The sequence below is a fragment of the Ahaetulla prasina genome, chromosome 1 (genome assembly GCF_028640845.1).
Source record: "Ahaetulla prasina isolate Xishuangbanna chromosome 1, ASM2864084v1, whole genome shotgun sequence".
Taxonomy (NCBI): Eukaryota; Metazoa; Chordata; class Lepidosauria; order Squamata; family Colubridae; genus Ahaetulla; species Ahaetulla prasina.
Window position 1 is genome coordinate 69,772,264 of NC_080539.1, and position 72,089 is coordinate 69,844,352.

The following is a 72,089-nucleotide window of genomic DNA, read 5'->3' on the forward strand; positions in this document are numbered from 1 at the left end:
ATTCACTGGGTGACTTTGCACCATTCAGTTTCTCTACATCACAGGATGATCCTTGTGAGAAAAACAGGAGGGAGCCATATCTACATTGACTTGAACTGCTGAATGAAATATAAACCTAACAACCAATTAAATAAATAAATGATAACAAAATATTGTAATTAACATTGTAACTTATATATGTGTTCCATTTAGCTGAAAATTAAATTAACATAGCAAGCAGATAATGTAATATACATTGCATTAATATTAATGTAATACATTTGATATTAATGTAATGTAATATCAATTTCAGAATGGGAAACAGGTTCGAAGTAACTATTTAAATTTCTTTGATTCCATTAAATGTCATATCTCAGTTTTAGCTCTATCTTTCCTGGTTTTCATAGTACTTTTGACATCTGTAAAAAAAAATTTGGGGGGAAAAGTGTATGATTATCATCCAAGGGAAATTCTTAATTTTTCTAGAATTCCACTGAATATAAATAAAATTCACACTTGTATTTCCACTGTCTATCAATGGAATGTTATTCATTTTAACACTCAATAGCCTATTTCATTTTATTGGCTGGAAAGGAAACTGTTCATAAATACATCTACCCTCTATTTATACTACTTACACAATGGGCTTGCTATTTTGAGGCATTATTTAGCTCCTTTCACAAATGTTTAGTCATCTCCCATATCAAAGAGGCAAAATGTTAGTTAAAACTAAAAGAGAGAACAAAACTGAACAGCTACAAGCATTATGATAGTTGAAGGCATAATTAATTTAATGCACCATTTGATTACCTAAAATGGATTGTTAGGTAACCATTCATTATTGCTCTCTCAATTTGTGGGAAATCATTCTTGTTAAATTACATACATTTTTTCCCCTAAATTTAGCATGTCTGGTGATATGCTATTAAGGCATTCATTAGGAGTGTAAAAGGGCTTGAAGGGCTTAAGTAAAATTACACATTTCTGCAGAGGTGCAAATAAAATTGTTTAAGTTATCCCAAGAAAACAAAAGTACAGTTGAGTTTCCTTTTCCTATATAAATTCTGTGCATGCTTGGTAGACACAACTTGGTTGACTTTTAAGTTGGGAATGGGAAGAATGTGATGAAAACCAATGCTTGAAAATTCTACAACCCAAAAGCAGCAGGAATGAGAGGATGACAAAGTAAGGGAAAGTTGCAGAACAAGGTTTCTGGAATTCTTTTCCACCTCTTAATAACAGCAACACTCTGGAGCAAGTGACCAGGAGGAAAGAGAACTGAGAATGGAGCAGACACCAGCATTCTAAGCCATTGCCCAATTCTCTCTCCCTCAGGAATGCACTGAGGATTATTATTATTATTTACCTCTGGAAGTACATCCAGTCCATTTTCAAATATACTTTTGTTACTATTGTTAGCTTCTCTTGTCCTACCAAATTTGGTCATGTCTCTTGTTTTCGGGGAGTTATCCTGTAAGCCTTATTTATTATGTAATTTCTTTTCAAAGTGTCATTAAAGTGCAAAGAACAGTTTCACGTTTTTATTTGTGTGCTACAACATCTCATGGTGGTTATAAAACACAGCAATAAAGTCTACACACTTTATACCCAAAGCCCCCTAGAATAATTTAGTTTTAACCAGCTTCTGGAAGTCTATTAACAGTGGAGCTAATCATAACTCCAAGGGAAATCCATTCCAGAGACTAGGCCAACCTTACTGGAACACTAGTAGACAACCTCCCCGGAATAAGGAACATTATTGACAGCCTCTCTTGGGAGAGTTTCAAATGGATCAAATAGGGGCGGTCTTGAAGGTGGCGTCAAGTCACAAAGGGCTTTACGGATTAAATCAACATGTGAATTCCATTTTGAAATTTAGCATAAGGCCTACAAAACAGCAACAAGCTGCTGTTGGTGTTGAGTCTTGATACTTGATGAACTTGATGAACTTACTCAGGTTCAGCAAGCTGCAAAGACAAAAATAAAAAGGCGGAAGGCTTCCTCTTATTAAAATTATATAACATATTCAATAGGAGAAGTAAATTAAAGTAAAGCACTATGTTAGTCAGATATAATGTGTCTATCCTATGTAATAAATTTGATCTGTCTTTCCATAGCCTAGACTTACAAGAATGGGGATTTATATATTTATTTGATTGATGTGGATACTCTGCCTGAGTTGCAGTTGAAAGAAATGGGGGGGAAAGGAATTGAAAACAAAACAAAATACAATAAAAATAATAAAACTTCAGAACATAAAAACCAAGTTGTTAATGGAATAATGCAAATGCCAATAATGGCAAAAGCAACCAAAGGCCAATAACACAAGTTTCATGCATTCATTACATTCTAGATAGGTGCATCTCATGGTCTCAGAGGAAGAGTCATGTCTTCTGCTGGGCAGAAGATAAAAGGATCTTTCCTAATCCTCAGGAAAGAATGATATTCCATGGATGCTTCCCTTTATCAACAGCAGAATCATAATTAAGATGATGCAAGATAGAAGCTATTTCAGATTCAAATGATATAAGCTTGAAATTGGACGGCTCTTATGAAATGGTCACTTCTGTTAACTCAAAATTATCATAATGCAGACTTGAGTTTTATCATGATTTTGGGATTTTAAAAAATAATATTTAGCGTATAAAATATAATGAATGCATGCATGAGCCTGCATAATAAGGTAGAATGATATGCTATAGTTGTGCAACACTTTGGATGCAATATGGAAAGGATTTTTGGAGATGCATGCAAGTATTTGTTGGCAGCTCTTTAAAGCATCTGGGTCTTTTTCTGAAATTTCATGGGTAGCTACTATAGTGCAATCTCAGGATCCCATGCACAGCACAGCACAGCACAGCACAATCCTACAAAGCTTATATTACTGAAAGTGTCATACAAATGTAGCTAGTAAGTACCATACAAAGAGAAGTAATGGCTAACATTGACTTAAATAAGAGAAATGACTATAGAGAAATAACAGACTTGGACATAAAAGAATTATCTCCTAAAAATTTGATGAATGAAACCTGTCAGATGATTTGCTCAATCTTGCCAAAGAGATAAGATGTTTGCATAAGATGTTTGACTCCATAGCCACCTGGAACGTTAAATATTCTAATTCAAGACATGAAAAGCCCGCAACAATTAAAGCAACTTGTCAATATTTAATACTACTTTCTTTTACTTTTTCCAATGCAAGAAATATTTTTTAAATCACATTTTACATGTTTCAACTTTGTCAACTTAATTTCACAATTAAAAAAAAAGTGCCAGCCCATAATTAACCTGCAGTTCTGCAGTATCTGGTTTTTGTGACCATGTAGTTTTGTCATGTAAATAACTAAATACTGTAGGTAACTTGGTCAATCAGCTGCCTCCAATATTAATATCTCCTATAGTCCCAATAGCCAATTGTTGGTATCATGAATTTCCTAATTGCACGTAATATTTATTTGTTAGTATCGGACATTCCCATTCTCTGCATATTTCTGCCTTTGACTTTTTCATCTTGGTTTCGTTCAGATTGTTTGTACACATTGTTTATGCCCCTAGTTTATAGAATTAAAGTGTACTAGATTACTACAACATATTGAGCCACAAATTAAACAAACACTTTAGTTTTTGTGTTCTACAAATCCAACTAAGATGCCTTATTCTTTTGAATTATTTTGCTGTTTTCCCCTTGCTTCAGTTTATATCTGGAACTCCCTGACAGAATTACATTATTCTGCTTTTTATATTTTTCTTCAAATTTCTTTGCAGAGCTCAATTTTTGCATGAAGACTTTGCACGAATGTTTGGTTCCCATTTGCAGTGCAACAATGGGTTAATGAAGCTCTTCAAATCTCTTTAATTCCATGTTCTATTAGCTTTAGTCATCATGGTCAAGAGTGAGGGATATTTATCAAGAACAACTGAAAAGTCAAATATTATTTACTATATAAAGAAATTAAGTGATGTGGATTACTAATTACTGATGAGGATTATGGTGAACTAGACCTCTCTGAAAGAGTGCGGATGGCATTACATTAGAGATCAACAGCTGGAGGATGAATTCTGGCTGCGAGAATGAGGTGGCTGGATGGAGTCACTGAAGCAATAGGCATGAGCTTAAATGGACTCCAGAGGATGGTAGAGGATAGGAAGGCCTGGAAGAACATTGTCCATGGAGTCACGATGGGTTGGACATGACTTCACAACTAACAACAACAACATTCTGGACAAGTGTGTTTCATGAGTAAACTACAGGATCTGATGTTTTTGCAGCTGGTTCAGGAGCTGTAACCATGTACAATTGCTGTAATGTAGCCTATATGGAAATAAGGTTCTGCTGATCCTTATTTCTTAATCATGTTTATTAATATTATTATTATAATCATTCATTAAGGGCCATGATGGTGCAGTGGTTAGAGTGCAATACTGCAGGCTACTTCTACTAACTACTGGCTGCCTGCAATTTGGCAGTTCAAATCTCACCAGGATCAAGGTTGACTCAGCCTTCCATCCTTCTGAGATGGGTAAAATGAGGACCCAAATTGTTAGGGGCAATATGCTGACTCTGTAAACTGCTTAGACAGGTCTGTAAAGCACTGTAAGGCAGTCTAGAAGTCTAAGTGCTATTGCTATTAAGAAACTTCCAATCAAGATATCACTCTGGGTGAGTTTCCTTTAATCCTTAGTGAAAGAACTTTCAAATATAAGTTTAAGGAAAACAACAGGGGAGGATAAACAGAAAAAGAATAATTGGAACATTGATTTTGGAAAGCTAAAAATGGAGCAAGATTTTGAGTTTAAATATAACAATTTTTGAAGAGATTAAAGATCAAGATTATTAAAAGTAAAATGAAGGAATATAAAGTGGGTTTATATGATTTAGGTTAAAAGAGATATATCATTATTTCTGATTACCCTTAATGGACTTTTAGAGAGTAGAGCTGAATGGCTGAAAAAAGAGATTATTGTTGTAGAGAAAGAGAAAGTATTAAGTTGTTAAAATTACTTATACTTGTGAGAAAGAGGGAAGTTACTTCTTTATAAATTCATATATTTTTATTTTTATATGCTATATTCTTATTTTTTCTTTCTTTTCGAATTTTGTATTTTGTCTTTTCTTTTTCTTTCTCCACGTTCTATTTTTTATTTTTTGTAGCCTTTATCTGTATAATTGTAACTAATAAAGATTAATAATTTTATTTATTTAAAATAAATAGGCTTACCACATATGGATTGCTATTGTATGGATAATCACTAAATAGCAGCAAAGAGATCTTTGTTTTCCTTTTTTCCTCCTAATATCTCTTTGCTGGCATTTAATGATTTTTTTTTCCAGCACAGATAAATTAGAGACTTAAGTCAGGAAATTCAAACTCTCAGCTTGTAGTTTGGCAACAGAGCTAGCGAGAGCAGCTTGCCAAATTCAGGTGGGCATTGCAAGTATTCCCTTCTGCGGGTAGGAATGGGTAGCTCTATGAAAGGCCTGGGGGAGTTGTGTATAGCAGTTTGGTTCATTTTATTCATCTTTTTTTACTTATTAGAGACTTTTCTATTTATGTATTGGTGTTATAACCCTTGGACTGTTTCTTATGTGGCACTTGGGGCAATTTGAGTTTGAGACCTTTTGTATCTTAGCATTAGTACTTATACAGACTGGAAATAAGAATTAGTCTTTCAATGATCACCAAAAGCTATGGAAAATATTTTAACTGTAACACCAATATTTAAATAGCAACATATGAAGGAAGAGATTAAATAGAACAAAGGATTTATTTATGAAATTTATCCACTGCCTCAATCCAGATGGATTACTTTATAATCAAGGCTGCATTCCCATGCACACATATGAGAATAAGTCAAGTCATAAGAATAATACAGGTAATCTACCCAACTGATACCAGTTACGTATCATACAGATATATGTATAATATAGGTAATCTGGTATTTATGGTATTAAGAGCAACTTCTCCATGTCTAAAGACAAAGGCATTCTCAGTCTATCTGAAAATTCCATCTGAAAGTGAACTAAACTTTCAGAAGGAAAAAAATAATAAAGAATATATTAACAGCACTGGATTGCCTACTAATGTATGAATTCCACAGTTAAATAGAAAAGCATACCCTGCTGATAGAAGAAAAAATTGTCAAGCTTTGCTTATGGAGAAACTGGTCAAGAATAAGCATTAAAATTACCTGACTTTCTGACAACCTTCCTATAATAAATGTACGATGATACATACTAGTTATAGGATTATTCACACATACATAATTTGCCTAATAAAATATTTGTATAGTAGATGAGGATGAGGACAAGTCACTGCTGCCTGAGCATGCGAATATAGGATACAAATCAATTCAATTCTAATTACTGGTATTGTGCTTTGATTACTCCAGAGAAATTCAGATTATATATGAGAACTTAATCATCTGTATGATTTTACACAGCAAGAAACAATGTGGAGAATACAGGCATCTAGTACAAACTATGATGCAAAAATTATGTAACAACCGTTCTCCTGTCACAATAAATCTCAACCTTTTGTGCTTGCTGTCAGATACAAATATGTCAGTCATAAGCTATATATCATAATACACATTTTATTGCTTGCCCCATCGTGCAGACATTGATGATTGTAGGGCTATATAGACAGAGTTATTTAAATTATATATTGTATTCTCTGTATGGGGCTTATCAGGATAACGTATTTAAAGTTTTATAATTTTTAAACTAACAGAAAATATTCTGCAAATCACATAATGGTTTATCCACAGAATAATTATTCCAAAGGTTCCATATGCTTCTTTTCTTTCTGCAGCATTGACTTGTACATGAGAAAAAGCAACAGAAAATGATAGAAAGAACCACCTGTTACTAAGCGCTGATTTGTTTTATCTCAAGGAGTTACACTTCTTTCAACATTGTTGCAATGATAGTTGGGTGAAATTTTTTTAGAAACTGCACTTCAATTTCCTGGTGTCCCTTAAATGACCACCAATGTTGGTTCTCAGTATGCGTGTGACTTGCTTTCTGTACAAATATAGTTTCTGCCTTGCATTTTTCCTGACCTTAGCCTGACATTCTGTGTCAAAGTGGTTTGATGTACACATGTAGTTCAAGCTTTGCATCCATAATGCCATTATCCTATTACCTTGATTAAGAGCAAAAATTGGAAACTACTATGAAAAAGGTGAGTTCTACATGGATGCCAAGACCAGAATTTATTTTTGCATTGCTTGGTTGGCTAATTATGTACCATTGAGTCATTTTTGAGACCTAGTGACCATGTAAATTACATTTTCTCCTTGATATTCTATTCCAAATGTCTTCTTTCAGGTCTCTCAGCAGGACACTCATTGCCACTTTGATTGAGTACAGTATATCCACCTTGCACTGGTCATCTTCTTTTTCCTTCCACCTTTCCCAGCATTAGAGCCTATTCCAGGGAATAGGTCCTCACATAAAAAGTCTGAACTATGATAATTTGATCCTGATCACTTGCGCCTTGAGTGGAAACTTGTATTGATGTGTTCGATGAACCATTGGTTCATCAGTAGTTTTATACATCTTTCCATAATTAATTAATTAATTAATTAATTAGAAAAAGCTCCTGGATTTTAAAGTCACTGCTAAGTACAGAAATGAAAATGCAGCAGAGTAATCAGAAGAAGCAGTTGCAGCTATCACTCACCTAATTTTTTCAGCTATGAAAGGTAGAAAAAGTGAGCATAAAAAAAGAGATGGCCACTGCTTCCTCCTGCATGTCATTTTGAACTTTCAGCCCCAGTGTACTTGAGGACATGAGAGAGAGAAGAGCCTTGTTGACCTTGTTGATACTGCATCAGCCAGGAGGAAAGCAAATGAAGTACCTACTCCTGACATAAGTGGTAACTGAGTGGTCCAGACAAGGAAACAGACTGGCAAGATGCTGCTCTGATGACAAGGTCAGCAGCCCAAATTGTCCCCATACACTGTCTAACAAAAGGCAGTACATGATCCTCTTACTATATCCACCCTATCAGTCATGTGGCTGGAAGATTAAACCCATTGAGAGAAGAAAACAGTGAGACCAACAAAGCATATTGCCAAAGGCCACCCACAATGCAGAATGAAGACTGTCCACCCTCTCTATCAATATAGCTTTGGGGGAAATAATATTTATGAGATTTAGTTCTAAAACAAAAATTTTACTTAGTTCCAGCCAGCAAGAACCAAGTCTTGTGGCACTCTAAAGGACTCATGCTTATCATCGCAACATTTTCTTAAAACACTGAGAAAACATGTGATCCACTCTGCAGATTAAAATATCAGAGCCTTAATTATTACAGTATCACTCATAACATGAGCCCTTGACCCAATGCAATCCAACAGACTCTGGTCTTGGCTCACTATTTTCTCTCCTGCAAAACCCAGAAGGACAAAGAGAGTTGGGGCTGTTAAAAAGTAGACCAATCAATCAGAACAGAGTTGGAAGGGACCTTTGAGATCTTCTAGTCCAACCCCCTCCTCAAGCAGGAGACCCTATATGATTTCAGACAAGTGGCTGTCCAGTATCTTTTTAAATGCCTCCAGTGATGAAGACCCCCCAACTTCTGAAGGCAGCTGTTAATGGTCCTCACTGTTAGGAAGTTTCTCCTTAATTCCAGGTTGCTTTTCTCCTTGATAAGTTTCCATCCATTGTTTCTTATCTTGTCTTTGGTGCTTTGGAAAATAAGTTGACACCCCACCCCCACCTCTTCTTTGTGTCAGCCCCTCAAATAAGGAGTCTACTAATGACAACTTTATTAGGGCACAATCAGGGAGTCTCTTTGTGACAGCCCCTTAAATACTCAGATAAGGAGTCTACTAATAATTTTATTAGGGCACAGTCAGTGGCTCCCTTCACCCGTCAGTCTCAGCAGTCACAAGGCAGCGATTCTACCCGAGGGGACTAAATCTGATGGCTTTCGCTCGTTTCGAAACAACTGACCGGCGTTTCTCCTGCCCGCAGCCTTTAAAAAGAGGGCAGGAGAATGCAAACGCGGGCGTGGGTGTTACTCGCCACGACGTCTTACGTAGGACCCCACCTACTTCAAGGTAAGAATTAGGACCTATCTCAGTTATATCTGCGCTGCTCGCAGCTCACCCCACCCAGGCGGTGGCAGTAGCAAAGAGCTCCGACCGTCCCACAAGCTGGCACCGCGGGGTGGGCGTTCCGTACTAAAGACGGCGCGCAGACTAAGGCCAAGCTCCAGTTGCGAGAGCGCCGCCGAGCGTGCGGGGCCGAAGTAGTCAAAGCGGAAGCGCGGGTTGTCTTTGCCTCAGTCAAGCCGCGGCGGTTCTTTCGTTCGGAACTTCGCTCGGTCGAGAGCGGCCGGGACGCGGCGCCTCGAGGGAGGAGGGGGGGGTCCCCCGGGCCACGTGTTGCGGCCAGGGACTCAGCGGAGGGGACCCTCGCTCTTTCGCCGGCCGCTCTTCGGACCGCCGCTGGTGGCGGCCGGCCGGGAGACGCTCCGCATGCGCCGCTCGAGGAGGCGAGTGGGTGAAGAGAAGGGCTCCAAATTCAAACGACGGAGGCAGCAGCGAGGTAACCCGGAGGAGTAGCCCGAAGCCGAGCGGTCGAGAAACGGGAGAGAAGAAAGAAGGCGGCGGTTGGGAGGAGAGAGAAGAATAAAAACAGGAGGAAAAGGTGGGAAGCCGAGACCGGGTGAGGATCCCTGGCATTTCCCTACCAACGGAACGGGGCTCTTCTCCTCGCTTTTATTGCTCTCCTGCCGAGGCATCCCTTCCCCTGAGTCGTTTCCTCTCCCTTCCTTTGGAGCCGAGGCTGCCCATTGTGCACCGCCATGGTAGATAGGGGTCCTTTGTTGACGTCGGCGATTATTTTCTACCTGTCCATCGGAGCAGCTATCTTCGAAGTACTGGAGCATCCTCATTTGCAAAATGCGGCCGAGGGTTACAAGCAGAAAAAGTCGGAGCTCCTGAAAGAGTTTCCCTGTTTGGGCCAGGAAGGGCTAGATAAGATCCTGCGGGTGAGTTTGTGTGGTTTTTTTTTAAAAAAAGCTTCTTTCCCGCCATCTCTTTCGACTCGAACAAAATGGGTTGGTTCCTTTCAAACGCCAGTTACACTTTACGCTTAAGCAGATGGCACCTGCAGCAATTAAAATTCGCGCCCGCAACTCATTGCTTGCTCATCCAGTCTCTCTCTCCCTCCCCCTCCCCCTTCTCTCCCCCCCCCTCACACACACACCTTGCAATGTGAAAAAAGAGGGAAATTGTCCTCCGCATTCAGACGCGTTTGCTTTTGTGTGTGTGTGTGTGTGTGTGTGTACCTCTGGGAGTTTTGAACACAGTAAAAACATTGTTCGACTCTGATGGCTTTACTGCAAAGTATGTGCTTCTTCCTGCACTGAATTGCACAAACTTAACAAGGCATGGATAACATCCAGGGTTGTTGAACTCTGCTATAGTGGAAAGTATGGATTTGCTGTGCAAATATTGGTCTCTGAAATTACATTTTTAAAAGCAGGTTACTGCTGAAGTGTCCAGATTCACTTGGCTCGTTCCCTGATATTGTGAAAAAACCAAACTGGTCATATTTTAGCAGTGATTATAAAATGCTTTGCTAAGAATACACTGAATGCCATGTCGGAGCATTTATCTCAACAGCAGGTGCTTTGTTTGCAGTTTCTTCCCGCCCCCAAATGTTGCACAGTAATATTTCTGAAATTAGACATGTGAACAGGTGAAAAAAATTATATTTATGAGACTAATTTGTAAAGAAAGTCTACTCTGTAATCAAAAAGTACTTTTAAGTTTTCTTGCAGTTCTTGGTGACTTTTAAGATTATTGCCAAAAAGGTTAGGGTTATAATGTCAACAGGCAGCTAAATTTTCTCATTGAATGGGTGTGGGCAGCCTAACCCCTTGAACTGTTGGTGCATCTCTGGTTCTCAAAAGATCAAAGGTGAGCTGTAAAATAATTCACTGGAAATTATCCTCCATGTGCTATGGGTGATGCAACTTTTTGTTCCATAAATGTATTTAATTAATTAATTAAAAATTCTGCCTTTGGATTCAGTGAGATAACATCTAGAGTAGGTAGAAAGGCTGAAAAATTCAAGAGAGTATAGACTAAGCACCTGATTGACTGAACTTCCTAAGGATCTGGAAAAAAGGAGGGTGCTGAATGTGTTCTTCCCTTGGTCTTTGTTTTGCCTGCCCCTTCTTATCTATCTGTTAAGCTCCATTAAGTAGGAAAGTTTGTCTGGCACTTGTGTTAAGCTCTGTCTTGCACAGAGGCCAGAGAGTACAATAAAGAATGCAGTATATTTGTTATGACTGAGTGAGTCACAATTTAGGCCAAGTCCTCTTTGCACTTCTAGCCTTTTGCCTTTTGCATAGAAATGTTAGTCTTTAGCATAGAAATGTTAGATGTTCCGCAGTAGCCTTTTAAATAAAGTTTTTCTGGATTACAATCCGATACTTGTCATGTTTAAAGAATACAGATCTTCTTTTTTTAAGATGTTGCATGCTTCAAGTAAAAGACATTTCCATTTCTCCTGGTAAAAGAATGGCTTGTTTTATAGAAAAACAATATTGTGCACCAAATGCCATACTTTCTAGGAGATCATGTGTTTGAGAAAGGCAGACACAAGCAATGCAGTTCCAGTGCAAATCTTCCACCTGTGCTTTTAAATTTTTTGAACTGTGACAAATGAGTACAATCTGAACCAGTTACTGAGTTTGGCCAAGGGTGCATGTTTGGAATATTATATATTTTCCTCTTTCCATTCTTCTCTAAGATGGAGGGGTTTTCTGGAGGTAAGAAGGAAAAAGGCAAATAGTTTTGTTATAATGCATTTGTATGTCACATTTTGCATTTTAGATGTAATATCATTAACCTTGCATAGTGCTTTAAAACAGTGGTCACCAACTGGTGGTCCATGGACCACTGGTGGTCCGTGAGAAAATTTTGGTGATCCACAGAAAAATTATTTGCATTTTTTTTATATTGGGGGTCCTCAAACTATGGCCCCTGGGCTGCATACGTGCAAAGAACGTTTGTGTTACTGCAGAGAGTCTCTGCCTTCTGGGTCTTTTTGTGTGGGTTGGAGGGGGGCAGAAATTCCGACTTGGGGGTCTGCTTCAGCCTCCGAGTTCAGGGCTTTGGGCGAAGGCTAAAGGGAAGTGCCGCTGGTGGCAAGGAGCCATAGGGCCTTGTTCCAGTGGGACTGCATCATGGCCTGGAATAGCTGACAATCTCAGCCCACTGAGCCTCCAGATGCTCATACCTGGCCTTACCTGTACTCCCGCAGGTCTTCCGTCTGCTTGGAAAGCCTACGCTCGTAGTTCTCAGTGTGGTGCTTCTGCTGAGCCTCCTTGGCCAGATCCAATTTGAACTGAGCCAGCTATTTTTTTTTTTGTTTGTTTACATTTATACCCCGCCCTTCTCCGAAGACTCAGGGCGGCTTACAATGTATAGGGCAATAGTCTCATTCTATTTGTATATATTTACAAAGTCAACTTATTGCCCCCCCAACAATCTGGGTCCTCATTTTACCTACCTTATAAAGGATGGAAGGCTGAGTCAACCTTGGGCCGGGCTCGAACCTGCAGTAATTGCAGGCTTTGTGTTCTTAATAACAGGCCTTACCAGGCAGAGCTAAACCGGCCCTAAATTTTGCCAACTCTTTCTCATGGTGGCTGCTTAGCTTCAACAACTACTTTCTGTTGGGGCCTTAAGGAGCCCAGGTAGGGAGGCGAGGAGTGGCTGGGAGGGGAGGGGTGAGTAGAGACTGGCGAGCTGCCCCTTGACTTGAGTGACATTGAGTTGGCTACGCCCACCCAGTCAAATGACCACCTAGCCACAACCACCCAGCTGGTCACTAAGCAGATCATTTTAGTGGTCCATGGGAAAATTATGAATTTAGTGGTCCCTGAGGTCCGAAAGGTTGGGGACCCCTGCTTTATAATCACTGAATTGTGAACTGAGACTGGGAAAAATTAGTCAAAAGTCATTGGATGAACCTATAATGTAAGCCAGGGGTGTCAAATTGACAGGCCGGATGTGTCATGTGCAGGCCACACCCACCCCAGCTCCACAAATGGGAAAAATGTGTCAGCAGTGTGATGCCATGAGTTTGACACCCGTGGTGTAAGCCAAAGAAATCTATATGTCATGATCTGGGAGAACTGAGCTAACTAGCATGATGAAGCTCTGTTTCAGTCCATAAAATGAATTAGATGACTCTGTATCTCCATATTGTGGTTCAAATTATTCTACAACTGGATTACTTGGATTGCTTGTATCTTTACAGTTTATATTGTTTTATTTGTTTCCGAGTATGATTTGATTGGTTATTAGTAAACTTTGACTATCACTAAGTGTTGTATCTTATGATTCATCTTATGATGAATGTATTTCTTTGTGTGTCCAATCACACTTGGCTAATAAAGAATTCTTCTTCTTCTTCTTCTTCTTCTTCTTCTTCTTCTTCTTCTTCTTCTTCTTCTTCTTCTTCTTCTTCTTCTTCTACTACTACTACTACTACTACTACTACTACTACTTCTCCTCCTCCTCCTCCTTCCTTCTTCTTTTCCACCTTCTCCTCCTCCTCCCCTTCCCCTTCTCCTTTTTCTTCTCCTCCTCCTCTCCACTTGTAATTGAAAAAGTCCCTTATTTCAGGTCAGTGAAGTTCTTAAACTTTGATGCATCAAACAGTGCTACTCTGCTTGCTTGTTTTTCATAGACTTGTATTTTCTTGCCTTACACCCATGTGGGAAGATGCTTGGTAGACTTCCAAATTAAAACTCTTATACTGCATATATCTTGCTGAAGTGATTGGGCACATATTCAGAACCATTCACAGAGCTGATGGCTATTTCAAAATTTTCAGAAAAGTTTCTTGCTCTGTTTAAGAGGCAAATCTATACACTTTGAATTGTAGGTATTTACCTGGAAAGCAAGACATTCTTCAGAAACTTCTACTTCTTAGCATTTCCTCTTTCTTCATTAACAGGCTGTACCTAAAATGTACCCAGGAAGTAGGGGAAAGGCTTCCTGAAGTAAAGTTTCAGTACCACTGATCTTATATTGGTTGCTGCACATATTGCATCATTCTAAATGAAGTGAAGAGTCCATGCAACAAAAGGTCTTAATAATCATATTCTTAGTTTATGATTATTAAGACCTTTAAATTTGTCTTGCTTTTTCACACACAGCATGTTTACTCAATTAGTAAATCCTGAAGGGTTGTTGGTTTTAGGTTTTCCTGATACAAATTGATTTGCTTTCCATTTCCATTAATGAAAATTTTGGACACTTTGTATTGGAGTAGCTAGAACTTCTGGTTTTTTTTAAAAAAGTTCTTAAGTGAATCCAGGAATTCTGCTGGTATGACTATCTCCTTTTCTCTTTGCTCAAATTATTGTGCCACACCCATGTTCAAATCCCTAGTAGCTCTCATATGCAACTTGGACACAACTTGTTTCTTGTTTTGCACAATTGCTCTCTGTTCTGCATATACTGTACATGCTATCTACTTTTCTTCACTCCCTCAATTTCTGAGAGGCCTTTATTAGGTTTCCAGTTATATATTTATTCTCTTTTTTAAAAATCTTACTTACCTACCTTCTATTTTATTCTCAGTTTCCTGGAAGCTACAAATAAACTATATTCTTTTTCCCTTTTCCCCTTTAAAATTGTTGTTTTCATAAAGGAACAAGTTCAAATGCTAGAAGATGTTAGTTTCAATGCTGTAGGTGTTCTTCTAAATTCTGAGTTTTTGCTATATATATATCAAAAACTTTACCTTTATATATATATAAAGGTAAAGGTTCCCCTCGTGCATACATGCTAGTCGTTCCAGATTCTAGGGGGCGGTGCTCATCTGTTTCAAAGCCGAAAAGCCAGCGCTATCCAAAGCCGAAAAGCCAGCGCTATCCAAAGACGGTCATTGTTATCTTCCCACCAAAGGTGGTCCCTATTTTTCTACTTGCATTTTTTACGTTCTTTCGAACTGCTAGGTTGGCAGAAGCTGGGACAGGTAACGGGAGCTCACCCCGTTACGTGGCACTAGGGATTCGAACCGCTGAACTACTGACCTTTCAATCGACAAGCTCAGCATCTTACCCACTAAGCCACTGCGTCCCTTCATATATATACATATATATATCCACTCCTAATTAGTCTTTAATCCTATACCCTGAAAATATGAAAGATGATGCTTAAATGTAACAAGTGTATTTCCATGGCTTTCTACTTCACAGCAGGTATTAGTAGAGAATAGAATAGAATTTAGAATAGAATTTTATTGGCCAAGTGTGATTGGACACACAAGGAATTTGTCTTGGTGCATATGCTCTCAGTGTACATAAAAGAAAAGATACATTCATCAAGGTACAACATTTACAACACAATTGATGGTCAATATATCAATACCAATCAATATAAATCATAAGGATTGCCAGCAACAAGTTATAGTCATACAGTCATAAGTGGAAAGAGATTGGTGGTGGGAACTATGAAACGATTAATAGTAGTGCAGATTTAGTAAATAGTCTGACAGTGTTGAGGGAATTATATGTTTAGCAGAGTGATGGCCTTCGGGAAAAAACTGTTCTTGTGTCTAGTTGTTCTGGTGTGCAGTGCTCTATAGCGTCGTTTTGAGGGTAGGAGTTGAAACAGTTTATGTCCAGGATGCGAGGGATCTGCAAATATAGAGCTTAGCGTGTATAGAATTGTAATGTTTTATGAATTGTTTTAAAAGTTGGTGTTCATGTTGGTGTAATGAAGTAACATAGACATAGCTTGTAATGATAAAATGTCCCTATTTTGTTCCTTATTGAGTCATAAACTGTAACCGTTAGTAACTAGTTTTTATTTCCTGTAACAGAGTACATAGGAAACTTTTTTATTTTTTACAACCACAGGTGCATTTTTGTCTTAAAAGATGTCATGAACTTCTGGATGGGATTATTACAAAAGATTTTTTTTCTGTATGTCTGCAGGGATGGGTTTAAAATAGCAGCATAATCTTATGCATGTTTATTTTGGAACATATCTACTGATTTTTGAAGGACTTATTATCTAATAAGTATGCATAGGGTGACAACTTTACTGGGCAAGAGCTTCGGAGGATTAGGTCATGTTTTCTCATTTGTATGAAGCATTATTAGTTAGAAATTGTATTGGGTACAGGAACGAATTTGTGTTTTGTGAATACTGGGCCACAAAACCACAAAATATGAGAATTGTTGGTCCATGACTTTTTCATACAGAACAATAATGCAGAATTGCTTGGCAGAATGAGATAGATGACATATAAATTTAATAAATAAATAAAGTAAAATAAAATAAATAATGTATGAAAGATAGCATCACTGTTAGCTTATTCACTGGGCCAATGTTATTTTTCTAACTTGGGTTTAATTTAACTTATTTGGGCACACTTACATTGGCTGATATTCTGAATGGGTCATGCTACCTGATGTATATTTGGGCTCCCTACAAAAATATTAAAGCTTTGGTCCTTCTTTTTGAATTCCATGGTTATGTATACTTTTTTTCTCTCCTTTCCCTCCTCAGTTTCTTAGCAACATGTTAAACCCAAGTCAATCAAATTGAAGGTGTCATTTTTAAAATTTATTTCTGAAGAGTGAAGAACTTAAGTATAATATCAATCTTGGAATAAAAGCTTCTCCAGAACTTTGTTGGCCTTCTGTCAAAGATAATTATAAATGCAACTTTGCAACCTCTGATACATATTGTCAAAATATAATTATCATTTGTGAAACTAAAGTGACAGATTGTCTTTAGACATATGTTTATGAAAACAATGATGTAAATTCAAAAATAGGTTAGTTGTATCTTACTCTACTGAACAGTATCATTTAGTCATGAATTTTAGCATACAAGTAGTCCTTGACGTAAAACCACTCATTTCATGACTGTTAGAAGTTACAATGGCACTGAAAAAAAAAGACTTATGACAATTTTTCCACACTTAACTGTTGTAGCATCCCTATGGTCATATGAACAAAATCCAGACACTTGGCAACTGGCATGTATTTATGTCAGTTTCAGTGTCCCGGAATTATCACCTTTCATCATCTTCTGACAACCAAAGTCCATGAGAAAGCCGGATTCACTTTACAACCATATTACTAACTTAACCACTGCAGTTATTCGCTTAAAAATTGTGGTAAGAAAGGTCATAAAATGGTGCAAAACTCACTTAAAAACTGCCTTGTTTAGCAATGGAAATTTTGGGTTCAGTTGTGACCATGAGTTGAATATATCATAGAGGGTTTGTATTTTCTTATATCAAAAGAATTAGCCAGAGTCTTTTCACACTTGATAAACTCATGCAATTTCCATTTTGTCAGTAGTCAACTATTAGGAAAATGGAACTTGCTTTCTTTTTTTTATGGTATCTCTGTATGATTGATACCACTAATTAATCAACTGACATACTTAGAATTTACTTTGAATGTGAGCAAGATAAATTTTCTGCACTTCTATAGTAAGTTGAATGTTCGCCCATCTATCTTAGTGTACAGCTTTGTCTAGTTGATAGGAAACTTGCTATATGCCACTAAAGCACTTTAGCCTGCCTCAATTTTTGTCACAGTCTCATTTGCATGTTGCAACACTTCCCAGTACATCTTGCATAAAATAATAGAGTATTGCACTCCTTTTCTGTCAATTTCCTGTCTTGTATTTTTAAAATAAGGATGTGTTTGCCAGTTAGGTTTCTGGTGGTTTTTTTTACATGGATGCACTTAAATTTGGTCAACTTCTTTATTGTGGTCTGACAATTATACAGAAGCAAAAATATATTACTAGTGTTTAGTTAAACATTGCACCAATGCTGGGGGATAAAGAAGCAAGCAGGCAGCCATATAATCCATTCATTTCTTGGAGCCAAGCTGGGAGACTTTCTCTCTTCTAGCAAAAATGAATAGGCTAGGGTTTTTTTCTTAGTTGGATAAATTGGTGACAGGATCTTTATTAGCATTGTAAAGGAAAGGATCCTAGTGACAGTCAGAATAGCATGGGAATGGAAAGACATCTAAAAAAGGAGGGGAGAGAGATTATCATATTGTCATGACTGACCAATTGATAATTTTTAGAGAAAGTTGAGTCTTTTTTAAAGTAGCATTGAAAACTTATTTTGACACACCTCCCTGTCTTTCCTTTAGGAAATTATATTTGTTTATTCTTTTTTTTTAAAGTATGTTCTATAATTATGGTTCCTGTCTTATATAAAAATGTGTTGTCAGTGCCTTGAGAGAAATGTTTGATTCACATGTCAACAGACAGGAGAGTGTAAATCTGATTATATCTCATTTCTTAGGTTTCCTAAGGGAAGATTTGAAAATGTTGCACTTGTTGTTATTGGTAGTGATGATTTTTTTACTAAAATATTATGGGAACTTTTATATGAAGTGTACAACCTACACAATTAATAGAAACATTTCATTTCCCCCACAAACATGCAATTTGTAGCCCTAAAAATATTGATAAACTGCTATATTTCCTGACTCAGATGTCTATTTCCTAGATTTTTATCTGAAGCATTTTTAAAAACCCAATTTCTAAATTTTATAGGCTACCAGTGAACAGCATTAGGTCCAAATTAGAAGAGTTACTGCACTGCCATAGAAAAATGTGAATTTGCTTCTTCAGTTGATCAGTTCATAGCACAACCAATGCATTCTTTTACTTGAGTAGGTTTCAGATATCTTAGGATGGTTATTACTGGCATTTTTCTCAGTGTTCAAATAGTGTGATACTGTCACGGTACAAATATATATTGAAATTCTGAATTCTGTCAAAATGTAATTGCAAAAGATTTGTAAAGAACCAGTTTTCCTTCAGGTTATCCCTTTCTTTAGTACATGTATCATTCATGACTGGAATAGAATCTTCCACCCAGCAATTGAACAGTTTGAGGGTTTTTTCTTTGTTTTTGTTAAACTTGCAATGAAGATAATGAGCTTCAGTCCCATTATCTGCCCACCAGTTGTTGGACGATCACTTCCCCACTTGGGTGCTACAGTGCATGATATCTGGCAGGGCCAGGAAGGAACAACGCTAGCATAGATCTTATCCTCTTTTCTCTGTATGAGTTGGGCAATAAGTAACTGATCTAGAATTGTTACAAGATTATTTCATAAGATAGGTAGTAGTTAGATTTAATGGCATGCATAAAGTCTATTTCAGTCCTATATCTAAAAGAAGTTTGCTTCATCCACAATTCTTATGAAAGCATATTACATGTGGAAAGTGGGTAGGGAGCCAAGATCCCAAGACCATTTGGCATCTTAAGCTTTCTTCTTTCATGTTTGGCATAGATACGTACAGAGAAAAGTCTTGTGAGCTTTAAGTTTAAGTTTAAGCTGGGTAGTGAAATGCAGATTTTTCTCTATGGTGCAGACTGTGCTTAAGAAATTAGTCCTAGCATATGGTGAAAAACTACACACCTTCTGTTATTTATGCTCATTTATGAAATTAACTGTGAATATAACTTCCATTAATTTCTGGATTCCGTAAAGCACATGAGAAATCTTGTGATGGATCAGGCAGTGTACTGATGTCATGAGAATTCTTGTGTATTGCATGAAATCCAGCCACTGAAAGGTCAGGCTATGATGCTCTTGTGTCCCCTTCATTAGTTTTGTAAGTTTCTCCGTAAAATAGCTATGAAAAACACTTGTCAGTACTGCCTTCCCCAACTCCAAATTGGAAGCATGTGCATAGATAAGTTACAGAGGTTTATTTTGTTGACATAATTTAAAGAGAAACATCTACTTTTCCAAAAAGAAATGATTCTTTTAAAGGGTTAGGAAACCCTTCACGCCAGCTCCTGTCAGTCATCTACTAAACTAGATAAATCTAGAGCTGAGCAACTTGTATTATACAGACAGTGAATTGAGGACAGTGGTTTTCACAGCCTTTTTAAGAAAAACATACCATACTATTGATTGCCTCATTTGGATTAGACTTCAGGATGGGGAAGAAGCAGCTGCAGCAGCTACAGTTAATTCTAAATGTGAATACGGTAACATATTTGTAGTTTAAAAAGAAGAGGATGCTGTCTTTGATAAAGCATTTTCTTGCCATACATTTGATTTATTTCTGGATATTGTTAGTTTTTTTAAAAAAAATAACAAAGTCAGGGTCCCAAGTAGATGTGTGATGCATCATGAAAGTATCTAGTATTTCCGTGTTGGAACTGCAGCAGAATAGTTTTCCAAACCAAACTTGAATAACTTCCATTTTCAAATTGGAAAGTTATCAGGAAAACTTCTGACTGAGGACAAACTACCTAAATGATTGGTTATTGCTGCCATCTGCTCTATGAAGTCTTTTGATTATATACATATCAGGTTAAAATGGGGGAATATTGTGTCATAGGGCAGTTTTGCTAAACTGCTAGATTTCTCAATGTTACTTTCCCAATTTTATACAATTAAAATAATGTTAAAGAGTGATATCTTTAATTGAGATGTGAAACTAATATAAAATGTGTGTGACAGTAGTAATCCATGAAACATTTAGGCAGTATTCAAGCTTTCATTTGCAGACATCTTAAGAATTTATATCCAAATCTACTCCAACATGGACAGCTGCTTCTTGGACTGAAGTCTCAACAGCTGCTGTCCCTTTTGTGACCAGCAAACTATTGAGATGATCACATTTCAGGCTTTATGATGCAATAACACTTGCAGCTGCACTTGTTTCAAAAGAAGGGTGTTCCGTTTTCAGTGGTTATTGAACATGCAACTTGGCTAAGAGAAGGAAGTTTGCGATGTTTACTTTTTCTTTATAAATAGATATGGAGACTATTAAAATGGGAGCAAGGTGAAAAAAATAATGAATAGAAATCTTTTGCTTCAAGCAAATGATGACATGTTAAAAAAATGTGAACAACAGCAGGTTTTCCTTTTATGCCATCATACACACAAATATCTCTTAGTATAAATATGGCCTCCTTTCTTGGAAAACTTGTTGGTAAGATCTGATTGTATGTGATTTATCAGTGTAATATACAACTATGTTAATTATATAATGAGCCAACCACAATTTGTGTGAAGTATGATGTTTTGGTGCCAAAAGTACTATATATAGTCATAATCCAGGGTTCAAAGCAGGGCCATTAATTATTTCTTCATTATAAACTGCTTTACAGGTCCATGCTTCCTTTATCAGTTAGATTTATTATATATCCTATTAGCTGAATTCTAATTGGATCCTTGGTGGGAACATCTGTATGGAGAAGCTTTGCTCATAGTTATGATTTGCAGTACTATAGAGCAGGTATGTTTTTCTGTTGTCCTGTCACCCCTATCTCCACACCCTTGAACTTTATTCTGTTCATGGATAAGAACTTGAGATCCAACTTATAATATTTCTATTTATTGCTATTTCTCTCTAACATCTCTAACATCAAAAAATGTGAAAGGTAGTGCACAATTTCAAGAAATTTGCTAAAGACTCTTGGTCTGAAATGAGACTCCACCAAATGGCTGCAATGGATAGAAGCCAAAATGTTTTATCAGGAAAGCTTCTTGCAGGCATTTACCATAACTTGGAGCTCTTACTAGATGGACATTGGGGTTAGAGTATCTGGGCTGAAAAAAAATCAGGGGAGCCTCTCAATAACAAGAATTTAAATTCCTGTACCTCTTTGCTGTTATGTACTGGTCTTCCCAATGTTTGCAGCCCAGGTTGAATAGTCCTTTAGAACAGGAATCTCCAACCTTGGCAACTTTAAGACATTAAGCAAAGCTGGCTGAGGACTTCTGGGAGTTGAAGTCCACAAGTCTTAAAGTTGCCAAGGTTGAACACCCCTGCTTTAGAAGATGTCAGATTTCATGAGCAGTCAAAATTAATTGCATATTAAAGGCTAACCATGAACTCAGAACAGAAATAATTTTCCTTGACCATTTTTCCCTGAGCGCCCAGAAATCTGTTGGAGAAGTATATTTACATAAGCTGAAAGATTCTAATCTAAAATAGGATGTAGTTTTGTTAAAGATACATGGCTAGAGTTTGGTGTAATAGTTACTTTAAATATAAATTTTTAGAACACTATTGCTTTTAATTTATTCATCTATTTTTTGCGGGTAGCAAAGTATAATGAGATTTCTAATTCACAAGAGTTTTATTATGATGCTAGATGTGATGCTGATTTTGATTCTAGGGTAGACACACAAGGCTTAGAATTCAGTGACCTGTCCTGTGCTTATTTCTCTTGGTTGTAATTCTGTGTATGAACTGAGAACAACTGAATGAGGAGTAATCTTTTATCTAAATTAGGTAATTAATTCTAGGTAATAAAAGTTCCGTTATATATAATGCATACTCTAATCTTATGAATATGCAGTTGCCTCCATTTTGAAAGAATATATTCTACATATTATTTTTTGAGGGTCTTTTGTTATTAAGGGATGAAGAATAACTATTTATATTATGAAGAACTTGGAGGTATTCTTTCTTGGCTGTATTCACCCACATATGACACATACACATATTGCATATATTCAGGCCATGAAGTATAAAGTTCATGAAAACAGAATTAGATGTGTTTATCTCTGCCACATATCTCTCTACAAAGTAGATGCTGATTAATGCTGGGAAAAGATTATGTTGAAATTATTTTACTTAGAATAATATATTTTACTGGAGTCCTCAAAAGGCAAATGAGAGCAGTTATTAAAATATGACAGCAAAGGAAGGAAAAAAATATAAAATGGCCTTTGTGCAACAATTCATATATGGATTAAAATTGATTGCATTTGTGCTAATGTGCAATGATGCAATCACAGTTTTACTGTTAATCATGCACACAAGTACATCAGTATGAGAATATTGACAGATAAACCTATTCTTCATGCTGTAATTTCATTTGTGTTAATTAAAATGTTTCTAAATAGAATTTTTAAAGCCCGTAAAATAGAGAAATATGAAGAGCAACTCCATGAAACAGCAACCAGTTTTGTGTAACTTTGCTTTTTATAGTTTGTTCAAACATGTCTCCTTTCTAATTATATGGAAATATGTTTTCTCTAATCTTGCTTTATCTACATAGGCTAGCACTGTGTGTGTGAGAGAGAGAGGGGGGAGGGGGGAGGGAGGGAGAGAGAGAGAGAGAGAGAGAGAGAGAGAGAGAGTTAGTTTATATTTACTGTGGCCCATATAAGTCGTTTCTCAGATTAGCATCACATTTGAAATACATTGCTTTTTTCTTGTGTGTTTAGCTTTCTGGAATTTATAGCCCAATCCTAAACAAATTTATTGTAATCAAGGAACCTTAGTACCAGAGAAATGTGTATAGAATGGTTTGTCTTAAAGATGTAACTAAAACTGCAATGATAAAAAAAGTGGTCTACTGCTTTAAAAAATCAATTGAGCTAACAAATTTTATAGATGCTTAGATGCCTAGAAAAATATAGAAGGTTTATATGTAATGCTGTACAATACAGAAAATAGGAACTATTTCCCATTTGCTTGCCATCAAATTTAATAAATTTAAGAATCCCATTCATGATCCATAACTTATCGCAACCATTAATAGATTCTGCTCCTTTTTACTTACTTTAAAATTAGTTTCTGTTAAGAAGATTCATTATTCAAAGATACTGTTGTCTTCAAGAATGCTTGTAATTCATTAACAAGAGGTAGCTTCTGTAATTTGAGGATAGGGAGAGAAAGCAAGTTCAGTCTTACTGAGAAGCATAAAGCAGAGATAACTATGTTTTCCTTAGCTTCTACTTATTTGTTCTGAGATAATGCAGGTAGGTCAAAAGTTCAGAGATGACACTGATTTGCCTTGGGTGTGATCCAGCAGTCTGAATCCTAGTTTGGTGCAGGATTGTCATGAAAAAGTACTCAGTTTATGATTACTATAAACAGGATTCCAACCATATACTATTTTGTCATATTTTGTTCCTCTGTTAAGGATATTTTTAATATAATTTGCTTAAGAAATCAATTGTGTTTTAATGTCATTTATCAATAATTTTAAGGCTATGCATACATGAAATTGTGCTACAGTTATTGAACAGATACCATTCCACAATAAAGGCGAATTGTTTGCTAAGTTTAATATTGATGCTTAAAACAGCATCTTTCCTATGCTAATGTCCTTTTACATTAATTGCTTTGTCTTCCCCACACTAAACAGTGGTAATAACCCTTAAACTTCATCTTTGGATAGTCTTTACCTTTAAATGCATATTCTAAAGCAGGGGTGACACTCACATCGTCATGGCAGTGTCACGTGACGTATTGGGACTTTCTCCCCCTTCGCTAAACTGGGCATGAGTGTGGCTAGCGCATGACGCATCTGGCCTGCAGGCCGGGAGTTTTACAGCCCTGTTCTAAAGGCATTTATCCTGGTATTTCTAATCCTTTTTACCTCAGTTTATGTTGATTCCCTTTCTTGAAGCTTGAATCATTCTAATATTCACAGCAATGCAAATTTATCCTATATTCCCTGTAGCAAAATGCATTAATTAAAAATTAAATAATGAATGCACGAAAGATGAAGATTGATATAAAGAAGAATAAGAAGCATTCCTCTCCCATATTCTTTGAAATTGTGCCAAAAAATAAAACTCTGTTCATTGCATTGTTCAGTCTTGTAACAAATAGAAAAGCAGGCAACTTTTGCTCCCGTTTTCAAGACTTCAAATTACCAATTTTCCTACATTCTGTGACATTCCAATAGATAAGAAAGAGGCTCTTTCAAGTGCAAGATCAGGTTGCTGCCTTAGTAATTATACAAATTACAAATAATAAATAACGCAGTCTACTTTGTAGCCTTAAAATATTTTAACAGCAGTACTATTATATAAATATTGAAAGAAAGTCAAAACTATAGTCAGATCTATGTATTTCTGTTTAAATGCTTCAGGATTCTACCTATGCTGTTTTCTGCGTTGAAAATGGTACATATCTGTAATTTGTTAATCTTAGGGCAATCCCCACTTGTATTTACTTAGAGATTGCTTTATTGATCTTAACCAGACTGCAGTCCTTATCTTTTTAATGAAAAATTAAATTTTACCTTTCCCCCAATATCATTTTAATGCTATGCACTACTAATAAGAAAAAGATTACATCTAAACATTTATTTTGATTATAGCTTGATTCAAGAAATAATCCAGTGCTGTGCATAAAATTATCTAACTAAGCCAGTACAACTTGGAAATATTCGTGCTTCAGCAGAGATATTGCAATATGATCGTGAACTTTGTTGCCATTCTTTGAAAAGATAGCTACAAAAGGAATCGGTTTTATCTTATTTATTCATCAAATTTACATGGCTGCTCATGTCACAAGAAAGAATTGCGGAATCAGCAGTCGGTTGCTGAAATGAGCAAATGGTATCTATTGGCAACAATCAGTCCTATACACAAAAGACAGTACAGGGAAAACCTGACTAAGGCCTTAGCAAATTTAAACAGTTATCAAAGAATACAAAGTTAATACCGACAATTTCAGCATTTTTTTTTCACTTTTCTTTGTTTGAGTGGAGCAAAAGAAATGGAAGCATGTTATTTAGACAGTTCTTGCAAAGACCTGTAGTGCAAAGGGTAGAAATTCATATTTATGTGATGTAAAGTGTGATGGATCACTCTAATTTTAATTAGTGAATGAGAACGAGCATGCTGATTTTACTTCTCAATCTTATTTCAATTAACGTCTCTGCACTAAGGGTAAATTATAGTGCTCCTTAAAAGTTTGAATTTTCAACATTTCAACATAAAAATTTGATCTAAAACTTGAGCTGTTCTCCACAGAAGTCTTAAAACTAAATAAAGAGTTCACAAATGTAAGCAGTTGTACACATACAGAAGACCTAAATTAATTTTAAAATAATTCCTTACTTCAGAGGTTCATGCTTGACATGAGGAGATGACAATGACAAAGGAGCAAGGGGGTACAAGTGTAGTTCCACTTTCTCCCCAAATCACAATTTCAACAGGCGTGTACTTGCCTTGCCCAAGGCTATATTTATAGATAATCTACCAAAACTGCTTCTATCCCAGAATCAGACTTGCAACTAGATTATAAAAATTATTCAGATAATCGGTCTTCTTTAAGAAAACCTTAGATTTGTGATATGGTGTTATGAAGATCAATATGGTCTTAAGGTGGCAGTGTACTTTTGAATTATATACAAAAATTTTGAACTTTATTTTAGGTAGTCCTCGACTTGAAACCACAACTGATCCACAATTTATGTTGCTAAGTGAGACACTTGTTAAGAGCGTTTTGCCCACTTTATGACCTTTCTTGCCACAATTGTTAAGGGAATCGCTGCAGTTTTTAAGTTAGTAGCCAAGTGTTAAATGAGCCTGGCTTCCCCATTGATTTTGCTTGTCAGAAGGTTGCAAAAGTTAATCACATGACCCTGGGACACTGCAATGGACATAAATATGAACCAGTTGCCAAGTGTCTAAATTTTGATTACATGGTCATGGGGATGCTGCAACTGTCATATTACTGCTTTAAAGGGGCAGGAACATGGATTTTGAGGAAGTATTTGTCACTTATTTTTATTTTATTTATTTTATTAAATTTTTATACCGCCCTTCTCCCGAAGGACTCAGGGCGGTGTACAGCCAAGATAAAACACGAAATATATACAAGTTAAAACATTTAAAACCTAGCAAATTACAAAAAGGCTGATAATTAAAATTTAGTTTTAAAATTTTAGAAATATTAATAAAACCCCAAATTAAAATTTGACACTATTATGCCAGTCCCGCTTGAATAAATAGGTGTGTTTTGAGCTCACGACGGAAGGTCCGAAGATCAGGCACTTGACGTAAGCCAGGGGGAAGTTCGTTCCAGAGCGTCGGTGCCCCCACAGAGAAGGCCCTGCTCCTGGGGGCCGCCAGCCGACACTGTTTGGCAGACGGCACCCTGAGGAGACCCTCTCTGTGAGAGCGTATGGGTCGGTGGGAGGCATAAGGTAACAGCAGGCGGTCTCGTAACTTCTGCTATAACCTCTACTTTTCAGTGAAGATGGGCTCATTTTTATGATGGCCACTGGTGCATGGTTAGCCTTATTTCTCTATTTAACTAGTCCACATCCTTATCAAAAGGAACTAAAAGTCATCTATCAAAATAGATGGGTGAACTGAATTTGTATGCCAGTTAATATATAAGAGATTATGTTATGTTGTTATTTCAAGAAGTGACAAAACTCTGATATATAGAGTTAAGTATATATGTTAAGTTCAACTTAGTCATAACAACAAATTAAGAGTAAACAAACATTTCCAATTTGATTGAGATTATCAGTAACCTTTGGGCTGGTAAAATACATGAAAGGATTCCAGCTCTACATAAGACTTTAAAGAACTGATGAGGAAGTCTTGAAGATTTATGGAACTAAATTTAGTGAGAATTTACTTTGAAGATTTTGGCTGAAACAAGTAATCAAAACAGGAAATGCCTCTTGAATATATTTTAGACAATAATATGCTTAAACATTTTGTGTTGATATTGGATTAGGTGTACTTGTTCTCAGAGGGGAGTATTTGTGAAGTTTTACAACTTTTAATTATGATTTCTTATTTTCTAAATGAAGTATAAAGAAATATGGAGTCCTATCCTGTGTTTTTTCTCTATTGTACTTTTCAGTTTTTCTTTTCAATAAATGCTGGTTTAAGTGAAAGTGAAATACCCCAGTAGGTGACAGTGACTTCTAGCATCTTGCCTACTAGTTTGAGTTTGGTTTTTTGTTTTCTCTTACCCAAAGGTCATAGAATGTTCCAGAAAATTCAAGTGTGAAGTTGAACTTCAAATATAACACTATAAAGTTGAAAGGAACAAGAGGAAAAAATGATCAGCCATACTACATTAGTTTTTTAGAATCATTTGAGAGGTTGGTATGTCAAATGGCTGAGCTATTTACAAGAGTTGCTTCCTCAAGTCCTTGTCTTGCCCCTGATTATGTGCTATTATGTAAATAGCTAGGGTCTCGGAGGCTAAATGAAGGGAAATGAACATTTCCAGTTATGTCTGGAATAGGAAACTGAGATAGGCTGTAATCAAGGATCACATGTTTATGATTTGGATATACTTTGAGGCAGCCATAATGCCTGTGAATGACTGACACCAATTGCACTTAAGGGAGGTGCACTTTAGTAATCTTTACTAGAGTGCCTGATCCTGTAATATTTATATGATATTGGGAGAAATATTTATGATAATGGATATGACAGTCATAGTATTCATGCTATATGGGATGGCTGAATTGTTTCTGCAGTTGAAAAAAAGGACCCCAAATTCTGACATGTCAGAATAGCAAGCAAAACTAATATCTCACATTTTAACAGTTTAATATATATTGAAAAATGGGCAAAATGTTAATTCTCTTCCTTCCCCCACAAAGTCAATGTACAGTATGAAGAAATGGCTTTTGTTGTAGCCATCATCTCTAAAATGATAAAGTGTTTTCCATTTTTCAGTTCCAAGTTAGCTTGACATAGCCCACAATGCCGTGATTTGCCTCACCATGTGTGTACTTCGCTAGCTGTAGAGAACAAAATATCCCCTATTTTAATTGAGTACTAATTTGCTTCATTGGCCTCAGTAGTAGCAAAGTTTTAAAAAAGTACTCAACAATGATGGTTGGGAATCCTAATATGGTACTGTTGGGGTCCACAGATGCCTGCTGTGCTCCCTGCTCCATTTTAAAATATCACTTTAATTAAAATGTAAGTGCCATCTCTTGGGCTCATTGCTCCAATAAAATATAAAAATAGGTGGTCGCAACTTCAGTGGTTTCTTTGGAAGTGGGCCTATCTGACAGGAAAAAAGACTATCTCTTGAGGACCGGAGAGTATATTGGAGAACAAATTCACCCAGTTTGCTGTCCAGAAAACTGATGGTTTGTAGCTGATCACATCTGCTGTGACAGCCCTGTTGCAACTCTTGAGTTGAATTCTGAGAAAACACTGGTAAATAGGGCTGGTGGGATGGGGATGAGGATGGGGAGAGGAAGCTTTGAGTAGTGCTAGATACTAAATATCACAAAATGAAACTGTCCTAAAAGTATTCACTGATAAACATTCAGCCACCCTATATTGAAATCTGGAGTCAGTCACTTATTTTATGCTTTCAGTATAGCTCTTTCTTGGCACTAAAAACACTCATGTTATTGCTGCCAGTGCTGTTGATCCTACTTGTATTAGCATGTAAGCCTCTTTATGCCAAGGGGGCAAACTATTAACATAATCTGGTGAAACCTGTTGGGGCTATAATGTAACAAGTTTCATTGTTGTTGAATATTATTATTGTAATATTCGGCTTTATCACTGTTGATCAGAACTGACTGCACCAATCTAACTCCAGATTATGATGTCCTAGTATGTTTAGAAAAATAGCAGCCTTTCATAACAAAACTTTGATGGAGCTTAGTGCCTCCACAGCTGTCACATAATTTTTCTAAGGGTTAAGGATGTACCACATAACTTTCAAGGAAGTTTACAACCATTGGGGTTGGTCAGAGGTTAGAAGATATTGGAACCTTGTTTTCATGAACCTTGAATCAGTATTTTGGATATAACAGACATTTAAATTTTGTCCATAACATGCTTGTCATCAAGATCCTCATTTAGCATATAAGTGCAAATAATGCTCAAATATTTTATATGGAGTTATACATTAAACTCGTGGTGGTGCAGTGGCTAGAATGCAGTACTGCAGGCTACTTCTGCTGACTGCCAGCTGTTTGGCAGTTCGGGTTTCACTGGCTCAGTGTTGACTCAGCCTTCCATCCTTCTGAGGTGGGTAAAATGAGGACCCAGATTGTTGGGGGCAATATGCTGACTCTGTAAACAGCTTACAAAGGGCCATAAAGACTGTGAAGAGGTATATAAGTCTAAGTGCTATTGCTATTTTAAAAATCATATTTGTCATTTAACAAACAGCCAGCTCCCATTGATGCCCCTTTTTCCATTAGTCTGTTAAATTCAAGATTTACATTATTGTTTTGTTTAAGTCCTAAAAAAAAACCATTCAGAAGACTAAGCAATGTTTCCAGAATTCAGGTTTTAGCTGTCCCTGCCACTTCCCAAACTACTGTCTGTGATTTATTATTTCAGTAATGTATATGATGAGAGTTCACAGACCCAGAATAAGTCTTTTCCATGCAGTGCTTGCTTGTATGAATGCTCAATTGTTGTATGTTCTTTCGTCACAGTGCAGAAGCTTTTCAACTCAACTCCAACTGATACTTTCACATTATGTAATTTTTATTCTATCCTGTAAGATTTTTTTAATTTTAATCTCAGAGTAATAAGGTTATATATGCTATGCCTTGTATATGTATTTTCTGTGTATAGCATAGCTAAAAGGCAAGATTTATTATTGGAAAAGAATCCTGTTTGACTTTATTCTGTAACTAGAATTTATTTACACTTAAAATGTACTTCCTTATAGACATAGGGTGGATAACGACGAATTATAAAGCATGAAATCCAAATTATAAGGGCTCTGTGATTTAATTATGTGAATGGATTACACTGTGGCTTTTAAACACGTTCTGGACAAATATTCATAGATGTATCCTGGAAATCATTGTGATTTTGTTGCTGCTTCCCATTATACACAATTACTTTACAAATCTATAGAACAACTTCAGTTATCTTCTGATCAGAGCAAAAATAGCAAAACATAGTTTCAAATTTCTGAAGATCTAAAAAAGTTTAGATATATTATGTTAAAAAACATGATTTTGCACTAGGGAATTTCCTACAAATAGCTATGGCTTAGAGTTACACAAAGCATGAAATTTGCAAGAAGTCTGTGAGGAAAAGCTTTCAGCCAAGAATGTTAAATCTTTCTATGAATTTTTATAATTTCCATAAATGTAGTCTTTTGATTTTTGTCTTGGTTTTGCAGCTTCCAGATAATAAAAACTGAAGGACCTTTATAAAAAAAATCTAGATAATATAATAACAATTAGATTTTCTATTAAAAGCAACAATAGGATAATGCTTGTTCTGTTTCACACTTCAAATTGTCAGAAATTTTTTTATGGCTAGCCTGTGTACTATGAAATAATTTTTGTTGATTCAATCTCACAGTTAAGAAGAACTATGGCTAAAATATGTGGGAAGTATAATGAGAGCAGTGTCAAGCAAGGCCACAGCTCATCCTAAGTCAAAGCATGCCAGTAGGGACCAGAGGGAGGTGCATCTTTGGCAGAGGAACAGCTATGAGTGTAAACTTGTGAAATGTTGACACAGCAGTGAAAAGAGTTGGCCCTGTAGCCTCCTCAGGATATGAACTGAAATGATGGTCTCTTCCTTTCCATCTGCTGATTTATGCTTTCCACCTCTTACCCTGCAACACAAACACTTAAAGATTGTTTCAGTTATTTCATGGATAAGAAATCGGAGTAAATCATTTGGGTGGAAACTTTGTTAACGGTTAAAAAATGACATAAATCAAATAAAGCCCAGTGAGATTTACTTCTGCTTAATACAGTTTCTCTAACCTAAGGGCTAGCAGTAAAATAGAAACAAAAGCAGAGTTACAGCTATGTGTTTGTCAGAAAATGACCCTTTTCTACATCTGTATATACTCTGCTGGTCCTGGTGTTTTAAAAGCTGGAATGGCCGAAGTGATATTTAAATATCTTGCATAAGAGATAGATAGATAGATAGATAGATAGATAGATAGATAGATAGATAGATAGATAGATAGATAGATAGATAGATAGATAGATAGATAGACAGACAGACAGACAGACAGACAGACAGACTGTTTTGTTGGGTAATTAATTGTAGTTGTTAATGCCTGGAATGCACTACCAGACTCTGTGGTCTCGTCCCCAAATCCCCAAAACTTTAACTTAAAACCGTCTACTGTTGACCTCACCCCATTTCTAAGAAGTCTGTAAGGGGCGTGCATAAGAGCACCAGCGTGCCTACCGTTTCTGTCCTAATGTTCCCTTTAGTTGTATTCATTTTATGTTTTCAATTTATGCTTATATATATTATTTAATATGTATTTGATGAAATAAATAAATAAATAAATAAAATTGTTGTGGGGAAACTAGTGTCAAGTTCCTTTTATTTTCCTCATCTTTTGATTATATTAATATTTTTGTGGCATTGTAACTGTAGAGTCAGAAAAATAGCTCTAGCCATTCACACATGCAAGTAATGTGATGAATTAATATAAATGGGTGGCTACTATTGTCCAAAGCATGGTCACTTTATCAAAACCATTGTTCATATGATTCCAGGTGACATAGATCATGCCATTCTGAATCATTGTTTCAGATATAGTTTAAAAAGTGCACAATGAAAGACAGGGTGGATTTGATTTAAATCAAGTCGGTTTAAATCACTAATAAAAAGGTTTGATTTAATTCAACTCGATTTAAATCATAATTTTTTAAAAAAACAAGTGTTATCTCTATCCTGCAATCGCTCCTCTGACCTGCTGTTGACTTACTGACAGTCCCAATATTGCAGACTATACAGCCTCATGCTACATAACTAAGCTCCATTTAATGTTAAATAAACTAAATTATTAATGTATCTTAAATAGAAAACTATCTTTAGGTAATTTTTTTTACTCCAAAAGCATTTTATTAAAATGAATTTGATAAAAATAAAAAAATCCAATTTAAATTTTAAAAAATTGATTTATTTTTTTTTAAAAAATAGCAATTTTAATCCACCCTGATGAAAGACATCAAAGCCATGACATCATTGTTTTGCATATGAATGTATCTGACTTAAGATATCCTTTCTGAATCAGGAATTGAGGGTGATGGTGATGGTGATGGTGATGGTAGGGGAAGCTGAGACCCTTTCAGGTGACACTAGACTACGCCTCCACCATTCCTGCCGAATGGCCATTCCATCTGCAATGGAGAGCATTAGGTCTCAACAATGTGACCTGGGCTTCACCTGCTATAGCAATAATCTCTTGGCCAAGCTATACATTTTCTTTTGATATTAACTTTATTCTTATCTTCTGCTTACTCTTCACTGTCTTTTTATAAAGCCAACCTTTGTGCTCAATGTTCTGCCTGACCCTGAACTATGAGATAGATTATAATTATCAGATGTTTCTGCACGAATGCCTTGGCATTAACAATATTACCTGTTCACCGTTTTAACAGAGAGTGTATAAGTATAAGAATTGGTATGTTGTTATAGGAATAGCCTGAGCTTCCATACACAGATGGTGTGGCCTGTTTTGCAAGTCACATCTGAATTTTTCAGACCAACCTTTTAAGTTTCAGTTTCCATGAAATCTCTACTTAAAGCAAAAATTGTTTGTTTTTTTAAAGAGACTATATGAGTCTGTTTCATTTATTTTCACTGGAGGAATGAATCCTTTTCCACACATTGTTTGTGTATTTTGTGGCACTGCTGCCCCACCATTTTCTGAAGCCTAAGGAAGTGTACATGGAGGCCTAACCTTATTTTATCACCAGGAGAAAAGTCTTGTGCTGAGATAGATGTTTGGCCAAAGTCATGCAGTAAACTATGTGGCTGAGTAAGACTTAAAAATGAGTCTTCCCGGGCCTAGTCAAATGCTTTAACTACTAAACTATTTTACATTGGTTTTATCTCTGCTGGAATGTATACACACACCTCTCTCAGAGAGTTAGCACCATTAAGTAAATTAAAACCAGGAAGACTGGGTTCAAACTCACTCAGCCATTAGTTGATGCCAGGTCAGTGACATATTTTATCCCACAGAGTTATTATAGTGGGAGTAAAATATAATTGATCCCCATGTGCCTGGAGCACCTGGAGAAATGGTGGCTATATATATAAAAATAAATAGACCAATAAGAAAAGTAGTGCCTGTGCAGAACAGTAGTTGATTTTCTTAAGTAACGTTATTGGATAAATGCTTGGAAAGAATGCTTTAACAATAATACAATCTAATTTGCTTTTGACAGACAGTTTGATCTTTGAGATTTGACCTGATAGCATAAAATTAATTTTAAGAGATGAAGCAAAGAAAAATAACAATTTCATGTGAGCACTCTACTGTGCTTCTATTGTTTTGAATTTTTTTTGTAGCATTGCTGTGCCCTGCAAGGGAGGATAATATTGGTTATTTTTAAACAACAATAATAGCAGTCAGAAATCACAACCACCCTTCAGATTTAGATTATTAGTTTCTGCATGTAATGTATTACTGTAAGTTTTGGCGGGAGTTTTAGGCGGGAAATATCTCGTTCCTGATTGGTTGCAGCCTCAGGCTGAAGTGTATATAAGGAGAGGTTTTTCTCCAGAGTTTTGCTGGGTCACACTATATTAAAGAGCTGTTGTCACTAACCTGGTCTCCTGCCTCGTCAATACCCGAACTTAACATTGGCGACGAAGGTGGGATCTTGAGGCAGAGCACCAGAACAGAGCTGAACTCACTACGAGAATCAAACCCAGCAAGGTGATAGCGAATGCAGCGATGACCGGCTACACGCCACCCACTCCGTTTGACCCTGCCCAGGAAACATGGGGAATATACATGACCCGTTTCGAAAGTTTCCTGGAGGCAAACGAGTTACAGGGAGTCTCCGACAACCGCAAACGGGCTTACTTCATAAGCCACTGTGGGTCCGCAGTCATCGCCGTCGCAGAAGCTCTGGCGGAGCCAACACCGCTACACTCCGTGTCGTGGCAGACCCTTCAGACCCTCCTGAAGAATCACTTCGCACCGGCCCCGTCCAAATACGTTCGACGGTACGAGTTTGGGGAGCGCAGGCAACAAGAAGGCGAGTCTATCAGCGACTACATGGCAGCCCTGAGACAAGCCTCCAAGCATTGCGAGTACCGCGATCTGGACGAAGAGCTGCTGGAACAACTTATACGGGGGGTCAGGGACATCCGTTTGAGGAGACGGTTGCTAGCCAAGAGCAACCTGACATTGGCAAACGCTCTGGACGGCCAGAGCCCATGAGATGTCCAACCATGCAGCAGACACCTTACAAAGCGACTCACGCCGATGGCGGGCGCAAAGCCGAGCACAGTCCACCACGAAGAAACCTATCGTGAGTCAACCAGCGAAGAGGAGGAAGAAGTCCACTACACCGAAAATCGACAAGGAAGACCCGGAGGAATGCGGAAGTTGCGGGCGACATCAGCGCCAAAGATGTAAGTTCAGGGACGCCATTTGCCGGCGGTGTGAAAGGAAGGGCACCTGGCTCAAGTCTGCCGAGCACCCCAACCTTCCGCCGAAAATTCAAATCGGCCAATCAGAGCGGCTCTGAGTCAGAGATGCAAACCCCACATTCCCGCCGAATTTCAAACCAGCCAATCAGAGCGCGAGATCGGCGAGGCGACCCGCGATTGGCCAGGAAAGAAAGAGCGCAAGTCAAACCGAATGACTGTTACCATAGACCACGCAGCTACCCGCATCAAGAAAAGATCTTCACAAACCCGACAATTGAAGGCGTACCGTGCCGACTGGAAGTAGACACAGGATCAGCTATCACAATCATGTCCTGGGACACTTTTGTGAAAGCCTTGCCGCACATCGCATAAGCGCAAGCTACAGAAACAACGGCCCGGGTGCAGGATTACCAGGGCAACCGCATCCCTGTTCGAGGGACAACGACCGTCGAGGTCAAGTACGGACATACGAAAAGACCCTGCCCATCACGTTAGTCGAGGAACCTTGCCAAGCTTGCTGGGGCTAGACTGGTTCCGGGCGTTGGGAATGGGGTGACTGGCGCCCACCGAGCGGATGCAACCTGCAAAACGCCCTAATGGAGGAATTCGCAGACGATTCGAGGACCGTTTAGGCAAGTACAAGGGACCCCTATCTCCTTCAATTTAGACCCCAAATAGCTCCCATTAGGTTAAAGGCAAGGAGGGTTCCTTTGCACTCAAACCTAAAATCGACAAAGAGTTAGATAAATTAGTCAGCCAGGGATACTAGTGCCAGTTGACCATGCCAAATGGGAGACGCCAATCGTCACCCTATAAAACCAGACGGGTCCATAAGAATTTGCGCTGATTACAAGGCTACCTTGAACAAAGCATTGCAAAAGAGCGCCTACCCAGTTCCAGTAGTGCAACACTTATTGCACTCACTAGGCACGGACAAGTTTTCGCCAAATTAGACTTGGCACAAGCTACCAACAGCTACCCGTAGATGCTAGCACAGCTGAAGCCCAGACCATTGTAACGCACCGGGTGCCTTTAAGTGCACCCGGTTACAGTTCGGGGTGAGTGTGGCCCGGGCTATTCCAAAATTTGATGGAGCGACTCCTACAAGGGTTACCGGAGTCGTGCCCTATTCGATGATGTGTTGGTATCAGGGAAGATTTAAGAGAACTGGGGAAGCGATTAAGGAAAGTTTTGGCCATTTTAGGTCGGCAGGATTAAAAGTTAAAGCAAGCAAGTGTCAGATAGGGGTCGAATCTGTTGAATTTTGGGCTATAGAATAGACAAAAAGGGATTCACCCCACTGAGAGCAAAGTCAAGGCGATAAAGAGAGCCCCAGCACCCAAAAACAAGACAGAACTCCAGGCTTTCCTGGGTCTGGTAAACTTTACGCCGTGTTTTTAAAAGACAAGGCAACCGTTGCTGAACCGCTGCATAAATTGCTTGGAAAAACACTGTTTGGTCGTGGGGAAGTCAGAGAATAGGGCATTTGAGGCAGTAAAAGTTTGCTATCAAGCGATAGCCTGTTAATACAATACAACAACAGACTGCCGTTAGTATTGGTTTGTGATGCGTCCCCTATGGAGTAGGAGCTGTACTTAGCCACAGACTCCCAAACGGCACTGAAGCCCTATAGCGTTCTATTCACGAACGATGTCCCGGCTGAGAGAATTACAGCCAGCTAGATAGGAGGCTCTCGCAATAGTGTCAGGGTGAAAAATTTCACGAATCGTTTTGGGAGAGACTTTGACATTATCACTGACCACAGACCGCTATTGGGGTTACTGGCTGGCGACCGCCCAACGCCAGTGGCACTCTCACCAGACTGACCAGATGGACTATTTTTTGGCCGCCTACTCTACAAACTGCAGCATCGACCTGGAAAGAGCTGGGGCATGCGGACGCACTGAGCAGATGCCCATTGCCGGGAAATCGAGGACCCTACTCCGGGCACCCCGTTCTACTAATTGACTCTTGGGACTCTGGGCCAGTCACATCGCAGGAAGTGGCTCGGCCTCCTACCGGGACGTTGTTTTAAGAACTGTAATCAGTTGGGTTCAAGGGATGGCCCGCTGCGCGGGCGACCGTTTTAGAGAATTTGTAAAGAAAAAGGGAATTGTCTGTGCAAGGGGTGCCTGCTCTGGGGGATAGGGTGGTAGTTCCAGAGAAGCTGAGAAAAAGTCCTGGAACTACTGCATGAGGGTCACCCAGGAATTGTAAGGATGAAGGGCTAGCCAGGAGCTATGTCTGGTGGCCCCTAATGGACAGGGAAATCAGTGACAGGGTTGGCCGATGCCAGGTATGTCAGGAATCCAGACCACTACCACCACGGCCCCAGTGTTGGAGTGGAGAAACCCCAAGGCCCTTGGTCCCGCATACACATTGATTTTGCCGCCCTTCCACGGCCAAACATTTCTAATTGTGGTGGATGCATTCTCCAAATGGCTGGAGATCATCCTAATGAAATCCACAACCGCTGGAGCTGTCATCTCAGCACTAAAACACCTTTTCGCCACGCACGGGCTACCGGACACCCTCGTGTCCGATAACGGCCCACAGTTCACCGCAGCATTATTTGAAGGGTACCTGGCTGAAGAGGGCATCCGACATGCCCTCTCAGCGCCGTTCCACCCTGCGTCGAACGGCCTTGCTGAACGCTTTGTTCGAGTGCGAAAGAAGCGCTATCACGGCAGCCCCGGAGATTGGCAGGCACAAATCGACGATTCCTAACCGTCCAACACAGGACCCCTGTGTGGCCACCGCCGCAGCCCAGCCGAGCTATTAATGGGGCGGAAGCTACGGTGCCCGCTAGACCGGCTACACCGAACTACGTGCAGGACGGGTTCAAAACAAAACCAGATAGACTCCGGGAATTAAACATAGGAGACTCAGTGTGGGCACATAATTACAGCGACGGCCCAAACTGGAAGAGGGGATAGTCATAGACAAACGGGCCCCAAATCTTATCTAGTGGAAATAGACGATGGCAGAGTTTGGAGGCGCCACATAGATCAATTAAGAAACAGATTGAGCGATAAGGCAGAATTAGGCGAGACAGCCCTGACTATGATTTAATTAACCCCACAGCTGACTGGAACCGAGAACAAACAGAAAGCATAGAACCAAACAGAGACTTATCTGAGTCAGGCGAGGTCCAGCGACACCCTCCGGTCCCTCTAGAGGACAGCAGGTCCGAGCCGGCGAATAATCCAGGGCCGGATGGCCGGGAGGAGGAGCTCAGAGGAACGAAAAGTCCCTCCGGCAAGCTCGACTCAACTCCAGAAAGTGAACTGCGCAGGTCCGGGAGAGTCAGGAGACGCCCCACGTACCTGCAGGACTACGTAGAGAAGTAATATGCAAATATTGGCAAAGTGCCTTCTGGGAGGGAAGGAGTGTAATGTATTACTGTAAGTTTTGGCGGGAGTTTTAGGCGGGAAATATCTCGTTCCTGATTGGTTGCAGCCTCAGGCTGAAGTGTATATAAGGAGAGGTTTTTCTCCAGAGTTTTGCTGGGTCACACTATATTAAAGAGCTGTTGTCACTAACCTGGTCTCCTGCCTCGTCAATACCCGAACTTAACACTGCATATAAGGATTTTATTATATTTTTCCAAATTTGTTCAGAATTAAATAATTTACCACGTACTCTGCTTTTCTATTCAGTTTCTAAAATCCACAATTATTGAACATTGTCTATTTGTGCTGATAGTATGGCCATGTTTATCATTAGGCCACAAATATATGAAGAATTTGAAAAATACATTTTCTTTCTCTTTTTTTAATATCATATTTTACTGCATTTTGAATGATTTGTATCATTTTTTATAGGTGGTCTCAGAAGCTGCTGGGCAAGGAGTTTCAATCGATGCTAATGACACATTTAATTACTGGAACTGGCCTAATGCTGTCATCTTTGCTGCTACAGTGATTACAACCATTGGCAAGTATCAGTTTGTCCATAATTTATATATTTAACAATATAAGGAAATACTATTTAATGAAATGAAAAACTGAAACATTGGAAGAAGCTGAGGGGGGTTGATTATATGGTGGTGTTTTAGTTTGGTCTTCTAGATCTCAATGTCTTTTTGCCTTTTTAAGACTGACAATTTAGAGGCACAAATATTGGCTTCATGAATAGCTAGTAGAAATAGATTCTCTGTTTACTGATTTTGAATCAATCTGTTAGATAAAGCATAGTGAAAGAAAGCACAGAGGAAATAGAGATTTCTATGACAATATTTTTCTTCCATAGAAATGCCTAATTGGATTTCTAAATCCTTTATCCTGAATATATGGCATTTGTTTTGTGAGAAGATTATTTTTTTCAAAAGCCATGTATTTCAAGATGGTGGCTTTACAATACCGCAGTGAGAAATACTATCCCTGCAGTTCTCAAGGTATTGCTGACTTTGATGGAAAAATCGCAGAATAAATATGATAACGGAACTGTGGGATGACATTTTTTTCAGGTTTGCTTTTGTGCTATCCCTGTAAGATACAGAAAAAACATAAGAGTTACAAAGTTTGTTTGTTCTGATGCAGAACACACATAGTGCTGGAAAACAAACTGACCAGGGAAAGTGGGAAAGGGAATTAGAAACCTTGCTGCTAAATCAAATAAAGCACCATGCTTCATTTGTTACTATTACTAAAATCTATTTGAAATATATGTGATGGTTTCTTTCTTCCAATATTTCCCATAAATAACTCAAGAAGACCAATACAACATTTTTATAGTTTGGCTTTCACAATGTTTACTAGAACAGGGGTCCCCAACCTGTGGGGAACCATGAGGGAATTGCAATTGGGCCGGGAAAAGGGTCGGCGAGCGTGTGAGCTCACGTCACTTGCGCAAATGGAGCCACATGCATGCACACTTGTCGGCTGCCCACACAGAACCATCCCCTCTTCCCCCGTCAGTCTGCAAAGCTGGAAACATTGGGGAATTCTGTAGTAGAAGATGAAGTTAAATCAGCATTCCAGTCATTAACAAATCAAAAACCTATAGGAACTAGTGGACTATCTATTTAAATATGACAAGCAGCTTGAAGAAGAATCAGAAATAGTATTGTTGTTAGTTGCGAAGTTGTGTCCGACCCATCGCGACCCCATGGACAACATTCCTCCAGGTCTTCCTGTCCTCTAGCATCCTCTGGAATCCATTTAAACTCATGCTGACTGCTTCAGTGACTCCATCCAGCCACCTCGTTCTCTGTCATCCCATTCTTCTTTTGCCCCCAATCTTTCCCAGCATTAGGCTCTTCTCCAGTGAGTCCTTCCTTCTCATTAGGTGGCCAAAGTATTTGAGTTTCATCTTCAGGATCTGGCCTTCAGGGTTGATCTAGGACTGACCAGTTTGATCGCCTTGCAGTCCAAGGGACTTGTAGGAGTCTTCTCCAGCACCAGAGAAATATTATACAATATTCTTAATTTTGCATTTTGTAGCAAAGCAATGCTTAGGACTACCCCATATAGATTAGAACCCTGCATGGAAAAAGAGATGCCAAATGTTCAACAAGCTTTAGAAAAGAAACATGAGAGTTCATTGCTGCTGCATATTGGGTAATTGAGAAAGCCAAAGAATACCAAAAACTAAGTCATTATGTGCTGAATAGATTATTAAAAAGCCTTTGAATTGTCAAATCATGTCACATTGTGGAATGCACTTTAAAAAATGAGAATCTCAAAATACCTCATTGTTCTTGAGAGAAACCTTTATGCAGGTCACGAAGCAACAGACTGGCTCCAGGTTGGCAAAGAAATGAGGCAAGACCTTATAATCTCTATAATCTATTATTTACCCAACCTGTATGCTGAATATATATTAAAGGAAGTTGGTTTGGAAGATGAGCATGGCTTTAAAATTGGAGGAAGAAATATCAATATCAATAACTACTATCAGTGATGCTACTTGATAGCTGAAAAAGCAAAATATCTGCAAATTAAACATAAAAAACTAATGACAACATGCTTTAGAACAGACAACTAGCTTTGGAATTAACAATGAAGGTACTGTATTGAAGAGGTGGATCACTTGTGCCTTTTAGGATCAACCATCAGTAATATGCGAAGGTTGTAGAGAGTGCTGGTTGTAGAGAGTGCTGTGGCGCGACAGCTACCCCAATACCTGGATGAAGCCGTCTATCTAGACCCGTTCCAGTCCGGCTTTCGACCCGGATACAGCACGGAGACAGCTTTGGTCGCATTGGTGGATGATCTCTGGCGGGCCAGGGACAGGGGGTACTCCTCTGCCCTGGTCCTATTAGACCTCTCAGCGGCTTTTGATACCATCGACCATGGTATCTTGCTGCGCCGGTTGGGGGGATTGGGAGTGGGAGGCACCATGCATCGGTGGTTCTCCTCCTATCTCTCCGACTGGTCGCAGACGGTGTTGACAGGGGGGCAGAGGTCGGCCGCGAGGTGCCTCACTTGTGGGGTCCCGCAGGGGTCGATTCTCTCGCCCCTGCTGTTCAACATCTACATGAAGCCGTTGGGTGAGATCATCAGTGGCTTCGGGGTGAGATACCAACAGTACGCTGATGACACCCAGCTGTACTTTTCCACCCCGGGCCACCCCAATGAAGTTGTTGAAGTGCTGTCCCGGTGTTTGGAAGCCGTATGGGTCTGGATGGGGAGAAACAGGCTCAAGCTTAATCCCTCCAAGACGGAGTGGCTGTGGATGCCGGCATCCCGATTCAGTCAACTGCAGCCGCGGTTGACTGTTGGAGGCGAGTTACTGGCCCCAAAGGACAGGTTGCGCAACTTAGGTGTCCTCTGAATGATCGGCTGTCGTTTGAAGATCATTTGACGGCCGTCTCCAGGAGGGCCTTCCACCAGGTCCGCCTGGTTCGGCAGTTGCGCCCCTTCCTTGATCGGGATGCCTTGTGCACAGTCACTCATGCGCTCGTTACCTCTCGCTTGGATTATTGTAATGCTCTCTACATGGGGCTCCCCTTGAAGTGCACTCGGAGGCTTCAGTTAGTCCAGAATGCAGCTGCGCGGGTGATAGAGGGAGCTACGTGTAGCTCCCATGTAACACCGCTCCTGCGCAGACTGCACTGGCTACCTGTGGCCTTTCGAGTGCACTTTAAGGTGTTGGTTACGACCTTTAAAGCGCTCCATGGCTTAGGGCCTGGGTACCTACGGGACCGCTGCTGTTACCACATGCCTCCCACCGACCCGTACGCTCTCACAGAGGGACTTCTCAGGGTGCCGTCCGCCAAACAATGTCGGCTGGCGGCCCCCAGGGGAAGGGCCTTCTCTGTGGGGGCTCCCACACTCTGGAACGAGCTTCCCCAGGTTTCGCCAAATACCTGACCTTGGACTTTCGCATGAACTGAAGACACACCTTTTTATCTGCGCGGGGCTGGCTTAAATTGAATTTTAAATGTCAAATTTTATTAATTTTAAATGGGGTTTTTTAGTGTATGGTAAATTTTTAAATTGTCAGGCTAATTTAAATAAGTTTTTTAAATTGCATTTTAATTGTATTTTGTATTGTTTGTTTTATTCTGCCTGTACACCGCCCTGAGTCCTTCGGGAGAAGGGGGGTATAAAAATCAAATAAATAAATAAATAAATAAAAATAAATAAATAAATAAATAATAAAGGAACAAGCAGTCAAGAAATATGTCACCGACTAAGAGTAGCCATGAAGGTCTTGATATAGATACAGACACCCTGATGTGACTATAACTATAAAGTTCAGAATTGCAAAGGCAATTACATTATTTGTGATACTGCATGAAACTGAAAGTTGGATTTCAAAGGAGCAGGATATGTATTCATGCTTTTGAACTTTGGTGTTGGAGAAGATTCCTGAGAATATAATGGGCAGCCAAGAAAAGAAATCAATCCAGAGTTGTCATTTGAGGCACAAATGACTGGGATATATTATGAAAAAGATATGACATATTATGAAAAATATATCCTTAGGATACAGTATGAAGAATACATCCTTAGGATATATTATGAAAAAGACCTAACTCTGTGGAGAAGGTTATGATTCTGGGAAAGAGGGAAGGAAAGTGGGGGAAAAGACAGTCAGCAGTAAAGTGGCTAGACACAGTTGTAGTGGCAAGTGCTCACCATTGGAAGACCTGATAGACCATTTTAGGGACAGATCATCATGGAAAAAATCTCTACGAGGTTGATAAGATTAAGCTCTTTAATTTTTTCAGCATCTAATCATAAAAGTCAAATTACACCTTTTATTATATGTGACTCTCCTCACATGGTTAACTTTTTAATCACAATGTTCTTTTTCAGGTTATGGAAACGTTGCTCCAAAAACTTCAGCTGGGCGACTTTTCTGTATCTTTTATGGCCTTTTTGGTGTTCCACTCTGCTTAACATGGATCAGTGCTTTGGGGAAATTTTTTGGTGGTCGTGCCAAGAGGCTGGGCCAGTTCCTAACGAAGAGAGGAGTAAGCCTGGTATGGAATTCTGTTTAATTTGCTTCAGCACATGAAAATGATTGGAATTGTATTATAAACTATCTCAAGAAAACCCAATTTAAGGAAGGATTCTCTAGCACCTTTAAATCCTAATAGTTAATGTGATTTTTAAAAATTTATGCTGCAGTTCCACATCTCTGCCCCTGGACAAAAATAGTTTTAGAAAATCATAATTTCTGTTAAACTCATAATTCTCCATAATTTTTGGCCCAGAACTGCCACTACCTTTTCTGTATTAACTGTTGTATAGCAAGGAATTAGACAGAGATAATGTAAGAAGGCATGTGGCTTCATAGGATTTCCACTTTTCTCTTTTCTTTTAAATTCCCCAGATTTGAGAATTCTGCTTTCTCAACAAGACAGAGTATTTATGTTCTGCCCATCTTATGCAACCTCTACTTTTTGCTATGTCAGTTATCTGTTTCCTGTTCCTTGGTGCTGTTTATAACTTCCTTGACTAATAGGAAAGCTGACTGTAAACCATAATAAGCTAACAGTTTAGATTTTAGTGCAACATTCATCCAGTCAATATCATAATGCCCTGATGTAAATTGATGTTGCAGCTGCATCTGGCATATTATGTCAGGCTCTGGTCTCCAGACTTCAAAAAGATTATAGCAGTGATGGCAAACCTATGGCACATGTGCCAAGGTGGCACATAGCACTCTCTTTGTGGGCATGTGAGCCATCGCCCCAGCTCTGCTCTGCTGTGCATGCCTCCCACCAGCCAACTGGCCTTCAGGTCTCTGCCGCGCATGCGCGTGGGAGGTGTGCATGTGGGGGGCCACGCTCACATGCGGGGGAGTGGGGCGCATACATGGGGCAGAGCGCATGCACGGGGGCTGTGCACGCATTGCATCTTGGGGGTTCGGGTGCACGTGCTTTGGGCACTTGGTCCAAAAAAGTTAGCCATCACTAGGGTATAGTATAGTTAGAGAAAGAGGAAGGCAACTGAGATGGTCAAGGGGCTATAGCTGTTTGTCTATGAGGCTTTTTCATTTAGAAAGGAAGTGAATGATAGGTGACATAATTCAGGTGCACAAAAATTTGAATGGTGTGAATAAAGGAGACAACAAGAAACTATGTTCCTTTTGCCAAATTGTAAGAACTAGAGGTCACCCAGTGAAATTTAATCGGGACAGATAAAAGGTTTTTTAAAAAAATATAACACTTAATTGAACTTTGGAATTTGGGATGACATGCTGACTACCAGATTGGCTACCTTCAAAAAAAATGCTGGTCCAATTCATAAAAATCACAAGGATCAGAGGCTTTGCATCTGGAGACCATCTGCTGGAAACCGGCAGTCTCTTTGTGCAATTGATTGGCCTTCCTGAGAATACACTGCTGGACTAGATTGACGGGACCAATCCAGCAGCTTATGTTCCAGCCTGAATATTACCTTGTTTTAACAGATCACATTTTATATAGTCTTGGAAAATGCATTTGGTAGGTCATTTTTCAGTGATGAAATGGGTCAAAGAGTCTTTATAGGGAAATTGGAAATTATAAAAATGTTATAAAAAGGACATTTCTCAAGGAATTTCTGCAATTTATTACTATAGTTGGTGGAATAGGGATGTAATAAATGAGAACACTTCACCAAGCAAAATGACTTTGTGCACACAGATAAAACAGGAAGTAAAGTAGAAATTTTCAACCATGTTTCCAACTGCACAAAATAGCTAGAAATAATAGCAACTTCCTATAGCTTATAGTTATTCTGTTGTTACTGCAAGACAGTATATCAAAAATATGATAGGATGGACTTTCTAAATATGAGGAAAAGATCTACTAAATGTAGATTTCACTGTATGATTGATCCTTCTTTCTTCCTTCCATTTATTACAGAGAAAGGCACAAATTACTTGCACAGCTATCTTCATCATTTGGGGCATTCTAGTCCACTTAGTTCTTCCTCCTTTGGTTTTTATGGTGACTGAAAAATGGGATTACATTGAAGGCCTCTACTTCTCATTCATTACCATCACCACAATAGGATTCGGAGACTATGTTGCTGGTCAGTAATAAACTTGTCCTTTGAGTAGCTTCTGACGTAAATATTTTGTGAATTTTCAGCAGTTTGCCTTTAAAAAAATTTAAAACATGTAAATAGAAATGAGCAGTACTATAACTAATTGCAAGTAAAATTAAGTAATGTGTCAGTCTCTGTGCTGTGTAGAGACTCAAGGCAAAAAAAAAAGAGGGATGAAAAAATTGTTTCAGGGAACAACCATGGAACTGTGTGTATTTGCTGTTCTGCTTCTTCTAAGACAGATGATATCTACAATGCTTTCATTGTCTAAACTTATGGGTGACTTGGCAAATAAACAAGCCTAGATTGTAAGATGTTAGTTATTATTTGTATGTGTTTTAGGTTGAAATAATCATAATTCTAACTCCGTATAATCATTTAGCTAATGAACTTTGAATGTTTTTCTTTTCTAATTTATAATCTTAGTACCTGAGCCTCGGTTGACTATTGAGGTCTCAGAAATGGGATAAGCTAGACTTCTAGAGATTTGCCAAAACTTCCAGTAAATGTGCCTGAAGCATAACTTATCTAAGAAAATGTTGAGTTTTAGTAAATATTAACAAATTTCTGGATCAGTGGATCATCTACCCATGTACAGTAGCTGAATTTATATTTCTTGTGCTGTCTTTTTTTTTTTTAGGTGTGAATCCAAATATGGAGTACCACTCCCTCTACAGATACTTTGTGGAGCTGTGGATCTACCTAGGCCTTGCTTGGCTTTCACTGTTTGTCAATTGGAAAGTCAGCATGTTTGTAGAGGTTCACAAAGCAATCAAGAAACGAAGGAAAAAAAGAAAAGAGTCCTTTGAAAATCACTCTCCCACCAAAAAAGTTCTTCAGATGTCTAACACAAAAGATATCAACATATTCAGTTTCCTTTCCAAAAAGGAAGAAAGTTACAATGATCTCATTAAACAGATTGGAAAGAAGGCTTTGAAAACAAGCAGTGATAAAATTCTCAACTCAGAGCAAACCAAGCCAGCCTTACAGCATACCAATAAAGACCTCAAAGTGATGTACACAAGGAACAATATGTTTGACTTCGACAATGTTTCCCTTGGACTGCAAAACTATCACGTGATGAGGCATTTGACTGACAAACGTCTTGGGGACAGCCCAATAGAAGGCAATGTGTTTGTAAATCAGCTGGACCGGATCAGTGAAGAAGAAGGGGAAGCATGGGATTCGCGGGATTATCGACCTTTGATTTTCGAAAATGCCAACATAAAATTTGTAAATGAGGGTGAGGATGAAGAGGAGGACCTTTCAGATGATGAAGAAACTTCAAAGTCTTCAGTGGATGACAATCTTGCACAGGAGCCTGAAAGCCCCCAGAAACTGCTGAAATTTTCATCCTCTGATGAATCTGCTTTTACCAGTAATGAGATGGAGATATCAGTGCCTTATGAACAGCTTATGAATGACTATAACACATCAGATACTGCCAATGGTGCAACGTGAGAAAGGTGGGAGGGAGTTTCTTGAAATCATATGATGCAAAATGTTAACAGATAGCGATCTGAATCAACAAGAAGAAGGAATATCCTATGAGATATTATTCACCACTTCCTTCTGTTAAACAGACTGAAAACAGGTGTTGCCTGGATCTTGTCTGTTGATGAATTTTACTCTCTATGAAATAACTGCCCTAAAACCTTGAAGGTTCTCTAGGGATTTGATGGTTTTTGAATTTAAGAGAGGAAGAAAAGTCTAAACTGATTGGGCCTGTCTTTTCTTTCTTTCTTTCTTTCTTTCTTTCTTTCTTTCTTTCTTTCTTTCTTTCTTTCTTTCTTTCTTTTTCTTCCTTCCTTCCTTCCTTCCTTCCTTTTTTTTCTTTCTCTCTCTTTCCCCTCCCTCCCTCCCTCCCTCCCTCCCTCCTTCCTTCCTTCCTTCCTTCAGATTGCAGTCAGACTGGTTTTGGTTGATTGCAGGCCATGGTTACATTGGATTACTGCATTAACTCTTCATCCCTGAAGAAACTGAATGCAAATCATGCCAAGGTTCAGAGGGCAAAAATATTGATGGATTTTTCACAGTCACATCACAAAACTCTCTTCATTCTCCCTTAAGGGATGCTTGAACTGGAAGAAGAGCAGAGTATTCTGAAGGCCAGAGTTGAGATACATGGGTGTCTTGACTAGTGTTTGTCTAAGTTAATATAGCTCTGTTGAATTATGAGCTGAAGTTCATGAACAAAAATACTAACTTGAAACACAGGGTCAGTCTACTGGAAGTATGGATCTTGTATGGACAAGAAACTAAATATTTCCAAATGCTCCTAGCGTTCATGAAAAGCACATATAACGGATTGAAATACAGTAAAGCAGAATGGTGCAAGAAGATACATAGAGGATAGTTAAAAATGAAGAAAAGCACAGTAACAAACTTCTCTTTTGCATCAGAAGTGCCCTTTCACCATCATCCATACTTTAGAGGAAATACTTGAATGAACTTCATTTATAGGTCTAAGTGAAGTTTAAAGGAACTCTGCTTTTGAATCAGTGTATCTTATTAAATAGGTTGAATAGCTGAAGTTCCATTTGAAGGATTTAATAACTAATTTCTTCTTTGTTTTGTCAGTGGCTCCATTTCTATAAAGTTCTCCACTCCATCCGGTACTTTAGAGTAGGTAATATTGTGTTATGAGATGAAATACCGCTGTAGTATTTCAACTGGCTTTCTAAATAAAAGTGTTAGCTTATTTTTAATGAACTCCCTTAACAAAAGAGAAGGAGTATGAGAAGTATTACAGAAGCAACAAAATGTAATTGTCACATCAAAATTTATCTTTATCTTTTTATACTGCTATAAAACTGCCACAATGATTGGAATTATTTTTAAAGTAGAAAGCTTACCTATGATTTGTAACTTTCTGCTGAAAAAACAATTCTCAGAAGTATTCTAGCAGTGTAAGTACTGGAGCTACTTGGATGATTTACACTCCAGTGTAAATCTTTTATGTTATAGTTCAGTGGCTTCAGTGGCTTGGAAATAGAATGAAAATTATAGCTATTGAAACCTTGAGGAGAGGATTTCAGAATTGGAAAATGGTAATAAGGCCAACCGGAATTTTGCAGTACTAATTGTGAATAATAAGGTACATTCAAGTCCACTCACGTGCTTAATTTTGAATCTTATGTTGTGAGAGTGGATGTATTCTATTATCTTTAGAAACATATCTCTGACTAGATGTACACTCCTGTTCGCAAACTCTTCTTGAAAAGACAGTTTTAACATATTTGCCGGAAAAAAAGTGTTCCTGTTTTGAATTGTACACAGTTTATGCAGAAATGTTTGCAGAAACTTGATTACTAAGGAACCCAAACAGTTGTATTTTCATACAGTTATTTCACTGAAGGTTCCAGTGTTACCATTTGGATCACATAACGATTTTTGATATTGCTGAATTCTAGCTCAAGGGGCTATTTTTGTTGGTCTCTAAAACATGGTAGCTATTTGAGTAGATGGTTCCTTGAAGGACAAGATTGATTTTTTATTGCTATACAGTAAACCATCTTTATCATCAAATAGCTCAAAGATCCAGACATGTTGTCTTAAATTTACATTTCCAATTGAGCGGTTCTTAGTTATGATTACCACTTGTGTCATGTGTAAATGACAAAAATATATCTGGCTTTCTTGAAAGTAACTCTGTAAAGCTGATGTATTCTGGGATATATTTCATAAATGAATGGCTAAAAAGTTTGCCTCTGCACTAAAGAAGCACACAGTAGTGTGTAAAATGAATATTATTAATGTTTTACAGCATTTTAAATACAGTACAGGAATAGAAAGGTGAGAGTGAATGATAAGTGTATGTTGCTGCTTTGGATGTGTCTGCTTTGGATTGTTTTATGTGCTGGATTGCACAGGTAGGCAGATGTGAAATGACAAACTTGAAACAGCTTGCATCTAGAGATAAAGTCCTTTCTAAAGTTCAGGCTTGGTGCTGCTGTTTAGTTTTGATGCACAGGGGATTAATACCTTCCTTTAAAAGTGCCCCATAATTTGAGGGATTTGTCTAGCTGTCAAATAACCATCATGTTTTTAAATTTGAAATCAAGATAAAATTGATAGTTAGACTTTGATTTGCTATTTGAGCTCATTAGTGGAGATTTATTCCAAGTGCTTGGACCATTGACAGGAGCCTTAATTCTTAATAATTCCATTTTGTGCCTTGCTACAGGTGAAATGACAAAATGTACTTACTCACTGTGACTAGCACAAAGGTGTATGAAATGTTTTATTAGCTGCGTAATATGTTCAGTTGCCCTTTATCTGAGTACAGTTTTCCAGCAGGCATTACAAGGTAGAAAATTGGCCCTATTAGAGAATTGATCTTCCTTACCATTCTGATAGGAAATATTGTCTTCCATGCATTAAGGGAAACTAGACTTTTTGTTCTGAGTCTTTATTTATGGCCCTGAACAAATAAATTAAATACGATGGTGGAGGAGACAATTTTGTTCTGATTTTGGGATTTTGATGAATTAAAGAAACATTGATTCAGGGAGGAGGTTCAATAACACTTGAAGGCTCTTTGATTCTCTGGAAAGAATTTGTATAACATGAAATATTCTGGAATGTAAGGTTTGCAGATGACTGCTGCTTTTTTAATGAAGACGGGACTGTACAGTTTTAACAGAGCTAACCAGATTAGTTTTGGGTTCATGTTATGTAGCTGTTTACAGAAGGCATTTAACAAAATGGTTGCTAGCTATCAAAAGCACCAGAGCATGAATAGTACTCATATGTTTCAAAACAAGAGGGAGGGATCTTCCTTGGTATCTTTATAAACTGTGGATTATGAAGCCTTAATAATGCTGCTTTCTCTGTTTTTCCCTATAATCAATATTGTGAGTTGTAAAAAACTAAAATGGTTTCAGAAGATGAGATGAGTGACACCTTCTTCCTATTACTCAGTAGAATTTTTCTATAATCACAATTAATCTGGTAGTATTTCCTGGAGTTGTTTTCAATAGTTATATGACAAAATGATAAAGAATGGAAAATACACTTACTATTGATTTCCAAATATATTTAATACAAAACTGATTCACAGTTTCCATAACAGTTTTATGTAAAGTGCAGTACTACCGATACTTACTCTAAAATGTGCCACTGAAAGAACCGAGTCGAGTACTGTCAAGCAAGAGGGAAACATTTTGAAAAAGGTCCTTTTTCTTTGCAGGTATGATTAACTCCATTGCTGGCAATGGATATATCAAAACATTGCAAAGTCACAGCCTGTTCTTCTTGTTTTGTATCCCTAAACGTGGCCTGGTTTATCACTTCCTTTTATAGGATGCTACCTTTTGCATCTTGTTTTAATTGGAAATAAAAAGCAATACATAAAACTCCTATTGAGATGTAAATTTTGGCTACCACTTTGACCCATTTTTAATTTTTATACCTTCTGTGCTGCACTGAACTCCCAGAGTGAAGGCATCACTGTTTCAAATAGTTCACAAACTCTGAACAGCCTTGAACTCATCTCTGTCACTCCATCACATAAAAGAGAGACAAGGGTTTTGTTTTGTTTTTATCAGTTCTTGTTTGCTAATTTGTCACTGGAATCACTGTATGTAAATATTAGACTTTATAAAATGTAATTTATTTTAACATTTTTTTCCAATAAAAATGAAGCTTTTTTTAAAAAAAACAAACACCTCTGATGTCTTCATTTTTGAAGGGGCTAGATGAGAAATGAACTTATAATGGCTTTCTTCCATTTAGTTAACCTTTTGTCCAGGCTCATTGTTGAAAGTAAGCATTGACAACAAACATTGATAAAATATATGTTTAAAATTTACTTTTACACCACCATGAAATTGGACAAAGCCCATTTTGTCATAAATAGCAGCACTGGTTATTTGAAAGGCATGCACTATATTTGGGATAAATAGTGGAATTTTCACTAGAGTACTGGCTAACATAACCATTATAGCGATAACAATAGCATTTAGACTTATATACTGCTTCATAGTGCTTTACAGCCCTCTCTAAGCGGTTTATGGAGTCAGCATACAATCTGGATCCTCATTTTATTGATCTCGGAAGGATGGAAGGTTGAGTCAACCTTCAGCATCTCAGATTGAACTGGAGTGAGCAATGAGTTAGCCTGCAGTATTGCATTCTAACCACTATGCCACTGGTTCCCAACCTTTGTGGCTTGGCGACCTGGCTGGGCGGGGAGGGAGAGAGGAACTGGGCTGCATGAGCAATGGGTCAGCACAGGCACATGCAGCTCCATTCACACAAGAGAAGAGAAACCTTTGGGACGTGGTCTTGGCTCCTTTAGGCTTCTTCACACCAAAAGCTTTTGCAAAGGGAAGCAGCACAAGATCACTCTCCTGAAGCCTTTTGTCCAGGGGTGAAATGCTCCCGGTTCAGCCTCGATCAGATGATCCGGTAGCTATGGCGGCGGGTGGTTCGGAGAACCGGGATTTTTACTCACCCCCATGCCCAGCTGATTTTTGCCCACCCCCCATGCCCAGCTGAGCCACGTGATCATCAGAGCCTCTCTTTTTTTTAGTTTTAAAAGCATTTTTTAAACAACCTCTTCAGCCAAAGAGGTTGTAAAAAAAAAAAAGCTTTTAAAGGGTTAAAACAAGGCTCTGATGATCCTGGCTGAGATGCCTGATCGTCAGAGGGGTTTTTTTGTTTTTTGTTTTTTGTTTACTTTTAAAAGCATCTTTTAAAAGGTAAAAAAGTTGAAGCCTGCTAGGCAAAAAATGGGTGTAGGAAAAAAATGGGTGGGTGGGTGGGTTTATTAGAGAGAGAGAAGAAAGAAAGAAAAGAAAGAAAGAGAGAGAGAGAGAAGAGGGAGGGAGGGAAAAGGAGAGGAAGAAAGGACTACAAACCTGGCACTAGATGCAGCTTCAAAGGATAATCCAGGGGTGGAAGGGACCTGAAGGTCATCTAGTCCAACCCTGCTCCAGCAGGACATTGTTAGTGAGTTTCTGCCTTTTGATCCCCCAGTCACATAGCCACGCCCACTCAGTCACATGACCCACCCCCACTAAGCCACACCCACAGAACCAATAGGAAAGGAATTTAGATTTCATCTTTTGTCCATTTGCAAAAGCTTTTGGCACAGAGAAGAGAAGGCTTTGGGGACACGATCTCATTCTTCAGAGTCACTGAGGCTGCCTGACTCTCCAAAAGTGGATAGGGTGTTCTGCACAGGCAGCCTCAGTGAGTCAGCAAAGCTGAACAGGGCGTGGTTGTCCCACTCAGGCTCTGCTCTCACCACCCTGCTTTTGGAGCACTGGGAGCAGGCAACTTGGCACCCAGCTTTGGGGGAGAGGGGAACTGGGCCACTCAAGTACTGAGCCAGTGCGCACACACATGCAGCTCCACTCATGCAAGAGAGAAGCCTTTGGGGCATTGCTCATGTGAGTGGAGCTGTGCGTGCACACACCAGCCCACCACACAACCTGGCCCAGATGAAAATAGGCCACGACCCAGTAGTGGAACGCGGCCCACAGGTTTGGGACCCCTACTCTAGGTAACCACTGCTCATACTCATTATCACAGTATATACAGGTAGTCCTCACTTACCAACTACAATTGGAACCAGCAACTTCATCACTAAGCAGCACAGTCACAAACTGAGATCTGACGTGACTTTGACTGACTTATGATACAAATTCTGGTTGTGGTTGTTAGGTGTGATGTCATGTGATACCCCTTGTGAGTTCTTGTCGGCTTCCCAATGCTTGTTGGAAGCTGGCTGTGAAGGTCAGAAATGGTGATCGCATGACCATAAGACACTGTGCCATTGTAAATGCACACTATTTGCCAAATGCCTGAATTGTGAACACATGATCAAAGGGACGCTGTGACAGCCTCAACTTCATAGACCAGTTTTAAGTCGTCTTTTCCGTGCCATCATAACTTCAACTGCTGAATAAGTAAGCAACAACTCCCAATATCTCACTGCAGGAAAAGAGTAATAACTCTTTGACTAACCACAACTTGCAAAGTATGTTATCTATATCTCACCTTTCCTCCATGACCTCAAAGCCAGTATACACAAACCTCTCCATTTTCGCCCCAACAACGCTGTGAGTGTGAGGTATGTTGAACTGAAAAAGTTGATCCAAAGTCAACTTCCATGGCAGTGGGTGTCTCTGATTCTAGTCCAGCATTATAACTATCATACCACACAGGTGTCTTGGATGTTCTGCTCCAAATGTATCTCCTTTCAAAATTAAGTGTCCTTTGTTATAGCCCCCCTCCCCCCCACATGGGAAAGGCTCCTTCCCATGAATTCTAATGACTCTCATCTAATCCATCCCAGTACTTATATTTGTTCTGGCATGGATGTGTCCTGCTACATGAACCCTAACTATATTGGGTGTTCTCATGTACAAAATCTTTGCAGTAGCAGATTTCAGGAAAGAAGAACATACTTAGAGATTTGTAATTCATCAGAGAGAAAAAAGTACACAAATAGTTTCATCAATTCTGAATAAGAGTGCTGGAAAGACAGATTAATTCACAGGTTTTTCTTCACAAATGTCTGTTGCAGAGGTGAGTTTCAGCAGGTTCTGACCAGTTCTGGGGAACCGGTAGCGGAAATTTTGAGTAGTTCGGAGAACCAGTAAATATAGGGGTGAAATGCTCCCAGTTCGGACCAGATTGCCTGATCCGGTAGCGATGGCAGTGGGTGATTCAGAGAACCAGTAGCAAAAATCCCTGTCCACCCCCATGCCCAGCTGAGCCGTGTGATCATCAGTTTTTTTTTAAATTTTAAAAGCATTTTTTCTTCGGCTGAAAAATGCTTTTAAAAGTAAAAAAAAGCCTCTGATTACGCAGATCATCAGAGCCTTTTAAAAGCATTTTTTCTACAACCTCTCTGGCCCAAGAGGTAGAAAAAATGCTTTTAAAAGGCTCCTCTGATGATCCCAGCTGAGTTGCCTGATTGTCAGAGGCTTTTCTTTTCTTTAAAAAAAATGATTTTAAAAGAAAAGAAAAGCCTCTGACGATCAGGCAACTCAGCTGGGATTGTCAGAGGAGCCTTTTAAAAGCATTTTTTCAGCCAAAGAGGTTGTAGAAAATAAATTTTTTAAAGTAAAAAAATAAAAAAGTTGGCCATGCCCACCCAGTAACATTACCCCCCCCCCACCAAGCCATGCCCACAGAACCAGTAGTAACAAATTTTACATTTCACCAGTGGGTAAATGCCACCTCTGACTGTCCCCGCCCCCATGTATTCTCTGTCTTTTGAGTCCCAGCTGCAATGGGGATTTTGCAGTAACCTTCCCCTGGATTGTGGAGGGAATGGAGATTTTACAGTATCCTTCCCCTGGAGTGGGGTGGGAATGGAGATTTTACAGTATCCTTCCCTTGCCATGCCCACCAAGCCATGCCCACCATGCCACACCCACAGAACCAGTAGTAAAAAATTTTGAAACCCACCATTGGTCTGTTGGCTAAAGCAAAGACTGGCCAAATCTGGCTCACTCCCTGTTTTTATAGATCCAAAGAGCTACAAATGGATGGGTGGGAAGCAGGAGATTGACAGGTCTGAGCCTCACCCAAGCTTTCATAATGAAAGATATAGCCAAGGTGCTGTGTGAAGATGGTTGTCAACTCTGAGCAGGTCACAGCAGTCATAAAGTTACAAACTGCAAAACCATAAAATCGCAAAATTAAAACTATTTTGTGCATGAATGTAATTTGCAAGGAGTAAGAATTTGGAAGATGGCTTTTATTTGAGATTCAATTTTCTTAGAAAGAGATCGTTGGCTTGATATTAATTTATTTGCATATGCACATGCAGATTCCAAAGGTGAAGAATTATGGGAAGTGCTGCCAGATACTTTCTGGAAATGTGGATGTGTATCTTTTTCTATCAGGCAATTCTTAGGACATAGCTGGGCTGTCTCCAACCAGACCACATTCTTTTACAGGGCGGGGTTCCCATTAGAAACCTACATCTTGAAATCAGTAGTCTTAAACTCTTTCCATCATAAAGGGTAAATCGGGCCAATCTCAAATCTACAATATGTACCATCAAATGACTATGTTTTTTTTCAGGCAGAGAAGGTAAAAAACTTCACAAATTAAATCTACCATTATTGAAAGCATAGGTGATACATAGAGGACAAGACATTGGGCCAATTCAGATTCTTAAATGGTATAAAGCAGGTGTCCCCAACCTCTGGGCCGTAGCTGTTTCCCAATGGGCCACAGAAACGGCAGGTGAGCATGTACGCACACTTGCAAACCCCCATGTGTGAGCGGTGGGTACATGTGCTGGCCGCTTGTACAAACTATCCCTTCTCCCATCACCATCACCACCACCACCAGTCTGCAAACTCTAAATTCTGGTATAAAGGCTTAAAATTTGGAGAGGGGTTACTACTTCATTGTGTAGTAATTTTATTATGTGCTTTCTGACACTGCAAAGCCCTTGCTGGGTCTTGCTATTTTCCAGTTGTGCAGTACTAAACATTTGCAGGCAAATGCGTAAAAAACTATATTCAGAGAATTCATAGATTGTGTTATCAGTGTATAGTAAACTTGTAAATATGCATGGCCTCAATCTATATCTTAAAAATATTTCAGAGTAACTCTAGATCTTTATTATTATCTGTTGATTGTATCTTCTTAAGAAGTAAAAAACATCTTAGGTTTATGGCTTTTATCTCCTTGTAATCAGTTTCTGGGAGTTTTGAGAGACACTGGTCTCTAATGATTATTAACACTGATTACAGTTTAAAGGAGCTATGTTTGTCTTGTTTTTCAAGATTGGCAACGTGACCTACGTAAATGACAACCAGATTCATATACCAGATAGACTAAAGAAACCTGAATATAGACCTCTACTTGGCCATCAAAATTCCTGAATTATTTTATATCAATCATTGGCTAGAACCACACACAGTATACCCATTACAATAAATACAAGCTATAATAAATAACATTGAATTTTGTTTTGATATCACACAATATATGGAGCCAGTCATGATTTAAAGGCTACTGTGTTGACTGAAACTAACCAGTTGTGGCTTACCCAACAAGCTATTGCTTATTGAAAAGTGTGAATCATATTACTGAGTCTGTGTTTAAGCTGTTTAGGATTACTATGATGAAGGGGGTGGAGAATAGACTCCTTTGAGCGCCATAGATGACATGAGATAAGCATGTAGGAACTGTTGATAAATATTTGAAGAAGTACTGAACTTATGTTTTGTTCTTCTAAATTTAATTTGATCATATACAGTAGAGAATTAAAGGATTGAATTGCAAAACAAACGTGATGGATGAATGGGGAAAACCAAGAAAGTTGTGGTTGGATAAGCCAGGGGTCTGCAAACTTGGCTCTTTTAAGACTTGTGGACTTTGCTTTGCTTTGCTTTGCTTTGCTGGCTGAAGAACTCTAGGAGTTGAAGTCCACAAGTCTTAAAAGAGCCAAGTTTGTAGACCCCTGGGATAAGCTAATGAAATCTTCAAAAAGGGAGAGGTGAAAAGGTCAAAGATCAAAAGAGAATGTACAAAGTATGTACAAAGAATGTACAATGTATGCACATGAAAGAAGCAAGGATGCAAAGATAAAAATTACGAAAAATAGAGCAAACTTTATTTAACTGTTTTCTCTTTTTTCTTATTTCATGCCTTTAATTTCTTTTAATTACTTGCTCCTTTTCTTTCTCCAATCTAGTTTTGGATTATTCCTCCTTTTTGCATTTTACATTGATTGCTATGAAAGAGAATAGTGTGATAGATACATGTCATGTGAAAAATTATACAGATTTTTTTTTTTTGCCTTCCAAAATTCTATTCTGCATAGTCCTTATTAACCCAGATTCTACTCTGATTTATTACTTTTGCTCCATTTTCCATTCTAGGAAATAAATAATTTGACTAAAATGATAAATGTAAGCTCATAAATGAAGCAATTACAGATACATATTACATTTAGATTTGATACTTAGCCAAACTTCCCTTTTAATTCATACGCTCATCATCCTATTAACTTATTCGTAGTCTTATCAACTTATTTCTGATTGAAGGCATTGTAATGCTGTACTATTGTAGTTGGACTGACACTATTCAATTATGGAGGATTGGTTTATTTAACAATGTTTTTTAGAAAATACAACTGGCTAGATTCACACAAACTATTAAATTGTAACCACAGTATAAATCACAAGGAAAGCATGTGGCTTGATAAAGTAATTTTAATAATAATAATAATCATCATCATCATCATAATCATAATCATAATAATATTGACAAAATCACCATCACGGAATTTCAGTTGGTAACTTTACTTGGAACAGATTATATCCTGTGATGATACTTTTAACATCATCTAACAACATCTAACAACAACAACACCAAATTTGCAGATGATACTAAGCTAGCAGGAATAGTTAACACCCTAGAACAGGGGTGTCCAAACTTGGTCCCTTTAAGACTTGTGGACTTCAACTCCCAGAGTTCCTCAGCCAGCTTTGCTGGCTGAGGGACTCTGGGAGTTGAAGTCCACAAGTCTTAAAGGGACCAAGTTTGGACACCCCTGCCCTAGAAGATAGGCTCAAGATCCAGATGGATCTTGAACACTGGGCCCTATCTAACAAAATGAAATTCAATGTAGAGAAAAGTAAAGTCCTACACTTAAGTAAGAAAACCAAAGGCACACATATAGACTGGGGAAACCACACTTAATAGCAGTGACTGTGAGAGGGATCTTGGAGTCTTAGTGGACAATCAGCTAAATATGAGCCAGCAGTGTGCAGTGGCAGCTAAAAAAGAAAACACAATCCTAAATTGCATTAACAGAGGGATACAATCAAGATCAAGTTGGGTACTAATACCATTCTATAAAGCCCTAGTAAGACACACCTAGAGTACTGCATCCAATTTTGGTCACCACACTATAAAAAAGATGCTGAGACTCTAGAAAAAGTGCAGAGGAGAGCAACCAGGATGATTAGAGGACTGGAGAATAAAACATATGAAGAACGGTTACATGAACTGGGCATGGCTAATCTAGTGAAGAGAAGGACCAGGGGAGACATGATAGCAGTCTTCCAATACTTGAGGGGCTGCCACAGAGAGGAGGGGGTCAGGCTGTTTTCCAAAGCACCTGAAGGCCAGACAAGGAATAATGACTGGAAACTGACCAAGGAGAGATTCAACCTAGAAATGAGGAGGAACTTTCTGACAGTGAGTACAATCAACCAATGGAACAACTTGCCTTCGGAGCTTCATCACTTGAGACTTTCAAGAAAAGATTGGACTGCCATTTGTCAGAAATGGTATAGGGTTTCTTGCTTGAGCAGGGGGTTGGACTAGATGACCTATTAGGTCCTTCCAACTCTGTTAATCTGTTAAACATCTGCCTATTCCAGGTTCTTGGGAAGGATTTGATAAGTAGATAAAAATGCCAAATCCAGTTTAGACATCTGGCGGACTCTGCAATGAACCATAATAATATGGTAATGTTAATCTCGTTGTTAACTCCTGGGTCTGTAAAAAAAACAGCTTCAAGTAGATAGGTAGATAAAAATGCCAAATGCAGTCTAAACACCTGACTGACTATACAATCAGCGAAAGCATTAGCTGCAGTTCAGCTAATCTTGTCAGGCAAGTTTAAGAGAATAAAAATCTTGTAAAGGCCACAATAAGAAGGAAAATTATACAATCAAAGAGTTTTTAAACTCTTTTATTACTAAATCTGCACTACTATTAATCTTCTCATCGTTCTCATCACCAATCTCTTTCCACTTATGACTGTATGACTGTAACTTTGTTGCTGGCAATCCTTATGATTTATATTGATATATTGACCATCATTTGTGTTGTAAATGTTGTACCTTGATGAATGTATCTTTTCTTTTATGTATACTGAGAGCATATGCGCCAAGACAAATTCCTTGTGTGTCCAATCACACTTGGCCAATAAAAAAATCTATTCTATTCTATTCTATTCTATTCTATTCTATTCTATTCTATTCTATTCTATTCTATTCTATTCTAAAAGTCCTGGGGGTTGGAGTTAAGTAGGAGTATTTGTGTGAAGAAGGACACAACTTAAAGTCGACTAGACTCTTAGAGAAAAACTGACAAAAATAAAATATTCAGAAGTATTGTTTTTCTTGAGATAAAATTTTTATCCTGAATAGTCATGATAAAGCAACAATACCTTAAACACAGTTATTTAAATAAACTGCATACATAGAGAAGGTACCATTATCATTGGGAGTTGGATGACATATACAGATACACTTAATAAATTATTATTTGAGATTTAGTCTTCAATTCAATTCACAGTCTGGGACTGGTAAAACCTTAGCAGTTCAAGTCCTGACCAAGACCTAAGAGCTGTTAAGGTAACATCTGAGTATATAGGCAGTTCTGAGTAAGATCGGTTTTTTTCAAAATCAGAATATTCAGGTCAGATAAGTTCAAAATTTCCATTTATATAGCCTTTAGGTATTGTTCCAAGGGCTTCTATTACTATTGGTACAACCATTGATTTCTTCCACCACAATCGCTCAATTTCAATTTGCAGATCGCAGTATTTCGTTATTTTTTCCTAGTTGTTTCTTTTCAATTCATGCATCATCTGGTATTGCAATATCAATGAACCAAACATTTTTACTTTTCCACAATAGTGATGTCAGGTGTGTTGTGGGCCTGATGTCTCTCTGTTTGGATTTGAAAGTCCCACAAGATCTTGGCCTATTCATTTTCAAGAACTTTGTCATTTTGGTGTTCTTAGTAATTTTTGCTGCATTCAAACCCAAATTTCTGGCAAAGCTTCCAACATATGATTTTGGCAACTCAATCATGACGTTGTGGATAATCAATTTCTGAGATTTTACTGCAGCCACTAGTAAGGTGATCCACTGTTCATCTTTCTCATTGCCTAATCGGCATTTGCTGTTGTTACTGATAAGTTGAATTTTTGCTTTCATGGAATTGGTCAGTGGGTTTTGTTCTTGGGCAACCAAAATGAAGCCTTCCATTTCTTTCTTCAGCTTCCCTGATTTCAACCATCTCCATGTTAGCTTTGTATCTACCTTTCCTTCAATGTCCTTCAGGACTGTGCATAGGCTTCTTTTTCCAGTTAGAAACTCGATGTTCAGTTGTTTCCTTTTGTTATTCTGCTTTCAATCTTGCTGCATCATCATCATCATTCATCATCATTATTATTGTTGCTGTTGATGATGTGGCAGAAATCTGGATGGCCACTCTTTGCTGTCACACAGCAGTTGTCTGAATTTTTGCAGACCAGATATGGTTATTCACAGGAGAAAAATAATCTAGTTTTTTTCACTGAACTCAAGAGCACTCTGTTACATTTCATTTATTTATGATTATTTACACATAATTATTTGCCCAAAGTATAGGCAAGTTGGATAACTTATTTGCAGTCTATGTTTGGGAAGAATTGCAGCCAGTGTAGATATACAATATTTATATCTACCCTTTCTCCCACTCCAAGATTAAAATAGATCCAGAATAAAATTAACATCTATAATTATGAATCTATAAATCTGAAATTTGACCACACAGTCCTTTCAAAAATTGCCTTTTGTTCTCCTCACTGTCCAATTTTGCTAAGATGGATTCCCATTGATTGCATTTTCACCTTTTGTAAATGCATACAAAGCTAGATTTGTTTAACGTTATAGCACGAGTGAGTCTTCCTAAAGTGTAAATCAAGGACACAGGTGCTCCGCCTAAAACATAAGAGAAATATTACCACAGGTAGTTTGTGATGAATCATCATGGAAGGCAGATTTGAAATTTATTTACAAGATGACACAATGCAGAAGAATCTTTCTATGCCATTGGCACTAAGCCTGTCACTGCCAGCATTCAGTCCGGTAAATAAGTTCCAAACCTTCTGTTTCATGTGATGATTCACAGCATGTTAACATTGTGAATCAGAAAGAACGATAACTCCTTTGGTTTATTCTTCTAGACACATAGGGCTGATCACTTCTGCTCCTACTTCAGTTATATTTCACTGTGTATATAAGTACCAATGAGTGGGGAAATCTTTCTCTTCCATTAATCCATCTCATTAGGGGACGTGGTGGCTCAGTGGTTAAAACGCTGAGCTTGTCGATCGAAAGTTCGGCAGTTCAGCGATTCGAATCCCAAATGTCGCATAACGGGGTGAGCTCCCATTGCTTGTTCCAGTTTCTGCCAACCTAGCAGTTCAAAAGCAGGTAAAAAAATGCAAGTAGAAAAATAGGGACCACCTTTGGTGGGAAGGTAACAGCGTTCCGTGTGCCTTTTGCGTTGAGTCATGCCGGCCACATGACCCCAGAGACGTCTTCGAACAGCGCTAGCTCTTTGGCTTTTAAACGGAGATAAGTACTTCCCCCTAGAGTCAGGAACGACTAGCACATATGTGCGAGGGGAACCTTTACCTTTACCTAATCCATCTCATTACAAGAGACAGCACTAACAATGGTTCCATCCTATGGTGAAAAGCAGCTAGCTACTGCTCTGATTGTCAGCTGTCTCCATAGCAGTTGGTATCAAGAATAGGTCACCAAGCAGACAACTTTGGTCAGAAAAAGGATCACGGAAATAGAACAATAGTCACCCGTGTCCAAAATTACAAAAAAAAAAAAAGGTTTACTTAGAAATATTAAGCAATGTTACAACTCAATGAAGTGCTTGATTGACAAGGTTGACAAAGTGAGGAAGATAAGGTTTTACAAGTGAATTGTGCAGGTATCCTTGACTTACAATCAAAACTGAGCCCAGAATTGCAGAAATGGCTAAAATTTCTGCGTATTTGAAAGACTATTCTCAAGAAAGATACATATTGGAATGGAGAAGTTGGATTGACTATATTCAAAATAAGTATCAGACTAAAAAGTATCAAATAGCTTATGAGTGAATCTAGGAATTGTATTATATTAATGTATTAATTTAAATGGGAAATGGGAGTTAAGGGTGGAAAGGGAGAGGAGAGACTATGGGTTATGGTTTTTGTTGTATTTTAGTTTATGATTGTTAGACTTTATACCCTATATTTTGTTCTGGGAAGTCTGGGGGGGGGAAGGGTGGAGGGAAGGGGAAGGGAGAGGGGTGGAAGGGGGGAATAATTTTTTTTTTAAAAAAATTGTTTTTGTTTTTGTAAAACTTTTTCAATTAAAAAAAAAACTGAGCCCAGAATTTTAATCATAAGTTGTGGTCACAAGTCGAGTCATGTGACTGTCTTTATGAGGATCATTAAGTGAATCACACGTTGTAAGTAGGAATCTAGCTTATCCAATGGGTGTCTTTTTGCTGGAAAATGGCAAAAAAAGATCATGACGCTGCAAACAGTCGTAAATGCTGGGCAGGAGCGGTCACAAATACATAGCAGCTTTAAAAAAAGGTTGACTGCATTTCAAAACCTCTGTTCTGCCTTAGCAATGAAAACAAGATAGGGTTTTGCCTTTATTGAGATCCCAATGGAAGATAGAGGCACTGTAGGGAAATAGTTCCTTTGGTGCTATTTGCAGGCAACCACAGATCTCCTGCTATCAGAAGACAGTACTTTTAAAGCCATGGAAAGGGGCTAATGTACCCAGTGAGGGCAGAAGGCATTTGAGACACATATGCAGTGATCTATCAAAAGCAGAATGGGACAACTTGCCATGGCCAACTTGTGGTGGGACAATTCAACCATTCAATTTAATCATTTAAAATAATTTTAATTTTTGTCATTCACATTGCATTTTGTCCCTTCCTTTGCATCTTTTCTTTAATGATTCTACCCCACCGTTTCTTCAATATTAGTGTAACTCTTGTCCTGTGGCAAGTTGGCTGTGGTGAGTTGTTCTAGACCAGGGGTGTCAAACTCAATTTCATTGAGGGCCACATCAGGGTTGGGTTTGATCTTGGGGGTCTGGGATGGGCATGGCCAGGGTGGGTGTGGCCAGCTCAACATCACTTGAGTCAGGGGTGCCTGAGCTCTGTTTTTGGCTGTGACGGCCTCCTGCAACCCTCTGCCAGGGAAAACAAAGCTTGGGAGGACTGCGAGCCGGTCCTTCACTGTTTCCAAGTTGGCCCTACAGCCAGATCTAAGCATCCCACGTGCCGGATCCAGCCCGTAGGACTTGAGTTTGACACCACTGTTCTAGAACCTATCAGAAGACCTTTGAACCTCACCCCTTGGCTTTGGTGTTGCAGTGCCTAAGATGCAGGAGGTTTAGGCAGCAGTTCCTTGACACCTGATAGCCAGCACCCCTGTGGTAGAGCTGTTTTGACCTTACAATGGAAGTGTGGGCTGTTCTACTACTTTTCCCTTTTTCTCTTCAACTATTCTATATGGGAAAATGGGTCTTCTGAATCCTAGAAATCTCCATCTTTCTTCCTTCTTTCCTCGTGTTCTTGTCATTTGGCAAGGCAAATGGAATAGATGCCTTTTTTGATACTGTGAATTTTCCTGCTGCCAAAATGTGAACATCCCTAACAATCACTGGTGATCAATCAGACAAAGGGGCCTGCCCACAGTAGCTTAGTGTCATGGCAAGCCCGGTTTCTCAACTTACCATATGTTAGAATGATTCACTGCTCCACACAGCTTGTGTCAGCTGAAGCCAAAAGCACCAATTTTTGATGTAAAGCAAAAGATGAGGAGGAGCTGCCTGTGTGGTGAGCTGGGGGATCTTGACACAATATATGTGCATAAATTCAACGAACGGTTAGTGAACATGCAGATGAATCTTAAGTTTCCAGTGTACAGTTAGTGATAGAGGTTGCTTATATTTCTGTTGCTAAGAAGAGGCTTTCATCAGCTTCTTTTTGTTGTAAGCAAAGAAAAAACCGTATTACACAAGCCACTTAGAGGAACCAGATTCTCAGGTTCAGCTGTGCAATCTTTTACTCATGCCATAACTACTGACCTTATTATGGGAAGATAATGTACATGTCTTTCATTTTTAACAATTGAAATATAAAATGGGCCATTATTCATTTAGGAAGCTCACTAGATGTAACATGGGTAGGCATATATTTCCTTTTACTTATCTATTCTGTTCTCTTATAAGAAATGATGGTGATGTAACTTCTGTAGGAACACAGAGGCAGAGTAACTGCATTCTGTGCTGTCCTTCCTCTCACTCAATTATCCAAGCGCTTTCCTTTGTCAGCTTTCACTATCAGAGCAGGACCTACACTGCCCAAATCAGGGAAGAAGACATTAATCAAAGGTGGGTTTCAGCAGGTTCTGACCAGTTCTGGAGAACTGGTAGTGGAAATTTTGAGTAGTTTGGAGAACTGGTAGTAAAAATTCTGACTCGCCCCACTCCCATCTATTCTCTGCCTCCCAAGACCCAGCTGATCGGGAGGAAATGGGGATTTTGCAGTAACCTTCCCCTGGAGTGGGGTGGGAATGGGGATTTTGCAGTATCCTTCCCCTGCCATGCCCACCAAGCCATGCCCACCAAGCCATGCCACACCCACAGAACCGGTAGTAAAAAAAATTGAAACCCACCACTGACATTAATGTATAAGAAAGTGCAAGGGTCCTCTTCCAAATATTGATTTCATGCTACATTTATATCACATCTTTCTGCCAGCTCGATCTTCCCTCCTCTGTTTTATTATTTTATTACTGTTTTTATTAATTATTTTATCCAATTTATATGGCTGCCCATTGTAACAAGATGACCCTGGACAACTAACAATTATTAAAAAGAATAAATCAGCATCAAAACAAATACAGAGCTGGCAGCCAAGATAAACAACAAGCAAATCTTAGTACAATGAGCTCTAGCTGAGATTCTGACCCTCATGTCTGGGAATACAGCCATGTTTCTAAGTCCTGACGAAAGTCCAACATGGTTGGGAGCCAATCTAATCTCCAGGGGCACAATATTGTACAGGGCAGGCACTATGAAAGAAAAGGCTCTTTTTCTGGGTATTGCCAGATAGGATGCTTTAATCAAGGGTTGTCCAACCTTGGCAACTTTAAGATTTGTGGGATTCAACTTCCAGAATCCCCCAGAACTGGAAAATTCTGGGCATTGAAGTCCACAAATCTTAAAGTGACAAAAGTTGGACAACCCTGCTTTAATCAATGAGACCCACAGCATGTCTCTTTTGCTGGAGCTAATGGGATGGTAGGCACCATCCCATTAAGGAGTGGTAGCCTTGCAAATATTCACACACCCCCTTTTATGCAAGGCTTTATAGTAACCACTAACATCTTGAACCAGGAAGCACATTGGCAATCATTACAACTTGCAGAACAGAGATATAACCCACACTGATGGAGAAGCACATGTAACTGAATCAGCTACAGCTCCTGGATGAACTACAAGCTTCTTCTTTTTTTTTTCATAAAAAAGTTTTATTTTTACAATCATATCAAACAGCTCATCCAATGTACAGTTATATACAATTAGTCGGGCTTGCCCAGTCACCACCCCCCTTTTTAACACTCTTCCCTCTTCTACCTTCTTCTACTTTCCAGACCTTCCTCTCCTTCTCTTATCTACATCCTCTCCTCCTTCCACCCTACATCTTCCTTCTCCTCTTCTACCCTCTTCCTTCCTCTTCTCCTCTTTTCTACCTCCTACTCTCTCCTCTTTTCTCCCTCCCCACCGTTCTAAAATGGTAACTGGGCAGACCCGACCCTACATTAATTATATTTATACATCTTCAATAATCCCTGTACATTAACCATCACTCCATCCTCTACCCTCAACCCCCCAATTCCCCTCCCCTTACCCCCACCCCGACTTCCCAGAACAAAATGCAGGGTATCAAAACTAACAATCATAATCCAAAATAATTCCTAAATTATAATCTCTAGTCACTCCACACATAATCACACTCTCAATTCCCCTCTCCTTCAGAAATATATCTAATACAAAATATTTCCTAAATTTACTCATATGCTATTCGATATTTTTTTATCTGATACTTATTTTGAATATAATCAATCCACATTTTCCATTCTAAAATATATTTTTCTTGTGTATAGTCTTTCAAGTAAGCAGAAATTTTTGCCATTTCTGCCAGATTTGATACTTTGAGTGTCCATTCTTCAATTGTAGGTAATTCTTCTTTCTTCCAATATTGAGCAATCAAAAGTCTCGCGGCTGTTATTAAGTTCAAAATCAATTTAGTCTCTATAGTTGTACAATCCATAATTATTCCTAAGAGAAAGAACTGTGGAGTAAACTTAATCTTCTTTTTCAAAATATTCTGCATGATCCACCATACTTTAATCCAAAATGCTTTAACTTTTTTACAAGTCCACCTGGATGAACTACAAGCTTGTGACTACATTGTATTCATCCACCATCAACCTGTAGTCTTGCTAGACATGTGAAATAGAAGAGGCAACATTTTGCCCTTGAAAATAATATTTTTCTTTCACAGAATTTGAGTTAAAAATGAGTTTATATTTCTGATACAATTAATACAATTAAGACTTTACAAATACTGTACGGTATTTCCTGATTGCTTAATTGTAGCCTATTACTATAATTAAGTGTTAAATTTGTACCCTATGACTATCATTAAGTGTTGTAAGTGTTGTACCTTGATGGAGGTATCTTTTCTTTTATGTACACTGAGAGCATATTTATTTATTTATTTATTTATTTTATTTATATACTGCCCTTCTCCCAAAGGACTCAGGGCGGTTTACAGCCAAATAAAAACAAATATCACAAAAATTAAGAAACATTTTAAGAAACTGATTCGATCAGGCCAAAACAGACTAAAAACTATAGTAAAGCCCCCATTACAACTACATTAAGCTAGCCCTGTGCAATGAAACAAAAAAGTCTTTAGCTCATGTCGAAAGGTCCGGAGGTCAGGGAGTTGACGTATCCCCAGAGGCTGCTCATTCCAGAGGGCAGGAGCCCCCACAGAGAAGGCCCTCCCCCTGGGGGTCGCCAGTCGACATTATTTGACTGACGGCACCCTGAGGAAACCCTCCCTATGGGAGCGCACGGGTCAATGGGAGGCTATTGGTAGCAGCAGATGGTCCCATAAATAACCCAGTCCTATGCCATGGAGCGCTTTAAAGGTGGTAACCAACACCTTGAATTGCACCCGGAAGACCACCGGAAGCCAATGCAGCTTGCACAGGAGAGGTGTTACATGGGAGCCTCGAGTTACTCCCTCTATTACCTGCGCAGCCGCATTCTGGACCAGTTGGAGCCTCCGGGTGCTCTTCAAGGGGAGCCCCATGTAGAGAGCGTTACAGTAGTCCAGGCGGGAAGTGACGAGGGCGTGAGTGACCGTGCATAGGGAATCCCGGTCTAGGAAGGGATGCAACTGGCGTATCAGGCGAATCTGATAAAAAGCTCCCCTGGCAATGGCTGTCATATGCTCTTCTGAAAACATGGCTGTTTCATCGAGCAGGACTGGCCTGATAGTATTTTAATTGGGAGTTTTTAATTGGGAGTTTTAGATGGGTTTTATAGAGCCAGCCAAATTTAAATATTTCATTTTATTTTATTTTAATGTTTATAGAAATTGTTTTAATATGGCTGTAAACCGCCCTGAGTCCTTCGGGAGAAGGGCGGTATAGAAATACGAACAAATAATAATAATAATAATAATAATAATAATAATAATAATAATAATAATAATAATAATAATAATAATAAAGACAGCCGTACATCCAGAAGGATGCCTAGATTGCGAACCCTATCCATGGGGGTCAATGACTCGCCCCCAACAGTCAGCGATGGAGTCAGCTGGCTGTACCGGGATGCCGGCATCCACAGCCACTCAGTCTTGGAAGGGTTGAGTCAAAGCCTGTTTTTCCCCATCCAGACCCGCACGGCTACCAGACACCGGGACATCACTTCCATGGCCTCGTTGGGGTGGTTAGGGGTGGAAATGTACAGCTGGGTATCATCAGCGTACAGATGACATCGCACCCCAAAACCACGGATGATCTCACCCAGCGGCTTCATGTAGATGTTGAACAGAAGAGGCAAGAGAACCGACCCCGTGGCACCCCACACATGAGGCGCCTTGCAGCCGATCTTTGCCCTCCTGTCAACACCGTCTGCGACCAGTCAGAAAGATAGGAGGAGAACCACCGAAAAACAGTGCCCCCCACTCCTAACCCCTAAGCCTTCGCAGCAAGATACCATGGTCGATGGTATCAAAAGCCGCTGAGAGATCTAATAGGGCCAGGACAGAGGAACAGCCCCTGTCCCGAGCCCTCCAGAGATCATCTACCAACATGACCAATGCCGTCTCCGTGCTGTACCCAGGCCGGAAGCCGGACTGGAATGGGTCAAGATAGACAATTTCATCCAGGTATTGGGGGAGCTGTCGCGCCACCATACTCTCAACAACCTTCGCCACAAAATATGCACCAAGACAAATTCCTTGTGTGTCCAATCACACTTGGCCAATAAAAAAATCTATTCTATTCTATTCTACAGCTGGTTTCCTGCTACAGCCTCCTCCTACACTCCAAAATACACTCCTCCAAAACACTCCAATCAAATCTAAGAGGAGACATGGCCATTTGAACCAGGGCCAATTAATGTCTTCATCATAAGCAAACAAAAAGAACTGAATAGGACAGGAGTCTCACTAGAATCTTCCTATCTTATGTTTATCCAGGCAGGCACTTTTCAAAAGAATACATTGGAAACCAGCAGATAAACTTCCATCCTTATTTCCTGCTGTGGCAAGCAATCTTCTTGAAAGTTTTGTAAATTACATTTGATAATTATTCATAGCCAGCAGTTTCCTGCCTGTCATGATCTCTTTCCAGTTTCCATGCTGAAATACTATCAGCTAAGTTTCATCCCCTTCCCCAAACTGAGGTATCAGGGCAAATGGAGTTTACCTCCAGAGCAACGCTGCTGATTCCTATGCATTGTGCACTATCATTCCTGACGCAGCAGGTCATTCCTGTCATCGCTTAGCGCTGAAATGGAAAACAGAAAACTAAGCCAGTCACTTGTACAAATAAGGCCTTGGCTCCCAATCAGCAGCAGTTCCACAAAAGAAAAGAAACTGAACTGCCAGGGCGTAGGATCATTTGTGTAACTAAAGGAGGCAGTGACCTTGGGAAGGTAAACAAAGAACAGGACCAAGAAGGTAAGTGAACTCCCAATAAGTGCCAAAGTGAGTTACACTTTTCAAAAAATGCCATCCAAATGAAAAAAAAGTGGCAGTGATTGGCATCCAGAGTTTGTCATGTAAACTGAGAAACAAATAGTGTGTCCCTGTCCTTCACTACTCAGAGCTTAACTATAGATGGTCCTCGATTTGCAACAGTTCATTTCATGTTGGTTCAAAGTTACAATGGTGCTAGGAAAAAAAAGACGTATGACCATTATTTTCACACTAAAGACAGTGGCACCTTCCTGACAGTCACAAGATTTACATTCGGATGCTTAACGAGTGATTCTTATTTATGACAGTTGCAGTGTCCTGGGGTCATGCGATCAACTTTTGCAAACTTCTGACCAGAAAAGTCAATGGGGAAGTTGGATTCACTTAAAAACCATGTTACTAATTTAACAAATGCAGTGATTCACTTAACAAACATGACAAGAAAAGTCATAAAATGGGGCAAAACTCAATTAACACGTATCTCACTTAGTAACATAAATTTGGAGCTCAATTGTACTCGTAAGTCAAGGACTGCCTGTATTCAACTTTAATTTTAATGTATAAACTGTAGTTGATTGACAGATATTATTTTAATGGCATTTATATCCACTGCCTTCTAAAACGGTTTAGAAACAGCCGTTCAAAATATAGGCAGAAAATAACCGCAAAAACGTTGGTAAGATTCAGGACCTTTGTCTGCGAACAACTAATATTAGAGGTTTTTAAAACTTTCAGTCTGTTTTTCCTTAAAATTATATGTAACTACATTGTTAAATAAATACAAAGTTTAGTATGCTTTAGATTTTGGGGGCATGTTAAACTATTCTGGATTACTATAAATTACAATGTTTCTTATGATTTGCTAGATCAAATCATATTATAGATCTATTCTGTCAACTTTATACTAATTATTTATATCTTATCTTTGTGTCCAGAAGGCACTTAAGAAGGCATTACCATCTATTGCAATGCAATAATGTACACTAAGACGGCATTTAATTTTGTTGTACAAGGTGCAATGACAATAAAGTAAACTAAATATCATATTAATCTTCATATGATATTAATCTAAAACAAAAAAGAATAAAAAAATAAAAGACATAGGAGGAAGATCTAGATAAAACCAGCTAGTCTAATGTCAATATCTGGCAAGATTTATTTGCAATGAATAATTGCTTCATTTTTTATTTTTGCAGTTGGGTATTTGCACTATTCTTTCATTAATTATGTAATACTCAGCCAGTTTCATTGATAGCAGCTGGTTCCTGGACTTGTAGGAAGTAGATATGATCTAGTTTCACCCAAAAGCTGGATTTTTGATTTAATTTTCCAATAATTTGGAGTCACAAAAAGAACGGTAGCTTGGATTTAGCTTGAACATTTCAAAGTTTGTCTGAAATCTGTTTAGAGGGAGGTATTGAAAACCTCAGCCAAACAATACCAAGGTGCCTTCAGCATGAATATTAAAGTCTAAGATCTAAGATCTTTTCTCTGATTAAACTAAGTGACATTTATCTGATTCCTACTTTTACTTGCTAGTGGTGCTTCCTCCATAGTGGATTTTCTTTATTGCATCCCAAAGATGTGCTCTTTTTAAAAGGGGCTCAGTTACACATTTGCCCTGCCCTGTCCCCGATCATACATACAAATACTGACCATGTGTTGCCTCTCCCCATCAATATGGGTTTCATATTCATGACAAGAAACAGCTAGGCTGTGACGTATGGCTGAGAGCTCATGCTACCCATCAATTTTCATCAGCTACAATTAACCCTAATGTGACCCTCATCTCAAATTGTCTTACAGATTAAAAGTCCAACAGGCAATGCAGCTGTTTAACATTGTAACTTTAAAAGATAAAAGATATGTTCCACTTTATTTGGAAACAAAGGGCTAATTTTTATTTCAAAATTTTTTGTTCTGCTTGTCTATCTTCCAGGAAAGAACAAACAAAACAAAACTTCAGCTCCTTAATATGATCAATGACCTTGATCATTGTCTAGCCATTCTTTTCCTCTCCAGTGGATCAAAATACCATCATAATTTATGAACATCTGGGAATCAAATCAGGAAGAAAATTTCTCGCTAGAGAATTCTGGCGTTTTGGAAATGGAGCTTAGATACATTTTACTGATTTCAAAACACCTGTGAGTGAGAACATCTGGCCTTATTTATCTATATATCACCCTTAAAGACAATCACAGATTTTTTTCCAGGCAGGAATTCTTGTAATAGTGGCTTTAGTGTTCAGTCCAAAAAAATTCTTGAAGCAAGCGTAGCTGTCAACTTCAATTGGTTTATCATATGTGTGCATACTGAGAGACATAAGCACACATCGCCTTTTCTGCAAGGAGCTTAACCTAGTGGATGTGTCCTTACAAT

The 72,089-nt window shown here is 38.7% G+C and overlaps 1 protein-coding gene across 1 annotated transcript; it reads left to right on the plus strand.

The window, feature by feature from the left end:
• Positions 1-9,109: 9,109 nt before the first annotated feature.
• Positions 9,110-51,286, plus strand: KCNK5 (potassium two pore domain channel subfamily K member 5). The gene is made up of 5 exons (XM_058167717.1): positions 9,110-9,984; positions 38,958-39,069; positions 43,401-43,567; positions 45,440-45,608; positions 46,264-51,286. The coding sequence occupies exons 1-5, from the start codon at positions 9,799-9,801 to the stop codon at positions 47,082-47,084; spliced, it is 1,455 nt and encodes a 484-aa protein (XP_058023700.1). The 5' UTR covers positions 9,110-9,798; the 3' UTR covers positions 47,085-51,286.
• Positions 51,287-72,089: the final 20,803 nt, after the last annotated feature.

Bases quoted from the DNA above. Each gene is read 5' to 3' on its own strand.
- KCNK5 (XM_058167717.1), top strand. From the start codon at position 9,799: ATGGTAGATAGGGGTCCTTTGTTGACGTCGGCGATTATTTTCTACCTG. The intron at 39,070-43,400 runs GCAAGTATCAGT...GTTCTTTTTCAG, and splicing joins TACAGTGATTACAACCATTG to GTTATGGAAACGTTGCTCCA. The intron at 43,568-45,439 runs GTATGGAATTCT...CATTTATTACAG, and splicing joins CGAAGAGAGGAGTAAGCCTG to AGAAAGGCACAAATTACTTG.